This window comes from Balaenoptera physalus (assembly GCF_965194825.1).
Source record: "Balaenoptera physalus genome assembly, chromosome: 9".
Taxonomy (NCBI): Eukaryota; Metazoa; Chordata; class Mammalia; order Artiodactyla; family Balaenopteridae; genus Balaenoptera; species Balaenoptera physalus.
This window is the reverse complement of record NC_138888.1, coordinates 26,125,156-26,197,244: the sequence shown is the minus strand read 5'-3', so window position 1 is coordinate 26,197,244 and position 72,089 is coordinate 26,125,156. Positions and strand designations below refer to the sequence as shown.

Genomic DNA, 72,089 nt, shown 5'->3' with positions numbered 1-72,089 from the left:
CATCAACCCTGCCGTTTCAGACCTGACCGCCTAGAGGAGGTCATTACTTGCCTTGCTACTGTCTCCCCCTTTGAATTGGATAGAATTTGATTATTGGAACCACAAAATAGCACTTAATTGTATACAGAACTGGATTGCTCGGTATAGATTTTTGGCAGCTACACGTATCTCAGTATCTCCTAAAAGATACTAATAAATTCCTTATCGTTTAACTGAAGTGAACCAAAGCTTAAAATAACCTAAATTACTTTGTATTCTCCAAACTGTGATGTTGGTCAGGTTTTCTTTTTACTGAATGTCCAAACACCTGTAAAAATCATTGCCTCAAGAATTTCTTTTCAGCTTAAAAAATTTTTGGAAAATGTATTTCAGCAACCTTTTTTTTTTCTGTGGTTTTTCTTTTCTAGTCTCATGTAAGCAAATATTAGTTAATGCGGTATTTGGGGGTTGAATTATGAACAATCTCTTTCTGGAACACAAAATCAACACTTTACTGCTGTAAGGATGGGTCCCCAGTTACTTACTAAAGGTCATATGGTGTTTATGAGTGAGGCCAGACTGAGGCTAGGAACTCCTGGTATTCCCTGTATTTTTACAATTGACTGCACTCTCAAAACATATTAAGAAATTGCTACAAAGCATGTTTAAAGCAATTCAGGACTTTCTCTTTGACTCTCATTTAACTAAACAACTTTTTCCGATGATTTTCCTGGCTGCATATTCCATAGAAATGAATAAAATAATATAAATGGAATAAAATGCAGGCAAGCTCTGCATTTTACCCGCTGAAGGAATATTTCTAATAAAGCTGAAACAGATTTCATTTTTAAATATCTAGGAATTAAATCAGTAAAAAAGAAAACTGAAAGTTAATCTGGCATCACAAATGCCACTTATGTGTAAAGTCCTTATATTCATGATTATCATTATATTAATAAAAATATTATTATCATTATATATAATTTTCTATGAATAAAATGTTAATTATGTGCAGGGCTAGAATTCAAGACATACCTAGTACTCTATTGGAAATAATGCAGAGGTATACAGTCACCTGGAAGGATTTCTTGGAGAATTTAGAGAATTTGAGAATGTTTTGTTTAGCAGGGAAAGCTGACACCAGATCATAGTCAAAGCTTATGAATACAGTTTTTTATAACCATAAAGATATGCAGTTCTTTATCCTTTAAGAAAAGGTAACATAACATTTTTAGGTTCAGTGTTCTTCTCGCAAATTAAAAAATAAAAGTGGTAACGGCAATTCTGGAATATCCAGGAAATCTGATCTCACTGATGAGGAAACTACCAAATATGGGCACACAGAGTGAGAGAATTTTCCAGTGCAAATTCTCTGAGGTATATGGAGTTGGGAATACCCTTATTAAAAATTCCTTTTCCAAATTGAATGCAAAAAGATCTGTTTAATTGTTAGAATGTAATTGATGGGAAAAGCAATAGTCACGATGTGGGGAATCACCCAAAGTTTTCTGTAGACTCACAGGATCCAAGTAATCAGAGGCACTAATTTTGGAAGACCTGGTTCAAGTGACTTTTCCTTCTGATCCACAGCAGGCATCTTCCTGTTTCATGTTGCCTCTGCACAGTCCACATTTGAGGTTAGGGTCACCACCCACACAGAAAAGAGGCAAAAATATGTGTGCCACCTCCACCCGCTTCTGAAAATGAATCTACATCAAGATACAGAACAGTCTAAACTTGCACAGTACGCCTAAGACTACCACAGGACTCTGGCTTCAGTGGTTAGCAATTGTGAAATACATAGACAAAAAGAGTATATCAGGGCTTCCCTGGTGGCGCAGTGGTTGAGAATCTGCCTGCCAATGCAAGGGACACGGGTTCGAGCCCTGGTCTGGGAGGATCCCACATGCCGCGGAGCAACTAGGCCCGTGAGCCACAACTACTGAGCCTGCGCGTCTGGAGCCTGTGCTCCGCAACAAGAGAGGCCGCGACAGTGAGAGGCCCGCGCACCGCGATGAAGAGTGACCCCCGCTTGCCACAACTAGAGAAAGCCCTCGCACAGAAACGAAGACCCAACACAGCCATAAATAAATAAATAAATATAAAATTTAAAAGAGCATATCAGATTTGCTATCTGTCACACCCCCGAGGCATAAAAGAATTGTAAAAGCCCCTGACCCCGTTTGCTCCCTGGAAGAAGATTCCCCACCCCACCACATCCCTGTGCCCCGCCAAGCTAATTTCATCCAGAGACCCTAGAACTCCTGGAGTGAACACTTCCAGCGTGGTGATCAAGAGCAAGGATGCTGGAACCCGACAGCGCTGCCACTTAAACAAAGGGTTGCCTTGGGCATGTTACTTACCCTCTCTTTGTCTCAGTTTTTTTATCTGTCAAATGGGGATAATAATAGTGCCTACTTTATTAAGTGATCATGAGGATTAAATAGATTACTGCTTATAAAACACTAGAATATTACCAACCACATGGTGAATGCTGTATCAGCTATTAATTGTTATTATTAAATTAATACCAACCATGCCAACAGTTCTCTGGAGGGTTTCCCTTGTCTGTCTTAAATAGACATCTCCATACGGGCTCTGCATTGACCTCACCCCCACTTTATAAAACTGTACTTAGTTCTTGCTTCCTCAGTGTGTTTTCCTCAAAATTGGATGGCCGTTTGTACCTACAGTGTGATCAGCAAATTCTCTCTCACGTAATCTGAGCTGATCGGCTCTGAGGTCCAGTCAGATTCTGGTAGGTTCTTGTCCTCACATCCTGTTTCAGTCATTGATGCTAACATTGGAATTCTAACATCGTAATTCATCTCTGCCGGGTATCACAAAAGCTTTCTGTGCATTAGTTCATTTCTTTGTGTCTTCACAATAACCCGACTCTTTTTAGTCCCACTTTGCACATGAGGAAACTAGGACACTAAGATTTAAAGGCTTTTCACTGAAAGTGACAAGGCCTGTGACAGAGGTGGATCTGACTTCCAAGGCCTTTGCTCTCCCATCTCAGCTGCCCATCTGCCAACTCTTGCGGTTGCCATCAATCTCCGAAAACCTCAGACCCTGGACCATCCTCCTTGGTAAGTTCTTCACCTCTGTCAGAGCAAAGCCATTACATTTCTAGACTGAATGGGAGACAGGAAACAATGGCCTATGAGCTGATCATGTTTGTCACATTTTTACACGGTTGAAAGCAAATCAAAGGAAAAATAGTACTTTGTGACATATGAAAATTATGTGAAATTCGTGTCAGTCTCCATAAATAAAGGTTATTGGAACACAGCCACGTTCATTTCTTTACGTATTGTCGATGGCTACTTTCACAGTATCCTGGCAGAGCGGCATAGATGTGACAGAGACCACGTGGGCCACGGAGCCGAAAATATTTACTATCCAGCCACCCCTACTCTAGACCTTTTCTCCTCACTGTGTGGTTCAGAGACCAACAGCACCAGCATCACAAGGGAGCTCATTAGAAAGGCAGTCTTGGTCTCCATCTCAGAATCTGAACCAGAATCTTCATTCTAACTCAGTAATCCATCTGCACATGAAAGTATGAGCAGCACTGGTCTAGGGAAAGGACCATGTCACAGAGGTTTGGGGAAAGATGTTGGATTCTGGGCCTGACACTACATTTCCTGTCTATGTAGCCTTCGGCATAACATGCAACTTAATCCTCAGGTTTCGCAGCTGTAAAGTGGATCCAAGACCATCTACCTTTAAGGAATATGTAGAGGAGCAGAGCTACTGTCTATGGTGGACCTACCCCAGTGACAGTCACATAACAAGCATTTAAGTGAAACTGAATGGTAACTCCAAAGATCATGAACCCTGGGTATTTGGGGCATGTGACTTACCTAAAAGCGTCCACCACCTTGGCTCCATGGAAACTGAGGAAACTGGCAAAATTTTTCGATGTATTTTATCAAAAGTGCAGACCATTTCAGTATGTGCCCTCCACACACATTCATATGTTGAAATCTAATCCTTAATATGTTGGTAATTGGAGGCAGGGTCTTTGGGAGTTGATTAAGTCATGAGGAAAGAGCTCTCATGGATGAGATTAGTGCCCTTATATTATAAAAGAAGCTCCAGAGAGAGCCCTTGTCCCCTCCCCCATGTGAGGACACAACGAAAAGATGGTCATCCCTAAACCAGGAAGAGAGTCCTCACCAGACACCAAATTTGCCAGCGCCTTTATCTTGGACTTCGCTGCCTCTGGGACTATGAGAAATAAACTTCTGTTGTTTATAAACTACGAGGCATTTTTGTTATCGCAGCCCAAAAGGGCTAAGACAGTGTATTTGATCAAAAATGAAGACCTAATAACAATGTAAAGCTGTCAAAGAATGGGTAAGAAACTGCCTGCCTACTCCTCATCCTCCTAATTTCCCCCACCTGGACCCTCGACCACCACCTGCAGGTTCAGTCCCACCCTAGGCTCTGGGATAACCACGTCCTTAGTCACTGTACAGGTGACCCAGCATCAGGTCAATTCCACTCAGAGACCTGCTGGCACCATGTGTCCTACATTCAGAAACAGGGTTTCTGCTTTATGACTCATAATCACTCCACAAATACTTAGTTGAATGGCTCCTATGTGCCAAGCAGAGGGCCTCCTGAAGACTCACATATAGCTCCTAGGAACAGGTTTTCCCCTTACAACCCAGTTGGTATTAATTTCACCTGAGAACCTGCCTTGCTAAAATGCCAAATACTCCAGTTCCTCCAAGACCAAGTCCCAGACTTGATCACCCCAGTTATTCTAGGACAGAGGTCCTCTGACACTTAGTCCAGCCAGCATCTCCTGCCAATGCTGTGACCATGTGGATCTCCACTCCCACTGCTCCCGGACTCTAGGCCTTTCCTCCTGTGGGATTCCATCAATGCTGACCTTCTCACTCAATGGTGGTCCCCCAGCTCTAGGCCCTCCACACCTGGAAGGAGTCTCCTCTCTGACAGAGCATTCTTCTGTATGCTTTAGTGATGATCCCTCATTCTTTGCCATGACAAGCCTAAGCAGCCTGTGTAGAAACAAGCCTAAGCTGATCACATCGATGGAAACTATAAAAGGAACTCTGGCTTTGTTCATTCACCTTTTTTGATCATGGGACAGTCCTATGTCCTGTGACTCATGCTGAAATGCCTTGAGTGTGCTCTTCCCTGGGCAGTCAATTTCCCCTGATTCACTGGTCACATGCTTTTTCCCCCAGGGAATAAGTAATTCGATGGACCATCTTTCTTATTTGCTGAAATATTTCTTAGATGTTGGATAGGTTACCTGGGAAAGGCCAAGTGGAGGTGTGACACAAATGAATTTCGTATCAAATTAAGGCATTAGAAAAAGGAAGACAAATAATTGAATAGAGTCCTCCTTGGTATTGTTTCTATGGCACATTCAGATCACATGAAAATGTAAATCTTGTTCCCTGAAAGCAAATGCAGCTGAAAAGATCATTAATTTCCCCCAGGACTTTTTCAGGTTTATTTTCAAGAAGGACCAGGCACTGTACCCCTCAGTTGAGGTGTGATTTTATTAACAAAAAGAATACCTACACTAATAATACCTAACATGACAATGCTTCCGTTCCAGATGAAGGAGCATGCTCAGACATGCAGTCAAATGGTATTTCAATTTATTTTACAGTTGATTTTGTTTAACTTGTTCAAACTCTGCTAAATTAAGCATTGTGGTTAATAGCACAGACTTCGGATAAACAAATCTCTAGTATCAGTTTTGTCAGTTTCTAGATCTGTAAACTTGACCCTGTTATTTTATCTGGAAAATGGGATGACGATACCCACTTGTGAAGATTAAACATGCTAAACCAAATAAAACTTTAAGCTCAATATGGAGCATAAAATGAGTGTGCCATAAAGGTGTATAAAATACATGGACATGGAGCACCAAATATCAGAAGATGATAATAAGACCCTCCATTTTATTGACAGCTGAGCAATCTTAATCAAATCCTCTACTATCCCATGGAGGGAGATTCTGTACCTTCAAAACAGAAATAAAATCTATATAGTATTTGGCAATATTTTCTTCATCCTGCACACAGCTGTCAAGAGAGATGTAAAATGCAAGTCCTATCCAGTCACCTCTGCCTGGGTGACCTGCTACCTCCTTGGATAAGCCGGCAGCCATAACCTGTTTAGTTAACTCATATCCAACAAGGATGCCACAGATGCCCACAGTGGGACTTCTAGTCACCTTACAAAACCTGCCACAGAGGTGAGTAGGACAGAGGGAAGAATGACAAAGACAGGGGAATCATTTCTATTTCAGGGTGGAGCCAAGTATGAGTCATAATCATGGAAATTTCAGATTATTGAGAGACTAATTTACCTTAATAGATTAGTCACTCCAGGGTATGGCAATAAAGTGTGCATTTGTCATATATCATATTTTTTGAGCATGTGAAGGGCCAGGCACTGTGTATTATCTTCATTTAATCCTTACAAAAACTCTTTGAGGTAAGTACCATTATTACCCCTCTTCATATTATCTCCACTTTTTGACAGCTTCTACTGAGGGACACAAAAATAGTTAAATGGAAAGACATACCATATTCTTGAATTAAAAGTTTCAACATCATAAATATATAGTCTTTCTTTAAAAATTATAAATTCAATGCACTCCCCTCCCTAAAAAACTAATTAATTTTGTTGTAAGGGAGGGACTAGATAAGTGAATTCTTCATATGAGAAAGTAAATAAGCAAGATTAGCTAGGAAAATTCTTGGAAAAATTAGAAGATATTATTATTAGATACTCTATCAGATATTAAACATTCTAATTGTTAAAACAATGTTTTCTTTGCAAAAGACAAAGAATCAGTAAAACAGTATAGTAAGTCCAACCATATGTTAAAATATGTACAGAAATTTAGACTATGATAAATTCAGTTGGAGATTAATGTATTATTTAATAAGTGATTTGCAACAACAAGGTGGCCACCTAGAAAAATAAAATAAAAAATAAAATAAAATAAAATTAGAGTCCCACTTCACAGCTTAAAATAAAATAAATTTCAGATGGATCAAATATTTGAATGTGAAAATTGAAGTCACAAATATTCTGAAGAAAGTTGGGAGATTTTAATTTTTTAATTTCAGAATGAGAAAGACTTTCTAAATATGATATTTTAAAAATCCTATATATATATTATATATATATATACTGGCAATTCATACAACAGACAAAAGACTATTTTTCATGTACATAAACAGTTCTTTTTTTAAAAAAAATAAATTTATTTATTTATTTATTTTTGGCTGCGTTGGGTCTTCGTTGCTGCACGCAGGCTTCCTCTAGTTGTGGTGAGCAGGGGCTACTCTTTGTTGGGGTTGCGCAGGCTTCTTATCGCAGTGGCTTCTCTTGCTGTGGAGCACGGACACAAGGCACACGGGCTTCAGTAGTTGTGGCACGTGGGCTCAGTAGTTGTGGCTCGCGGGCTCTAGAGCACAGGCTCAGTAGTTGTGGCACACGGGCTTAGTTGCTCCACGGTATGTGGGGTCTTCCCGGACAAGGGCTCGAACCCGTGTCCCCTGCATTGGCAGGCGGATTCCTAACCACTGTGCCACCAGGGAAGTCCACATAAACAGTTCTTATACTTTGATAAGAAGAAATCCAACACCGAAGAGAAAATGCACAAGACTTGACGGTTACAGAAAGGGAAATAAAGATGGTTCCTTAAAATGTGAAAGGTTGCTCACCCTTAGTCGTGACAAGAGAATATAAAACTACTATGAGATGCTATTTTTACCCAACAGTTTCACAAGATTTCCATGGCAAACAGCACTGGCAGGCACTGCTGGTGAGAATATAAAGGGACAAGCACAATGCAGAACAATTCGGCACTGTCTACCCAACTTTCAAATACAGAGATCTTTTTACCCACCATCTCTACTTATAAAAGTGTATCTTACAGAGATGTATTCCTGTGTGTGCAATGGTCCATCCACACTGCAGCATTGCCTCCCAGAGCAAAAGATTGAAAGCAGCCTAAATGTCCATCAATAGTTAAATAATGGTCCAGCTATATAATGCAATGCTGTGTAGCCATTAAAAAAATTATAATAAAGTGGATCACATGTGCTGATATGGGTCAGTTCCAAGATATTTTAAGTGAAAAAATATGTAAGCCTGAGGAAAGAGGCTTTGTGAAATTGAGTAACTTGCCTAAAATAACCTTGCTATTATAGGGTGGTTGGTACTAGAACCCCGTTCTTTCTTAGTACGAGGCCCTGCTTAAATGTGCACTGCCGTTTTGCTGTTGTGGAAAAGTCATGCTGTTGAGAAGATGGTGAGGTCAATGGATTACATGTCTTCTGTGACTCTATAGATCCACTGTTTCTTTGGGCAGTTTTTCAAGGAGGAGGGGAGAGGGTGTGGAGTGTGGAATTGGCTGTTAGACTTCGCTCTAGTTAACATTGTTTCTTGAGCAATTTATTAAAGCTTTCCCCTTAACATCTGTCAGACATACCAGGACTAGCAGGGAAGGTATGGCTTATTGATTTCTCTCTGGGTCTCTGGAGCAGAATTGAAGCTGAAAGATCTACTATTGGAAGCTGAGGGATCTAGTATTTCCTAACCCTTGGAAAGCATTTTGTACCCTGAAGTGAGCCAAGTACTTATGGCAAAATCTTTTCCATTCTGAAGGGAAAAGCGTTCAGCAAACAAGGGCATTAACAGTCTTTGAAAGATATGTGGCAACATCACAATTCAGTTTACGAAAGGAAATGAAGGCAGAATTCTTATCTAATTAAAACAGCCTGGGGAAAGAAAGTGGGCAAGGGGTAATTACCTAACTTGGCATTTGGCCTGGAAAAGAAAGGTATTTCTCTTCTTTCAAAAACTGTCGGGAAACTTCAAATTATAATGCTTGCTTTAGAACTGTAGGGAATTTTTCATCCCTGAATCCCATGGTACCTGACACATTTGAATTATTTGGCCCTTGGGATGCTTCCTTTAAAAAGCAATTATTCATCTTTCTATAGATTTTCACTTTTAAATTCTAGTTCCCTTGGTTTAGTCTTTACTGCTTTTATCAAGTGGAGGAAAACCCTATTTAGCAAAAATGTGCTGGTTTCCTAGAGATACTCAGGGGTTTTCTGGTTGTTGTGTGAGAGTTTGTTTTTACTTTAATCCGTTTGAAAGTTTCCATGGCAGCATGGTATAGAATGTGGTCTGTTGGGCACCTGGAAACCTGGGGTTTATTTCTGGTCTGCTATTAACCTGCTATGTGTCCCTGGGCATATCACTATACCTTGTTGGGGTTCAGTTTCTTCATCTGTAAAATGAAGATGTGTGCAAAATAAGATTAATTCTTATCAGGAATTGCAATATACAAAGTAGATGGAAGCAAAGCCTTTCTGGGAAATTAGGTGTGACCATGGAGACCCACCCTTCCTCACCCATCCTGCATGGACTTGAGGATGACCTTCAAATCATCTCCAAGGAATTCTAAGATTCCTGTGTAGGGGGAGATCTTGGTCAAAGAGTATTAACTTTCAGTTATAAGATGAATAAGTTCTGAGGATCTAATGTACAGCATGGTGACTATAGTTGATAATACTATATTATATACTGGAAACTTGATTGAGAGTAGCTGTCAGGTGCTCTCATCACCAAGAAAACCATATGTTATCTGTATACCAAAACATCATCCTGTACACCTTAAATATATACAATTTAAATTTTTTAAAGAAGTAAATTATGATGTGGACAAGAAATCAAGTCATTTACATAAAATAATTGGTCCTGATAAAAATATATTCAGTGGATTAAAAATAAGAGTATATGAATTAAAATTGGTTTACTGTACTATTTTTTAAAATGAATCAAAAAATTAAAATGTCTTATTGAAAAATAATTTTATACATTGGATACTTTGAAATTTGCTAAGAGAGTAGATCTTAAGTGTTGTCACCACACACACACAAAATGGTGACTACGTGAGATTATGGATGTGTTAATTAGCTTGGTGTGGTAATCATTTCACACTATATACATATATTAAATCATCCCGTTTACCCTAAATATATGCTTTTTTTTTGTCACTTATACCTCAATAAAGCTGGATAAAAAATGTTCATTAAAAAACTAAAACATTGTCAAAAAAAAGAAAGAAAAGAAAATTATCAGTCTTGATGGTTTCAAAAGTCCCATCAAACACAAATATTCAATAGTTCTATAATTCTATATTTGTGAAAAAAAAGTAAATGTATAAAGGAATTCTTGAACTACCTTGCAAAATAAAGGTAATACTCTTCCCCCAAAATATGGAAAACAAACATGAAATGCCTTGTTGTACCTTTTAGTATGTTTAATTCCAAGCAAACATTGAAATAAAACAAATTGTTCTGTCTGTCAAGAAGATGAACAATTGATAATAACTAACATTACTATGTGCCAGTCACTGTTCTAAGCACATCACATGTATTAGTTTATTTAATGCTCATAATAACCCTAGGTCTTATTATTATCTCCAGTTTTCAAATATAGAGCTAAAGGAAAAGAAGTGAAGTAACTTGCCCAAGATCACTCGGCTACTAAGTGGCTGAGTTGAGCTTTGAACCCAGCAGTGTGATTCAAACCCTGTACACACATTTCCATATTAAATGTAACCCACTGGAATAATAATTCATATACAATTTTCTTGATAGAACCAAAGAAGGATCAAATGCTGGAGTTGGAATGACTCTTAGGGATTAGTGCATCCAAATTTTTCATTTTATAAATGAGCACAATGAGACCAATTTAAGAAGGCGAAAAATAATCTCTTGGCTCAGCTGAAAGTTTTAAAGTTCCTAAAGTTTCTAAAATGATTTATATCAGAAATTACCCCCTTAAAATTTAGAGTAAAATAAGTGCTAACTCAGAAAATATCAAATAGATGCTTTAAGGCTTAAAGTAAACGATCATTAGCTTAGGAGGTTATTTATATTTTCTCATAGAGAGTTTTCCATTCACATCATCTGATTTAGCTCTAGAAAGGTACTCTGAAAGCACAGCCACATGCAGAGTTCTGCATGGATAGTTCAATCATCATAAAGCAAACGACTGTAGTCAGGGGATAAGACATAACAGCTTGTGCGTTTCTAAGCGATTATAGTTAAAATGCCCAGAGCCAAGAATTTTTCAAGCCACCCAAGCAGTACAATAATTTTCCTGAAGTTCAAAGCCAGGAACATATATATGAATTAAGTTCTTTCATTTAAAAAAATGTTTTTTTTTAAATCTCAAATCTCACATGTGCCCAGGTTTGAATGTTTGACATCATTGAGAACCAACCAAAGAAGTACTATTTGGTTCAACCAGAGAAGCCAAGAACCAACGATGAAAGCTTCAAGAATCAAGGTATTTCTTCCTAAGAATTTATTTCAGAGCTGAAATGCAACAAGTTGAGTTTGGGGGGGGGGATGGGGTTACTTCTGTAAAATACCATGAAAGTCACTTGTTCCAGGAGAAAAGTTACATTTCATTCTGAGATGAAGCATCATGCCTATCTAGCCATTTTCTCTAGAGAACTGAATGTGTCTCAAGACAGATTCAGCAGATTTATTTCAAGTGTGGTAAAACCCAGGCAGCCTCCAAAGCATATATTAAAAATATGGCAATTGTAAAATTTCCTTCTACGTTTCTAAATCTTCTATAATGAAAACTAGAAACCAATTAAAGCTAAAGTCTTAAGACTTTATGAGAACAGACCCAGTTCGGAAAACAAGAGTGTTTTTTTTCAGTAACATAAAACCAACAAAAGGTTAATAATTTTGCATATGATAAACTCATTTACAAATGAATTTTTAAAACTAAAGTGCATGAATAAACATTTTAAAACGCCTAAACATTCATTTGGGAGACTAGTCAACTTCCCTATAATCAAGAGAATAATACACATGCATAAACATACGTGATAAGCGCACCCGGCAGAGGGTCCTTGCTTCTCTGCCCTGCTGATGTTTACTCATTCAAATAAGAAAGAAGAAAATGTCTGGCTGGTTCATCTCAGGTACATACACTTATTTCTTGCGATGCCCCATGCACATAATATTAAAAATTAATAAATTTGTAGACCTTTTCTCCTGTTAATCTGCCTATTTTCCGTTTATTTTCAGTTCGTAGACCCAGCTATAGAACCTAGGAGTGCAGAGCTAAAGTCTTTCCTCCTTTACACAGTGAAGAAGGGGGAATGTAATTACGTCAATAAATGTAGGCTATAATCAGTGAGTAAAAGAAAGAACATGTGTACATTTAATAGGATGCGGTTGTTTGCCCCACCCACCATGTTGATATCAAATCCAGGGTGTGCCTTGCAACTACGGATTCTCAGAATCACGGAAATACAGCTGCTTCTCCTCCAGCCTGCTAAGGCGCTTGGAATTTCCACCTTTAAGCTCTGGGAAGTTCTGGTGTCAATAGGAATGTTTCTCAAGAAATATAACACAGTTACACGTTGCAATCTGTTCTTGAAAATGGACACAAATTACCTTATTAGATTAGCCAGTCCCAGAAAACAGGCCCCTGGGGGAGAATGAAAGCCAAAATCCTTTTTTATGCTGATGGGGAGTAGGCGAGGAGAGAAGGCAGGGGTGACAAGGAAGCAGGATTATGGGCACTCCAAACTGGACAAAGGGAATTGAGAGACAAATGAAGAAAAAGGCGGCGCATCAAAGGCAAATTTTTACAATGGCTTGCACTATTCCAAATAACAGGAACTAATTTATTTCAGTTAACATCCAGCTTACTACTAAACCCAACCCCGCACACCAGCTGGTTCCTAATAAAACCCATTTTAGATCTTTCGGCCATCATTCATACTGGGTCATTAATAGAAGCCTCCACAGAAACGGAAATGAAACCAAGAATGGAATATTTACATTCATAATGTAAAATAAAATTACTTTGCCAAGTGTTTCAGCCAAGTGTTGACAGAAAGTTAAACCAGAATTCATTGGGGAATGAATTTTCTGACAAGTTTCAGATTTCAGTACCCCATGCTTTCAGGCAAAGTAGGATAAAGAGGGGTTGTACTTGGCACTAAACCAACTCCCTCCCTTCTAGTGGAGGGTCTTTGTTCCTGTTACTAGTGACTCGCTGGGTTACCTCAGTTAAGTCCCTTCCCTGTTGTGGGTCTTGGTTTCTCCATTCACCCCAGATAATCCCTGTAGAGGATCTGAGGTCCCTAGATAAGAAGTAGCATTTCAGGAAAATTTGGCATCCATAGGGTGATGAAACCTGTGACATCATTATCCCAGTTCTCCTTGGAGTTATAGCCCACAAAGAACTTCTATTGTCTTCTCAAAACTAGTCCTGATAACAGCCTTGAAAGTACAAACATCACACTTCAATAATCTCAAAACTCAGCCCAGGGTTATTAAAATTTGAAGCAGGATTTAAAGCTACCCTGCAATAACTAAACTGCCATACTTACATAAGGCTATTTCAAAATACGTTTAATATGGATTTTCCTTTTCAACAGAGCACAATGCCAGGAAAAGGGGAACAATTGTACCACAGACACAAAATGTTCGATTTTAGTTTAACCCATGATTTCCATGCCATGGAATTCCATACACTTTCAGAAATACACTGTGGCTGTTTCTTAAGAAAGACTCATGGACTGAGTTTTTGTTTTTTTGTTTTTGGTTTTTTTAATTATTTCTTTCTTTATTTTTGGCTGTGTTGGGTCTTCGTTTCTGTGCGAGGGCTTTCTCCAGTTGCGGCGAAGGGGGGGCCACTCTTCATCGCAGTGCACGGGCCTCTCACTATCGCGGCCTCTCCCGTTGCGGAGCACAGGCTCCAGACGCGCAGGCTCAGTAGTTGTGGCTCACGGGCCTAGTTGCTCCGCGGCATGTGGGATCTTCCCAGACCAGGGCTCGAACCCGTGGCCCCTGCATTGGCAGGCAGACTCTCAACCACTGCGCCACCAGGGAAGCCCCCATGGACTGAGTTTTGAGGTGAGCCAGATACGGGACCTCTTCCCAACTGTCACATCTGCCTCTCTTTAATCAGGTTTCTCCTGCCCCCTTCCCCACCCGCCTCCACGCCAACCCCACTCTCTTGGGATGCACATTTTTTTCATTATGTGGTACAGGCACACAGGCCACAGTCCCACGGACTCACTCCAAGAGGTCATGTGTGCTCATTGTATGAAGCTCACGACATGTGAATGTTGGCACCACAATAAAAATGACACCTAACTTGGGAACTCACCAAAACACTCCACATAACCAGAATTCCTCTTCTCTCTTTATAAGGAGACATTTTTTTTTCTCCTATGTGTCCACTCAATGTTTATAAATATTCCTTTCTCTTTGCAGAGTTCTGTTCATCTTGATAAGGTCTATCGCAGAAATTAAAGTCCCTTGCAAGGCTTTTATATCTCTCTGGTTTCAATTCATTCCACAGATTTCCCCAAATTTTATATCCCCTTTCTGATAAGGAGTTTCTCCTTCTATACTCTCCCTTCCTCTTCCACTCTTTCTTTCTGATTTACCAAGAAAATTCTTATTGGTCTCGCCCATGTGTTAAGTATTAGAAAAGGAAAAGTGCACAGCCAGAGCGCTGATTTAGAAGACAGAAAGAACAGTAAAAACTAGAGACGAGCAGGGCTAAGAATGCATCCTCACAGAGACCATCATTCCAGTGGTAGAACTATGGAAATGGGGGTAGAGCTAAACTGAGGGTTACAGACCACTCCTGCCTCTGACTACCATTACCTTGTCACAAATCCTGGCAGGCAAGATGGTATAGCAGCGATCTCAGGACAACTAGAAGTGACAGATATGAGTGTGGTCTTTCAGGCTTGTTACGCCTGCTATTGCATTCCTAACTCCTCCCTAACCAGGGAGCAGATGTAAACCAGAAAAGGGGCAATGGAAGCTACAGGAGGAGTTGAGGGGCCAGAGCCAGACCGTGATGCACAAGAGCAGGCAAATTCTGTTTCCGAAGGAGCACGAAGGGAGAGTGGTCTGAGGATTGAGGGTGTTCATACATCATCTTTTAGCATCTCCACTAGCTCAGAAAGTTTCCTGAGGATGACCCCAAGCCCTGTCTGGGTCCCAAGACCACATTCTGCCCCTGCCCAGGGTCCACGTTTGGTCAAGTGAGTGCTGTAAGTTTATGAGGCTGTGGCCAGGGCCACAAACAGAGGCCCTGAGACTTTAAATTTTGTAGGATCTTTTCTGAGAGTGATTATTTTCTGAGAGGACCTAACAGTGTGGGCTTTGGAGTAAGGCAGGCCCAGCGCCAGTCACGGCTCTGCCACTGATTGTGTAGACTTTGGGCAAATGGCGTAAGCTTCTTAAACTTCAGTTTCTTCATCTGCAAAGTGGGGTTGTGAGACTTCAGTGGCAGAATGCATTGCAAACACTTTACAGCCTGGCATATAGTAAGGACTTGATAAGCAGTATCATCACCGTTATCATTATTATATTACTAGCTTGACTATCCATTGTTTGAGTGTTGGCAGCTGAAAACATTTGTGAATGAGAGGACGACAAATACCAGGAGGTTTGGAGTTGGAAAAAACTCCAGCCATCGGTTTCAAATGACCAGCACCAGCCCTGGGACCTTGGTCACTACTGACTCTCTCTTCTAAGTGCCCCACTCCACGCAGCCTCCAGCCCACGCTCTGCAGGTTCTTACTGGAGAGAGGAGTATATTTTTATAATTCAAAACTTGAGATATATGGCCTGACAAGTATACCTAAGTCTACAAGGGGGCAGTGGTACAGAATACTTCAGTCTGGTTCTAGTCAAGTCATTCTAGAAAATGAGCCGAGCCAAGGGGGTGACCAAGACAGTAAAAGGACCTAGTGCCCCCTCTCCACAACTCATGTTCCTGCACAGCCAAGGGGGCTGACTCCTATTTCCACAGGACACCCTCTAGGTGAAGACACTGCCCTTAGAATGCTATTTAATAAGGGGGTGTGAGGGGGGCTGAAAAGACTCCTAATAAGATCTTAGGGGGACGTGGCAAGGACAGGAAGGGACTAGAAGTGATTTCTCAACTGATATGCTACCTGAATGGGATGCCACCCGGGCCCCTGGTACGCAGAAATGGAGATGGGAAATCAATCAAGTGAAGGACGGGGGTTATAGTGGTTCTGATTCTTAATTTTATCTAAGACTGGCTTTGCCCCTGAGAATTTCGAGGCTGCAGGGCCACGAGATCTGACGTCACTTCGAAACGGCATCGCAGCAGCCTGGGGTCCGGGGCTGGCACGAATGCTGCGGATGGGGACCAAGGGCTGTGACTGCATCTTTTTCTCGAAATCTCCCCGGGGGCCCAGAGTTGGGCGCTCCCCTACGAGCTCATCACGTGCGCAGTCCAAGCTTTGCAAACCCAGCGCAGGCCTGTGGTGGTTTTTAGGGTTTTCTTTCTTTATGATTTCCCTTCTGTTCTCCACAGCTGATGATTTTCTGCAGAAAAACGGCTGAGAAAAAGAACCTATTTCATTTCCAGTTCCCATCACTGCGATTTCCACATGGATGTGACGTTGAGTCCAGCTTCCGAAATGCCCAGGTGACTCACGCGGGGACACCCCGGGGCGGGGCGCAGGAGTTTCTCGGGCGTCGGGCGAGGCGGGGCGGGGACGGGGCGGGGACGGGGCGGGGCGGAGCGCATCGGGCCTCCCGCGTCTCCTGCGCCCCCTAGCGGCAGTAGACCACCGGCTCCGGGCGCCCGGCCCGCGTCACGTGACTGGAAAGTCCCTGGGTGGAAATCCCCGGCTGTCCGCGGGCGGTAAAACAGAAAGGGAAAAAAGAGAACTGGCAGTCTGCAGGCTTGGCGGCGGCCAAGTGCAACGAGCTAGGGGCCGCGGGGGCGGAGCAGCAAGAGCGGCCGCCGGGGAAACTGCGGCGGCAGCGGCGGCGGCAGAAGAGACCCGCACCCCCGGCCGGCGCGGCCCGCGAAGTAACCCCGAGCAGGGCGTCCATGGGGCGCCGCCTCCACCTGGCCCCGACCCCGACCGTGACCCCAGCCGGCTGCGCACGCCTGTCCTGACCTGCACTTGGGGTTTCTGCAGAGGATCGCGTGTCCCGAAGAGGTAACTCCCGCGTCCCTGTGCCGTCTCCCCCGGGCAAGGGCTGCGGGTGCGAATTTGGCAGCGACCCGCGGGCTGGCCCCGTCGACCTGGCCTTGGTTTTGCAGCGGTTCCAGAGGGGAGTTTGTTGGCCGTTTGTACCCGTTGTAGGTTCTGATCTGCTGAGAGTTGAGGGGGCCGCGCCAGATGTTGGGGTGACAGCCGGGATTCAAGGATCCAGCCAGCTGTTTCTTGCAGATAATGCAGAGAACTTGAAAGGTAGCTGCCTGCGGGGAGAGTCGCCCCCGGGGCCGCTTGGTCGCGGGTGGTCATTGGTGCTTTGCTCTTTGGCTTGTCTTTTTTGGAATCAAGCTCTGCATGCTTACGGCTACGTAGCCCTTGCAAACTGCTGTGGCCTCTTTCCAGATTGTTGTAGCACCAGCCCAAAGGTGTGGGATGTCTCAGGGGCAGCAAAACCCAGGGGGCGGGGAGCCAGGTCAGCTCAGCTTCCCGGGGACGGCTTGCAGACACTGAGAGTTAAGCAGTGTCAGAGAAGTATGCGTGTAGCAGTGGGTGGTCGGCCTGCCTTTGGGGGCTCCAGTTTAGAGCATCTGCAGGCCCCTATCCCCCAGTCAGACTGTCTTTGTCAGCCGGGGTCGTCCCACATCCTGCCACCTGGCCTTTCAGGAAAGCCGTGGTATTAAGTAAGGAAGGAGCTCAGAACTTGTTGAGACCGCTTTGTTTTCAGTTCTCCCTGCCTCTGATCTTCTTTCCTTGGAAAGCCGCTCTGGTCAAGTACCTCAGGGCAGCCTTCTGAGAGAACCAGTGTTTCAGGGTCCTCTGGACCGCAGCCCTAATGTCCCAGAGTATTAAACAGCCAGTTACTGCTTCAGTCTCGGTGGTCTAAAGTGCTTTTTTGTTTTTTTTTTTTTTTCCAATTCTTTGTACAATTTTTGAATTTTTGGAGGGGTACTTTCTAAAAAGTCGATATTTGTTGATAAAAAGCCAATGACGTAACAAACATGAAAGAAGTGTTACGGGTAATATTGTATGTCTTTGCATATAAGGACATTACAGTCATAGCTCAGAAATTCTTTATCACTGGTCAGATTATTCTTTAATCTTAAGTGTGGAGAAGTCCAAGTCCTGGGCAGTTGGGCGGTGGGTTTTGATTTCTTTTAAGGAGGCAGTTCTGCAGGCCGTGCGAGGCTGAACCTATGAGTGAGGTGACACCGGGCTTTCAAATGTTGACATTTGCATGTCTTGCCTATGGTTTCAGCTCTCACTATTTGAAAACTTTGCTGAAAGATCTTAGGTGAAGAAGAAGATAATAGAAGAGTCAAAAAAGCAAAAAGAAGCTACAACTAGCTTGTTTCAAATCTTCCTCTTGCCTGCCTGTTTCCTTGTGAGAGAAGCAGGCACTGCAACCACAGGAGTGGTGTCCTGAGATTAGCAAAGGGCGGGTGTTGGAAGACCGGGCTTCTCAGCAAAGCCCTGCCCCTGGATGGTGTGGGACCTACCTGAGCAGGACCGGTACTGCAGTTGCCGTGGATGGAGACTAAGGTGGTCATGTGATTTCAAGCCGGGGAATAAGGTTGTCTTTATCTTTAGCCTCAGCATCAAGCTGATGGTCAGGCAGTAGAAGTATGTGGTCAGGCAGTGCTTGTTGAGTGATGGATGGACAAATGAATGACATCGTGAAAGAGGCATTTGCCATGCCACCAAGGGGAAGTGTGTGTGATATTTTTGTCCCTTCGTTGTGTCTGTGGTCCTGCCATGATTTTGCCCAAATCCACCTGCAAGGAATATCTGACATCAAAGCACTGATTACCATTTGACCCAGAGAATGACTTCTTCCAGGCATCACCCAGCTATCAGATAAGGAATCCTGAGCTAAATCTACCACCTCTAGAAGCAACCTCAGAGTCTTCTAGTCTACCTCTCTCCTTGGAGCGGGCCATGAGAATTTAGACCATTTTATCAATAGCTTTGAGAGAGCTGAGACCCACCAGGACTGGCTTCTCTGTAATCTAGGTTTCTTCTCCCTCTTACATTGGTTTAGCTTCTTTCTCAGCTAGAGGCTTGCCCTGGTAAAGAGTATGACACAGGAGTGGGATCAACAAATGCAGTGAAACTTCCTAGGGGCTCGCTTCATGGTCTGAAAATGTCTTTGTCTTCATTTTGGAAATTAGGATGGATGGCAAGGTACCCTACTAAGGGCCAGCGAATGTGAGCTGGCTCTCCACAAAGCTCTGCTCTGTAAAGATCCCACGTTACATCATTCCATCATTCCATGCTGTTGGCATGGGTTGGAGATGCTGGGGTTTGCCCCCCTCCTCTTTCATTTGTCCTGAGTGGTCCCTCTGGCTGAAACTTCTTTCCTTGTCTGCTTCCAGACTTTTATTTCTTTCCACCAGTTCATTGTGCTTGAAGATTTCAGGGTGAAGACAGGGTGTGAAATCCACCTGAGTGTTGGTACCTGGAGGACGATAATAAAATTTGGTTGACGGTTGAGTTGAAGTAATACAGTTAATTCTGTAATTATGTAGAATATAGTTCTGTACTTCCAATATCTGCTCTTGGAAGTATAGAATTTATTATTCTATTATTGTTATTACTATTCTATTTTTTATTCTGATGTTGTTAAGTTCAGTGGAGAGGTTCTGAGAAAGACCGCTGACTGCTCTTAAAATTGCAAAACATCTTGCTGGGAATAAGCTTTTCTGTTGGTTATAAAACATTCAGTTTAACTCTTGGTATATTATAATACATTTTACAAGTAAACGCTTTATAAATATTTCTTTTGGAGACTAAAGAGAAAAGTCCAATCAATAGCCTAGGGGGCAGCATAAAATTGCAGGATTTTTCACAAAATATTTATTATCTTTCCAGTATAGGGAGGGAGTGCTTGAAAGAGGTCCATCAAGACTTTGCCTAAGAGCAAGGGCTGCTCGGTGGTGCTGTTAGGAAAGGAGCCAGACTTGTCAGGACTACATTGTGCCTGTAACTGGCATTCAGGGCGCCTAAAATGCAGTGGCTGCCCCAGAGCGGCCTCAGGATGAAGTGGGATTTTCAGTCGGTTACGAGGCACCATACCTGCTGCTGACAGACAGGCTTGGCTCCCTGACAAACGTTACTGAAAACATGGGTTCCTCCCCTCCTCCTCGTTGCCCACTCCCCGCCTTCCTTCTCTTGTTTAGACTAATCTTTAAAAGTGATGTAACTTAAAACAGTCCGGTGTGAGTTCATCTTTGGGGCCAGCTAGTATCCTGGGAGTAGAGGTGACTAAGATCTTTTGCCTACCGCTTAGGGTAATGACAAGATCAAACCACTGGGGTTTCCTGCAGGCAGGTATATAGGAGTCATATCAAAGCCGAGCTAACGGCATGGGGTTTTCTTTCCCTCCTCTTCAGGTGTTGGAGAGCACCATGGCTGAGCAACTCCTTCCTCTGGCTTTGTATTTGAGCAATATGCGGAAAGCTGTGAAGATAAGAGAGAGAACTCCAGAAGATATTTTTAAACCCACCAATGGAATCATTCACCATTTTAAAGCCATGCACCGGTACACACTGGAAATGTTCAGAACTTGCCAGTTTTGTCCACAGTTTCGGGAGATCATCCACAATGCTCTCATCGACAGAAACATCCAGGCCTCCCTGGAAAGCCAGAAGAAGCTCAACTGGTGTCGAGAAGTCAGGAAGCTTGTGGCGCTGAAAACAAATGGTAAGACGTGCTTTTGTCTGGGGGCTGGGGTGGCTCCCACCGGCCTGGGTGCCCATTTCTTAGAAGGTAATAGCACCAGTACAAATCGAATCTCTTAAGGCCGTAGGTACCTTAGTAGAGAGATTCTATAAGGGGCACGTAACGAAAGCAAGCTTGTTTTGTGAATATTTTAATTAAGGATATTTTCTAGTGTATGTTAGACAGCAGAGCACACTGAGGCTTTAAGAATGCATTTCTAGACACCATGCACCTATTAAGTATATGTGTACGGTATGTATGTATGACTTCTGTATGTAATTCTTGCAACTGTTTAATCATCTGTGAAATACCCTTCCTTAGCCAGTAATGGAAATATCAAAAGGCTTTAAGTTCAAAAGGAAAGCATTGTGTGAAAACTGGTAGCGTTTCCCACTGTCATTAGAAAATGCTTGTGATGATGGCCTTACACTTCTTGAATCAGTGACATTTTATGGGTTAACCAGTGACTGTTGTCAGCTCCTCCCTTACCTGGGTTCTGTTGCCTACAATCCCATGATATGAACTAGAAAGATACTTGAGATTTTTAGTGCAGGTTTTAGACCTCTACTTCATGTTTTTTTAGGGAGTCCTAGTACTGTACTGCATTTCTTGCTGTCTGTGACTGTCTTCCCAATGGCCTTTTATGACTAGTAGGTGTTTTCTGTTCTAAGCTTTACTGTTTTGTTTTTTATTTATTTCCTTTGAGCAAGAGTATGCACATCACAGAAACGTTCGAACATACTGTTTCATGCAGATACAAAATTCTACTTTATAAATGTAGCGAATTATTACAAGAAGCAAGTAGACTGCTTATGGTCTTAAGTAAGGCCTTTTTCTCAAAAGGCTCCTGTCCTCAGATCAGTGACAACCCTAAACCATCCCGATCAAAATAATACGTCGAAGGGCAAAATTAGTACATCCTTGTTGACAGTGAGATGATAAGAACATCAACTTAAATAAATTGGAACATTCACTTTGGCCATTTTTGACTTGGGTAACTTGGCACGATTGAGGGACATGTTTTTTTCCTTTGGTTCTGGAAGTTAGCATTACCTCAACATCTTGCTTTTATTTTTGAAGCATAGATTCTTAGAAACATAGAAGGAAAACTGGGGCTATGTAGTGTTTACGTTGTTCTTGGCATTAAGTCAAGTGATGCTTAGAAGTAGGTAATTACGTTAAGTCATCATCAAGGGGTTTATGTTCCTGACAGTCTGTGGTTTTAACTCTCTCCCATTTGGTTACAAAAAGAGGTGGGAGAGTTGGAAAGAAGAGATTCTGCCAAATTAGAAATGTGGTAGAAAGAGAAAAACCATATTATCATGAACTGAACTGAGATTTTAGGGTTAACTTGCTCTGGTTCCTTAAGAGAAAAAAATGGAATATAAAAAGTAAATACTTGCTTTGCAAAGATAGGTCATTTAAATCAAGGATTCACGCTGCAGACAAAACTACGAAAGCAGGTGCATTCTGATACCATTTTCTGAGAAGTAAGCATTTTTAGGCTCAGAATCCTTTTATTTCACCACTTGCAAAAAAGTTCCTTAAACTTCTGGAAAAGGAAGAAAAGATATTTAGGGGAAGGAAGGAAACAAATGACTTTTCCTCTCTGATTTTTATTAGCACTTTTTTTTTAAGCCTTCCCCCTATAGGAGGGCTCTACAAAGTCAATGGTCTGTTTGGGGAGGGGGTGATTCACAAGTTTGCATTTGAGGATATGAGACTGTGGTGAATGAGGAAGGGAGTAGGTGGCATAAAATTGAAACTTCATGTGAAAAATTCCAACGTCTATTGGCTGCAGCGATTTCACTTGTATAATGAGTAGCCCTATTCCAGCTCACCCTGACCACACCCACTTGGAAAGTCCAGGGCGCACTTCGCACTTTAAATGTCTACACACCAGAACAAAAAGTACAATAGCTGTTGCTCAATTGCTAGTCAAATAACTTAGCGCTGGGGAATTCCAGATGTTACTTAGGGAATTTTATGCTGGTGCATCTCAATAAAGAACTGAAAGTAAGCACAAGAAGAAAAAAAGCCTTATCTTTGCTCTAGATTTTGCAAAGGGGAAATTTCAACAGAATGCAGTTGTTGCTACATTTCTGCCAAGACACAAGCCTTGAGCGATCTTTTTGGTTCATTTGTTTGAATGTTTATTTAGCTAGTTTTTCTAAGTGTGTAAATTGAACGGATACTGGCTGCAGATATATTTTTGAGGGTTTGTTGTTGTTGTTGTTTACAGTTGACTATAATTAAGATTTGATAAAATTTCAAATAGCGTTATTGCCCCATAGAACAATGTAAGAACACGATTGAACTTTTCTTTATAAAAACAATTACGCACGTCCCAAAAGAGACTAAGAAGTTAACTTTTCTAATATTAAACAGACCTCCAAAATGTTTATTCTTTGGAGTTCAAAAAGCAATGCAGTCTCATGAATTGTGGATTTTAACCTATAAAAGTAACAAAGTGATAGAATAAAATTAGACCTATCTTTTTCTCAAAAGGCTCAAAATTCTTCAAGTGCCAGCCCTAAACACTGAATTATTTTCAAATGTAGACATCGAGGCCCTCTTTAACTCTGAAAAAGGACTCTAATTGCTAACAGGCGGGTTCACACAAGGCATTTCTGGGGGTGAGGTGGGCAGTCAGTAGGTAATTCAGTCTTCTCAATCCCACTTTACAGACCAGGAGAGGAAGCTCCCAGGCCCCAAAGGCTGTGGTGGGATGGTCAAGTCATGTACCGCTGAGTCATGGCCAGACCGTCCCTGTCTAGTAAATGGAGCCAGACCAGCTTCCTAGTTTGAGCATGTTACCCTGGGGGTTCTCTCTCAGAGTCAGAGAGCAATAGTGCCAGCGTCTTAGCCAGAAAATCAAGGCATGTTAGGAAGGAATGGACTTCAGAGATCATAATCCAATGTCCTCATTTCCAAAGGAAAAATACTCAGACGTTAAGGAATTTCCCCCCAAGGTCACCTAAACTAGTTAGGGCAGAGCCAGGCTGGAACCAAGGGCCCCTGACTCTCGGTCCCTGGTTCCTTGGCTCTGTTAGTATCATTCATTAAAAATAAGAGTTCAAAGAATGATATATTTTTCTTTCGTTAAAGCTGTCATCACCTTGTGAAATGTTACCAGTTAGCCCTTCGACTAAGACATTAAACCACTGGCGTTTCTCACAAGCGCTATTGGGTCCCCGCATGGTAGCCGTAAGGCTAGTTTATTCTGTAAACCCCTGCTAGGCCTTAGATGTAGATTGCTTGAATTTGCTTCCCTTCTGTCCTCAGGTGACGGAAACTGCCTCATGCACGCTGCTTCCCAGTACATGTGGGGTGTTCAGGACACAGACTTGGTCCTGAGGAAGGCGCTCTTCAGCACCCTCAAGGAGACGGACACCCGCAACTTTAAATTCCGCTGGCAGCTGGAGTCTCTTAAGTCTCAGGAATTCGTGGAAACGGGGCTTTGCTACGATACCCGGGTATGTTGTGTTTCCTCATCAAGCATCTATTGACAGAGCTCCATGGTGGCAAAACAGTACCTTCGGCCAGTCCCTGCTCTCAAGGAGCATGTGATTTGCCGGGTCACATGAACTTGGCAAAGCAGAGTCGATGGAAAACACCAGAAGCCTCCTGTGGGATGGACCTGAGGCTCTTGTCACTGCTGGGGGGCTCCAGGGCAGCAGCTTCCCAGCTGCGGAGTCATTTTAGAATGATCTTTCTGATCTTGGGCTTCCCTGTGGCGTTTTAGTTGTTTTTCAGTTTGATCGCCCTTCTCATGCTTTACTGAGCGCCAGCCAATCAAATTCAGACGGGTGCCTCCCCATTTTCAGTCACAAGTTTGGGATTTTTGTGCACATTTGGATGAGGAGTGTTGACATTATGCCTCATCAGGGATTTTTTTGAAAGCAGGTGCTGTCCCCATCCTCCCCTACTTTTGAGTTTGCCTTGTAGTGGAAAAAAGTAAGGGAAGAAAACCAAAGTGGGGACAAAAGGGTGATCGTTTAAATGATAATTTCAAGAAAGGGTAAAAGTAAGCTGAGTGATACAAGTGACTGATTATAGAGTGAAGCCAGAATTGTTTTTTAGTGCAGAGTACATTCAATGATTTCCTTTCTGTCCCCTTAGAATTGGACTGATGAATGGGACAGCCTTGTCAAAATGGCATCCACGGACATACCAGTGGCCCGCAGTGGACTTCAGTATAATTCACTGGAAGAAATACACATATTTGTCCTTTGCAACATCCTCAGAAGGCCGATCATTGTCATTTCAGGTGAGATGCCTGCTGAGGGCTTACCTGTATTTAAGTGCTTTTCAGCTTTAGCGCTTTACCTCTTAGCAAAACCCATGCTACCAAAGTTACAGGAGACCATAGTTGAATGGAATCTGATGAAAGCCACGGAGGGCCTTATTGTTTCTTTCTGTTTCCTTAAACAGACAAAATGCTGAGAAGTTTGGAATCGGGTTCCAATTTCGCTCCTTTGAAGGTGGGCGGAATTTACTTGCCTCTCCATTGGCCTGCGCAGGAATGCTACAGATACCCCATCATTCTCGGCTACGACAGCCAACACTTTGTACCCCTGGTGACCATGAAGGACAGTGGACCTGGTGAGAAAACTGAGCATCTATTCACATTTGTACTTGCTGTTAGATACTGGTACACCCCGTTCCTCCTGAACGTCAGGGTTTGCTTTTTTGCTCCTTATTGAAAGTCTCATTTAAGTGTATTAGTTTTATTGAAATACAGTGTTCTGTCAGTTGTTTAGCAACAGTGATGCAATAACAGTCATCGTAATGTGCCCGCAACTTTTTGTCTATAGTTTGGGAAGTACTTTCAGCATGTTAGTGGCAAGTAGGAGATAATATATATTACTGCTACCATTTCTTAATTAGCCCATAATACAGTGCCTGGCATGGGGCAGGTAAATGTCTGGCAGGTTAGCTATTATTGTAGTAGCTTAATGAGGAACTAATAAGGCACTTTACAAAGCCTTAGGTACATTATTTCATTTCACTTCATCTTCACAGCATCCCTGTGGATGCAATAGCCTTATAGTATAGATGAGGCACTTGAAGCCCAGAGAAGTTAAATAACTTACCTGATGTCACAGAGATGGATGGTAGCAAAGTCAGGACTCGAACCCAGGTCGGTCTGGTTCTGAGTGTGGGGTTTAACCAATAAGACCTACTGTCTCCAGGCTGCTTAATATGCTGTGGGCCTCCTGGAAACCGTGTAGGGTTTTTTTGGTTTTTTTGGATTTTTAAAATTTTGTTTATTTTTGGCTGCATTGGGTCTTCGTTGCGGTGCGCGGGCTTCTCATTGCGGTGGCTTCTCTTGTTGTGGAGCACGGGCTGTAGGTGCATGGGCTCAGTAGTTGTGGCTCCCAGGCTCTAGAGTGCAAGCTCAGTAGTTGTGGCGCACGGGCTTAGTTGCTCCGCGGCATGTGGGATCTTCCCGGACCAGGGCTCGAACCCGTGTCCCCTGCATTGGCAGGTGGATTTTCATCCACTGCACCACCAGGGAAGTCCCAACCGTGTGTTTTTTATTAGAGTTTAGCACAGTTCGTTTCCCCATTTGATTTTGTGGCTAGATAATACTTTTCCACTCTGTAGTTGTATCCTTTCTGCATTTTCAAAATGTAGTCGTTATATATATGGCCTCACACATAATCTCATTTAGTAGAATCATATTTTGCTGATGTGTTATTTTTTTCCCTCAGAAATCCGAGCTGTTCCACTTGTTAACAGAGAGAGAGGAAGATTCGAAGACTTAAAAGTTCACTTTTTGACAGATCCTGAAAATGAGATGAAGGAAAAGCTCCTGAAAGAGTACTTGATGGTGATAGAAATCCCTGTTCAAGGCTGGGACCATGGCACCACCCATTTAATTAACGCTGCAAAGTAAGCAGTTTGTTTTTTGCTCTATCCTTTGTCATCTTTAAGCTGCTGCTACCCCAAAGACCAACAGTAGAGTTATTTGAAGCTGGTTTCCTCCAGCGTGAAACAAGTTTAGGGGCTTGTGTGTGAGTCAGAGACAATCACTTCAGGTAGCACTAACTTGGGTTTCAAATGGGAACAAGTAATTTATCCAAAATGATTTTTCTGCATATCTGCATGCTGAGCGTCAGCCCTGTGGCTTTAAAAAGTGCGTTCACATCAAGGATGGGTTGTTTTTTTTTTAATTGCCCTAGTGCTAGACTAGCAAGCGAAAATTCTTAGAAACAAAACACTCATTCTCCTGGCTTCTGGGTAAGGCAGACACACCAGACACAGACTGAGCTGTAGAATGTGTTTATGTGGCAGGCACGTGACTTTGCCGCATGGGGTGGGGAGGAGAGACCCAGAGTGCAGGTTGTACAGATATCAAAATTGTAAACACTGGCTTGATGATAAAGAGATGCCTATTTCCTAGAACTTGAAATGCACAAGACCGAGAAGGCCTAAGAGAATCGGTTTCTCAGAGTGGAGATGAACAAATTACAGAGTCAGAAGTCAGTAGGTAGCGCCTGATGGTGTGTATGCCTCTTAGTTACTGCTGGTGGCAGTTACCGCCAATAGAGACCAGGTGCACGTTTAAAATTAATAAAATAAATTAATAAAGCAAAATACAGAACACATTACAAGGTAGTTTGTACTATAAAGTAAGCTCATCGCAAATGAATACCCTGAATAATGTTTCACTAGAAATTTGATCTCTGAGAAGTTAGAAAGTAAAAGTGACTTTTTCAAAGAGGAAGAGGGTAATTAAGTGTAGAAGCAGCCCCTGAGTAGCCCTTTCTTTAGAATTATCTATAATTTGGGGTGGACCAAAATTAATTAAATAAGACTGATTCTCGAAATAATGACGTCTTCTCAACAGTATCGGACTGTGTTACGTTAGAGGTGCAAAGTCTTCGTCATAGGCTGCGTTTCAATGAATGGTTATGAAACTATTACCACAGTCCACATTTTAAAAGTTTGCTCTATGATCTAGTGGTGTAAAATCATGTGTGTGTGTGTGTGTGTGTGTGTGTAGTCTCATGTTTTTCCTTTTGGTCTTTAGGTTGGATGAAGCTAACTTACCCAAAGAAATAAACCTGGTAGATGATTACTTTGAGCTTGTCCAGCACGAGTACAAGAAGTGGCAGGAAATCAGTGAGCAGGGGCGGAGAGACACGCACCCCCAGAATCCTTTGGAACCTTCCGTCCCCCAGCTTTCTCTCATGGACATCAAATGCGAAACGCCCAACTGCCCTTTCTTCATGTCCGTGAACACCCAGCCTTTGTGCCACGAGTGCTCGGAGAGGCGGCAAAAGAAACAAACCAAAGCCCCAAAGCCCAGCTCCAAGCCGGGCCCTGAGGCGCTGCCCCGCCTGGTGCTCGGGGCCTCCCGGGGGGAGGCCTGGAGCCCCGAGGAGCCCGCCGGGGGTCCCCACTCAGCCCCTCCGACAGCACCCAGTCTCTTCCTGTTCAGCGAGACCACGGCCATGAAGTGCAGGAGCCCCGGCTGCCCCTTCACTCTCAACGTGCAGCACAATGGCTTCTGCGAGCGATGCCACAACGCCCGGCAGCTCCCCGCGGGCCACCGCTCGGACCCCACGCAGCATCTCGACCCCGGCAAGTGCCGAGCCTGCCTCCAGGACGTCACCAGGACGTTTAATGGGATCTGCAGCGCTTGCTTTAAAAGGACTACAGCCGAGCCCGCCCCGAACCTCAGCTCGAGCAGCCCCCTCTCCTGCCACCAGCGCTCCAAGTCTGACCCCTCACAGCTCGCACAGAGCCTCTCCCCGCACGCCTGCCGCAGAGCCGGGCCCGAGGCTCCCTCTGGCCGCCGCTCCCCGGCCGCACGGACTCCAGGGGACAGGACGGGGACCAGCAAGTGCAGGAAAGCGGGCTGCATGTACTTTGGGACTCCAGAGAACAAAGGCTTTTGCACGCTGTGTTTCATCGAGTACAGAGAAAATAAACGTGAGTGAGAGGATGGGTTTCACCCCTGTTTCAAAACCCCACGTAGAAGGCAGTTTGCCCCTGAAATTCAAGAAGGGAGCCCCTTCAAGAAGGGACTGTGGCGTAGAGTGTGCCTTGCGTGGGGGGACAGTCACAGTGGCTCTGCCGGCACACGTGGAAGCAGAAGCACAGAACAGCATGTTCCAAAACCCACAAGAGCCCTGTGGGTAGAGTTCAGAGAATTTGTTTTTATAAGGTCATGTGGTGTAGTGTTTGTAAGGTAGAATTTAAACGAGACTTGTTTTGAAACTCTGGCGTACTAGGGAAAATTCAAAACCTGACGAGCGGTAGCTGGAAAGAGAGCGGCCTTCACTGACGTTGTAAGAGTCCATTTGTGGTTTTTGAAATCTCAAATTTGAAAGAAGGACGGGCACTTTATGTCTCTGCTTGTTCTGTTACTGTGACCGACCAGTGTGGCATGTTCCAAAGGGAGAGATCTGTAAAGTCAAAGATGTTTTTATTGTAGTATTATTTCTCGTGGTTATTTTGCTAGGTTTCTGAAAGGTTGCTCTCGTAGGTAGAGCGCAGCTGGTCTAATCTGCATTAGGAACCTGTCTGTTTCTCTGACGTCAGCATCTGTCCGCTTGGTGAACCGTACGTGTTGCTGATGAACCTCTGCTCTCTTGTAGATTTTGTCCCTGCCTCAGGGAAAGCCAGCCCCACGGCCTCCAGGTTCCAGAACACTGTCCCCTGCCTGGGCAGGGAATGCGGCGCCCTCGGAAGCAGTGTGTTTGAAGGATACTGTCAGAAGTGTTTCATCGAAGCTCAGAATCAGAGATTTCATGAAGCGAAAAGGACTGAAGAGCACCTGGTGAGACATCTTGAGGGACTTCCCCCTCTCCTGAGGGCCCGGCCTCCTTGCCGGAGTGATAAGCAGGCTTTCCTCCCTGCTGAGTTCCAGGGAAAAACCAGGGGAAAAGTCAGCCTGGCCCCCAGGGCTGGAAGCGCAGCAGTTCCTATTGATTTTCATGGCCTAAGTTTACTTTAGATTCATTTTAAGAAGCAAATAAAACCAGCCGTGGAATAAAACCCGTTAAAGCCTCCGAAAAGCCAAATGGCAATCGGAGACTTCTTGGATTTGTAGCAGAAGTGCAGACTTTCTTAAATAATCCTCTTATTATGAGATAGAAGGAAGAGGCAGAACATCCCGGGTGCCTCCACTTACTGGCATATAAGAAAAGCAAACATTCATTGATAGACGCCTCTCCTGCTGGTTGGAGGGTGGTAGGGAATCGGTCTAAATGAGGGCACCTTAGTATTAATCCAGACGGAAGCGAGCCGGGCCAGCCTTTGCCGGCCTCCGTGTTAGGGTTGGTGGTTCCACCGGGCCTCCCTGGGGCCAGGTCTGTTCTCATGGGATGGGGAGGAGAGGTCCTTGGAGGCTCCCCCTGTCCCCTTGGTCAGGCAGATGCCCTTCACCACACCCAGCCCTTTGTAGAACCCACACTGTCGGATGAGATGGCACCGTGTGGTCCCTGAACAATGAACGTGACAGTGGTTCTCTCTGCTTTCTCCACCCAGAGGGCGAGCCAGCACCGAGACTTGCCCCGAGCCACCCAGAGCACCTCCTGGCCCAAGTGCACGCGGGCCACCTGCAGGGACGTGCTGGCCTGCTGCAGCCAGGAGCTGTGCATGGAGTGCCAGCACCTCGGCCAGCGCGTGGGCACCAGCGCGCGGCGGCCCGAGCCCGTCCCTGAGGAGCCCGCCACGCAGCGCTGCCGGGCCCCCGCCTGTGACCACTTCGGCAACGCCAAGTGCAACGGCTACTGCAACGAGTGCTTTCAGTTCAAGCAGATGTACGGCTAACCTGACCCAGGGGGTCAGCCCCGGCCCGGAGGGGCCTGGAGCCTTAGCCCGCACGGTGCTGTGTTCTCTGCGCCCCCGGTGCCACCCGAGGGTCCGGCCCTGCACGGCGGGCCCAGGGTGTCTCTGAGCAGGGGAGGAAAGAAGCTCTCGGTCACCGGCCTGGCATCTGAAGCGTGTGACTGGCCGCAGGTGGTGTAGGCTTCAGCCCAGAGCTCCTCCTCCTCTCCTTCCAAGCAGGCGGCCAGGAACCTCATGGACTCAGAACGCGTGCCAGGACTGCTGCCTCATCTTTCGAGAAAAGGGGAAAGACGCAGGTCAGGCGGGCTGGGAAGCTCGGAGCCAGTCCCCCTGCCCTCCATCAGCAGTTCTCGGAGATGGCGAGCTGAGGCCCGCAGGCCCTGTGCCGGAAGCTCGGGAAGCTCAGGGATAACGGGCAGACGCGGAGTGCCAGTCGTTCATGGTTTTTCCCTCCCTGCCTCGTTCCTTTCCCACGGACCCGGCAGAAGCAGAACCGTCCACAGACTGATGCCGAGGCTGCTGAGACTGAACAAGTCCATGGTGAAAAGCACACCAGCTGCTCCTTGCGATATGCACCTTGTAAAACTCAGAGTATTCTCAGTGGGCACATGTGTAACTCTTTTGGTGATCACTGTCTTTACTTCTAAAGGTTAACTTGAACTGAGGTGAGCATAAACCTGTATACATACATAATGGCCCCTTGTGTTATGTATGAGGGAATTTTGTTTGTTTGTTACGTTGTGCTGCTGCCCCAGAAGTTTAAGTAAGAAGACTGACTGATAATAATAACCTATTTTCTGGTTGTTGTAGGGGCAAGCACGACTTGTAGACACAGCCCACGTGAACTCCACCAGCAGACTTTTGTGTCTGTGTAATCACTTTATTTATTTTATTGCAAACTTTCAGGTTATTTAAGTGAAGCTGTTTCTTCTGGTCTGCAGAAATTACTATACTGTCTTCTTGAGATAACATACTGGCTCTCAGTCATGTTATAGACACAGCAAACTCCTGACCACAGTAGGGGAGTAGACCTTTTCCACACATTTTGGAAAGAAGAAGTCGCATCGAAAATAAATTCATTAAACTCTCACGCTTCCTCGTGAAACTTTGGCCAGAGCCACTTCCCAGCCCTCCGATGAGAAACCGTTCTCCACAGTGTATAGATGCTTCTGCGTATCCTACCTCCTTAGAGAGATGATTGGGAAGGAGCAGGGATGAGATTGGAGAAGGTCACGGGGAAATATGGAGCGTTTGGTGATGGTTTTGTTTGCTGTGTTCATGCTGTGTGCTGGGGTGCAGGGCAGTGACCTCGTGGCCACCTTAGCATTGGGACAGCACAACCTTGTAACCATGAGTACGAGGAAATTTCTTTCTGTCCTTGGCCTGCAGTTTCTCTGTGTGTTTTGTGTTGCTTTCATACTTGTTCTAGAAGAAAAAAGAAGGGAAACACATTGTCCCCAGAGGTAAAGGCTGCTATTTTTTTTTTTTTTTCGAGGGTCTGGACTTAAGACCTGAACATTTTGGCAATCTGTAACTAACTCTCCATAGTCTTTACTTGTCCTACGTGATGTGTTTTCCCCTGGAGATACCATAAGCCTTTTTCCTTGACAGATCTCTTTATAATGTCTTTCTAAAGATTTCAGATAAACTTCAGTGTTTTCATTTAGTTCTTTTGAAGTTGCTATTTTAATATTTTATATGTATCAACATTTTCATTCTTAATGTGAATAAATGGAATTATTTATACTTATTATAGAAAACATTTGAAATTTGCACATTTAGTTGTCTCTGATAGAAAACTGTTGACTCTCTATTGGCTTTCTTCAAGTTTTCCTAAATTTAAATGTAACTTTTCACAGAAGTCAAGATTAAAAAGTAAATTATTTAAGAACAAATTTTGATGTTTTCTGTTTACGAACGGTGAAAGAAAAAGGCCCCAATATTAAGACCACACTTCCCAAACAACTTTATGTCAAGGAACACCTGGGCTGGGGGTACATCTCTCACCCACAGATATTAAGAGAACTGACTGTTAAGGGTAAGGCATCTGGTTTAACAGGGAAGGCATGGAGGCCCAGAGGGAAGTAGGAAAGACGTGCCGGTGCCTGTTCCCTGTGCTTCTCTGCAGTTTCCTGCCCTCAGCCTTACTGAAGTACAGAGAGAAAAGACAAGGGGGAGGAGCAGAGAGAGACAGGAAGGAAAGAAATCAGAGGGGAGGAAGGAGTGTAAGACTTCTGGGTCAGATCTTAGAAGAGGTGACCTATGACGGTGCTGGCCATGAGCGCCGGTGGCACCAGTGTCCTGGGAAATTATAAATGGCCCATTCTTCCACCCAGTACAAGTGTACCTATAGGAGATTAATGCCTAAGGACCGTGCAGCTCCTGGAGTCTCTCTTTTTTTTTTTTGAAGCTGCCCAGGAGATTCTGATCATCAGCCAGATTTTAGAACCATGCATTTAGAGAAATATTTATAATTATTTCTAAACTTACTGTGGGAAATTGTAACATACAAGAAGACAGATAAGAGTATCATGAGCCCCCATATATCCATCATCCAGTTTCAACAGTTAGAAACATCTTGCCAGATTTGTTTCATCTGTCACCTCTTTTTTTTTTTCTGGATTATTTTAAAGCAAATTCCAGATATTGTGTCCTCACACTCACATATACATCAGTGTGTATCTCTAATTGATAACAATAGGTTCTTTTGAGACCAGAGGCCGAACTCGGGATCTGACAAGATGGCCGGGCTGCCCCGCAGGATTATCAAGGAAACCCAGCGTTTGCTGGCAGAGCCAGTTGCCGGCATTAAAGCAGAACCAGATGAGAGCAATGCCCGTTATGTTCATGTGGTCATTGCTGGCCCTCAGGATTCCCCCTTTGAGGGAGGGACTTTTAAACTTGAACTATTGCTTCCAGAAGAATACCCAATGGCAGCCCCTAAAGTACGTTTCATGACCAAAATTTATCATCCTAATGTAGACAAGTTGGGAGGAATAGATGTTTTGAAAGATAAGTGGTCCCCAGCACTGCAGATCCGCACAGTTGCTATCGATCCAGGCTTTGTTAAGTGCTCCCAATCCAGGTGATCCGTTAGCAGATGATGTAGTGGAGCAGTGGAAGACCAACGAAGCCCAAGCCATAGAAACAGCTAGAGCATGAACTAGGCTATATGCCATGAATAATATTTAAATGCATCCGATCATCAAGTGTGCATCACTTCTCCTGTTCTGCCAAGACTTCCTTTTTTGTTTGCATTTAATGGACACAGTCTTAGAAACATTACAGAATAAAAGCCCAGACATCTTCAGTCCTTTGGTGATTAAATGCACATTGGCAAATCTATGTCTTGTCCTGATTCACTGTTGTAAAGCATGAGCAGAGGCTAGAAATATCATCTGGATTGTTGCGAAACGTTTAAAAGCAGTGGCCCTTCTCTGCTTTTATTCATTTCCCCATCATGGTTTGAGTATAAAGCACTGTGAATGAAGGTAGTTGTCAGGGTTAGCTGCAGGGGTGTGGGTGTTTTTCTTTATTATTATTTTTTTTTTGGTGGTGGGGGAAGGTAGTTTTATTTTAATTTTATGGGCTCCTTTCCCCCTTTTTATGGTGATCTAATTGCATTGGTTAAAAGCAGCTAACCAGTTCTTTAGAATATGCTCTCTAGCCAAGTCTAACTTTATTTAGACACTGTAGATGGACAAGCTTGATTGTTTGAACCAAAATGGGAACATTAAACAAACATCACAGCCCTCACTAATAACACTGTGACTTTGCTGTCAAGTGTAGAATCCTCCCTTCAAGAAAAAGCTTGTGACCATTTTGTATGGCTTGTCTGGAAACTTCTGTAAATCTTATGTTTTAGTAAAATATTTTTTGTTATTCTAAAAAAAAGAAAAGAATAGGTTCTTTTTCTATAACCACCATTATTACACCCAGCTAAATTATTTTTAATACCATCCAATTCTAAGTTTGTATTCTAATTTCTCACATTTTCCACTATACAGAGTCCTATTGATTTTGATTGCTAACATTTCTTAAGGCTCTTTTATTCCGTGACACTCCCCCTTTTTACGTTTTCATGCTATTTTTTAAGGTGATTAGGTCATTTGTTCTGTAGAATAGCTCACATTCTGGATTTGGCAGATTGCTTTCTTCTGGTGTCATTTCACTTGTCTTTCTAGACTTCTTATTAGATTCACTTTAATCAGGCAAGGATCATTCACAGGTGACGCTGTGTGTGTCCCATGACACCCCATCCTATCTGAGCTGTATGAATGCTTACCCAGAGAAATCACAGAGCCTTGAATTGACCTCTTCTCTTTTTCTCCATTCTTCCTCTGTCTCTCACCCGACATTAAAAATTACAGTCCTTCAATCAGCATGATGAACATAAGCATTTGACCATAAGTCATCAGGATTTCTAAAATAGGAAGTGACTTATAATTAGCAAACTATCTCTGACTCAGAGAAATGGCACATACAATGAAATAGGGCAGGTTTGGAGGGCAGCAAGGGAGCCACTTAGGGCACATCTCCAATCTGGAGTGGTGGATGGACCTCAGGGCTGGGGACTCTATAAAGCATATGTACAATTTCATATTGGGGTGTGTACGTTATCCTTCTGAAGTGGGGCCAGTGGCTTTCTTCAAAGTCTCAAAGAAATCGACGACTTTCCAAAAAGGCAAAGGACCTAGGCGTGGAGGGCTGAAAAATAAGACTTGGAAGGAACGGACTTTGCTTCAGCTTGCCCAGATCTTTACTTCTAACACTGTGGAATATCACCTTCATACCACACATGGGTGGAAGTTCAGATCATCCGAAACCGAACGCGTAATGTTTATTCCTGCCCTCTTCCTTCCATGCACAGGGAAGGGCATTATCAGCTTCCTTGCCACCTCTAGACTTTTTCCCCATCCTCCCACATCCAAACTTCTGTGAAGTGTGTCTCCAAAATGTCTCGCAAATCCATTCTTCCCCCCTTTCCTCCTGCTGCTCCAGCTTGGACCCCAGCCTCCTGCCGTCTTTTTTTGCCTCTGGTCTCTCTCTCTCTCCTTTCTAGACAATCTCTTACTAGTTACCTATGCCTGTAAATCACAGACCTGGTAATGCTCCTCCTTTAATTAAAATTCCCCCATGGCTTTCTACTGCTCCTAAAGCCGGGTGCGTGCAGCCAGGAGTTGCAGGAAGAAAACAGGAAACCTCTGAGTTCATTTTGCTGATATTTGATATATGAATTACTACTGGTGTTCTCCCGTTGTCAACATCAGGGGGGTCACTGTCACCCAAGCAGTCCTGAAGTAACTGTGAGTTGCTCAGCTCAGAGGGGGTAGCAATAGTGCCTTCATTCACTGACTTCCTGCATCTTGATACAAATAAAATTTGACCTATCCTTTGTTAAGTGATTTTATTACCGAAACTGCTATAGCTGTGCCACCTAGACACTCTCTTACCTGCACACTTAAACTTGGAAACAAAATATTCTAGTCTGGTTAAAAAGTATCCAAAGGAAGAGTTACAGGGGGTTTTGAACCTGTTTATTGGAAATATGGATGTATCTTTACACCTTCCCAACTAATTGAAATCAAAGAAGATTGAAATTTATTAGCTAAGTTTAGACAAAAACTTTTGCATAGTTGATAGCTGGAAATGAAATTTAATTCATTATGAATAAGGAGGCACAACGATTTTTTTTTTTCTTTCTCTCCAACTTCTATTGTTTTTCTATCTTCTGTAGGTATCTTTTCCAGCTCAGTCAAGGATCACAACAAAGTGAATTTAGAATCAGACTTTGGAATGGCTTTGTTATAAAGCAATAGATGATTTTTTTAAAAATAATAAAACATGTTTAAAATTTTTATTTCTTATTTAGAGCAGAAGGTATTTTACCATTAATAAAAATAGTTATTTGAAAATATTGCTTGATTCATCTTTATCTGTTTTAAAATTCCTATATTTTCTGATTTTTAATGTTCTATATAATATAATAGTGTATTTTAATTAATTTAAAATAACACACATACTGTGAATGCATGCTCAAAAATGTTTTTAAAGATGGTATGAGATCAAAAGCTATTGGGGTCCAATTCCAACACGCTATGCAATGCTGTTTACAATTTGAGCCAACTTAACTATTCATTCTTGTCTTCTGCCACTATATTATATATATCTCCTGGCCTTCTATACTTTCTAGAATAGGACACCTTTTTGGCGTCAGGACCCCTTTGCCTTCTTACAGATGATTAAGGACCCCAGAGGTTTTTTGTGTATGTGTGTTATACCTATTTATAGTTAGCATTTTAGAAACTGAAACTGAAGAAACTTCAAAGCACAAAATACACAAGCAAACATCCCATTAGCTTCCAGAATGACAACATTAGTACATGTCATGGAGCCTCTGGAGAATTCCACTGAACACTTATGAGAGACTAAGGGCAAGAAAGGCATATAACACCTTGGTATTGTTATAAACATATTTTTTGACTTCACGGAGTCCCTGACAGAGTCTTAAGGACCCCCAGAGGCCTCCAGATCACACTTTCAGAACCTCTGCTCTAGAACAATGATTCTTAACCAAGCGTTCTCATGACACTAGTAACACCTGCAGAAATGTTTTGAGAGTTCCCGCGTCTGTACCCAGCCTCCAGCCCGGAGTTCAGTGCATCTAGTCATCCCTCTGTATCCTCGGGGGATTGGTTCCAGGACCCCAGAAGATACCAAAATGCCAGATGCTCAAGTCCCTTGTATAAAATGGTGTGTCCTACTGTCAGCACTCTGTATCCACGGATGTGGAACCCACAAATACAGAGGGAGGGCCGGCTGTATTGCAGGGCAGGGGCCTGGGCAGATTGGGTTGCACCAGCCCTGGTTTAGAAGATCTTCTCTAAGCAGTGGACTCTGTACTTTTTTGACTATGTGCCCCTACCATAAAAATTTTTTGAGCATGTACTCCCACTGTATGTGGATATGTTTCTTTATAAATTATAGACATATATTACCATATCAGTGTATCCTGTGCTTTGTAAAACATGCAAAAAAACCAAGAAATGAAAACGAATTAAGAGAAATCTTACCGTTTTCCTCTCACGCCCCCAGTGAGTCCTCTGCACACTCTTTGGAGACAGCTGCTGGAGAACATTCTGCAAAGGTCTCTACCTTTCTGTCTTTTCTTGGGAAGTCTTTCCAGAAGCCCTTTCTGCCTTCACTCCCCTCAATCTTCTCCCTTCACCAGAATCTGGCAGAGCTCTTACCTTCTCTTCTGCATGAGCCCAGATATCATGAAAGAACTTGATATTTTGTAAAAGAAATTTTAGGTTCAAACCCTGGCCCTGTTGCCTATTAGCGATACAGACCTGAGCAAATTGCCTCACGTTTCTGAGCCTCAGGTTTCTCGTCCGTAAAATGCTCATTAAATGTTTTTAAAAATATATTGGGGAACTTCTCCCCCTTTCTATCAATAATCAAACTCATGGCTCTCAACCCTGGGGATATATTAGAATCGCACAGACAGTTTTTAAACCAAGGCAATGCCCAGATACTCCCATCCTTAATTGGCCTGGGAGGGCACTCTCGAGTTTTGCATTTTTTTTAAGTTCAGGTGAATTTAATATGCAGCCAGGGGTTGGAATCACTAGTAGCCCAAAGAGTCCGATTTTCACAGAGACAATAAGAGGAAGGGCACACAAGTACAGTTAGTGTGCAATTGAGGCAGTTAAAGAGGGTGGTGCCTTCTTTCAGGTGGCGCCTTCCACAGGTGACCAGCTTGTCATCTGAACCTCTACTAGGTGGCTTTTTTTTTTTTTTTTGGCATTTCTTATCATTGTGAGTCTTCTTTGGCACAAAGTGGCATAAAAGCTCCATCTTCCAGAGGCAATATCACGTTAACCAAGATCAGAGATACGCTACTGCATTGATAGTTTATGTGAGAACAATTTTCTACCAAAGGCATACAAACACTTGCACCTCTGGTCAAGGCATTCCCTGCTCAGAGGCTCACTCTGTGGGAATCATTCTTACCAGGAGTCCTGGTGAGGCTGGAATTAGATCCAGGGGAGCTAGTGACTGATGTCATGCCATGATGCATTCTGTTGAATGTTGGGATATTCCTGTTTCCAGGTCTCTGACAGGTCAAGTCTTCATTCTGGGCACCGCAGGCATTCTCCATGATGCTGTCTCTTGCATATGGTGCTGGGACGGACCATGTCTGCTTCTGAGACCCTGCCTGTTCTTTGTGTCACCATCTGTGCCTTCTGATTGGTTCGCTTTCCTCTAATATGTCAACACCTTCAGTTAGGCCACAGTCTGTCTCTTCTGGTGACTGTACATTTCTGAACTGCTTTATTATTTAACACACAGAGGGATATCCCATTTCCAAGATACAACCCCCTCCAGTCACTACCTAGGAATCTTGGGTTAAAAGGTGGTAATTTGGAAAATCCATAGAATTTATTAGAATGAGATTTTCAAATATCATTGTATAGTTTACTGTATTAAAAATGGCATCTGGCTGCCAGTCCACACAAGAATCAAAGTAAGAGAAGATATCATTTATAGCATGAGGAATCATAGCAAACAGAAGCATGAATTTCCTAATATTAAGAAACAGGGAGGGACTTCCCTGATGGTCCAGTGGTTGGGACTTCACTTTCCAATGCAGGGGGTGTGGGTTCAGTCCCTGGTCAGGGAGCTAGGATCCCACACGCCTCACAGCCAAAGGGCCAAAGCATGAAACGGGGGCAATGTTGTAACAAATTCAATAAAGACTTTGAAAGAAATGGTCCACATCAAAACAAGATCTTAAAAAAAAAAAAAAGAAAGAAAAGAAAAAGGAAACATGGAGCCCTGAAATGATTTGAGAAAGGTGGAATAAATCCCTCTCTCACCATCCTCTCCCCACCTCCAACCTGCCTCCTGCCTATAAAACAGTGCTCGTCTATTTATCTGTATCCTAACATCTTCCCATCCTATGATTCAGTGAAAGTCTGTTCAGGTTTTAGGAACCTGGACTTCATTCAAGTCCTTGCCCCTGAAATCCTCCAGGTCCAGGAGGTTCCACATGCCCTCTCACCAGCAGTCTGATGAAGGTGAAATCAATGAAAATGTTGGCTGAATGTTGAATTAGTTTCATGAGCATATAATGTTTCTCTGTGAATTCCAGTTTTATGGTTAGATTTTCCAGTAGAATAATGAGTCAGAAAATAGGAAGTAGCTAGCACTTCATACTTTTCATAATTATCTTGAGCAAACAAACTAAAAATGGCTAGATAGAAGACTGGTGGTTGTTTTATATCTTCTTGAGAATTTCAAGATATCATCAGGTGTGTGGTTTTTAAAGCAGGCACTTTAAAGTAAAAATACTAGCTACCTGTTCCTCAGTTTTCAAAGTATTATGTTTTCTAACTCATGCCTGAAGTTACATTTTATTTAAAACACAGGATTCAGAATGGAGAATACTTTCAAAATAGGAGAATGATATTTTTATCTGAGACTGAGACCTACAGCTTTCCAATACCCATAAACAGACTGGAAAAGAAAGCATGCAAAATTATTGCTGGTAAAAAAAAATGTATTTAATGAATAGATATTTAAAAGGGATGATCTTTTTCACAGGGGAAAAAAAAAGAAAGAAAGAAAGAAAAAAAAATAGGAGTTGTTTTGAAGAGCCAAAAGGAAATTGTTGACACAGAGGCTTCTGAACCTACAGAAGGATCAGCTCCATTGGCCCAGCAGAAGCTACACACCCTTAGAGGCAGCAGAATAGTCTGTGGGTCTGTGGAAAATGTACCACAATTATTTAACCACAGAACTAGGAAACATATTACTTAGACCGACTTTATGCTTCTTTTGTCATCTATGTGGGATTTTGTATTTTTGAAGAAAGGACAACTTGTATTCCATGTCTGAGAAAATACACTCATGTCTCTTCCATATCCAAAATACTTTAAAGATCATACCTGATTGTCAGAGAATTTACTAAAGATGTCATAATAATATGGTAGGCATATGTTCCAAACCATTAGGTAAATAGAGGATGATATTTTAAAATATTACTTAATAACAATAAAATGAAGCAGAAATTTTTTTAATTAAAAAAAATTTTTTTTAAGAGGAGAAGAAGGGTTAAAGTCTGTTCATTTGGAATCTATCAGCTCTTCTAGGCTCCCATGCTCATCAACAGATTGCTCTTCACCTGGACCATTGTACCAGCTTGGTAAATGGACCTCTTGCTTTCAATTAGGGCCCCTGCAAACCATCCTATACAGTGAACCCAGTGGGGTCTTTGTAAATGTCCATCTAATCATGTTCCCCCCCCTTGGGGCCTGTGCAACACCCTAGACCAGGAGGATTTTAGGGACAAGGACTTGAATGAAGCTCGGAGTCCCTGAACTCTCAGCAGAATTTCACTCAACTGTAGGATTGGTTTTATATGGCCCTCCACGGGCTTTCAGCTAAGTCCGAGCTCCTTCGCATGGCCCACAAGGCCCTTTGTGATTTGGGCCCGTGGCTCTCTGCACACGTGCACACCCATATAGAATCCCACGTGCCATGAGCCTACAGCCTGCCCCTGCCATTCCCACTACCCACCCCACTCCTGTTCCCCAGCCAACTCCTATGCAGCCCTCAGGACTCAACTCCAGAGTTCCATAATCAAAGAAATGCCTTCTGTCTCGCACTCTCCAGTTTGAGTTAGCTGCTTTTCCTAGGTGTTCCCATTAAACTCTATGCACTTTCTGTCACTACTTTGTACTTATTGGTTAACTTATCATCAATGTGAATTTCTTAAAGTAAAGAAACTTTCTTTTTCTGTGTCCCACACAGTTTGGACTTTCTCTTAGAAACAAATATCGAGACAGTATTTGAGGTCTAATTTGTTTATTAGAGATCAGAACTTCATATTTTGCCTGGGATCAGCCCTCTGTACCTTCAACCATAAGCCAAAAAATGAAAAAAATAAAATATATGCAGCTTCGCTTGTCATGATCACCATTAATGACCCTCCATGAGAGGACACATCACCATTGAGTTGAACCCTAACAAGGATGTCAATGCCAATTTACGGGATGCACAAATATTTTTGTGATTTCTTAAGTGGTCCAACTGTGTTCAAAAGAGACTTTTATTGCATAGAATTTCTTAATCAAGGTAGTGCTCTAAATGTGAATTAAGTAGTTGACCCATACAAAACAAGCCTGAAGTTAAAGAGTAACAGTTTGAAGATTTGTTTTTTTTTCCCTACTCAGGATATACATTTCTTGGCTTATTCCAAAATATCTCACCTTCTCCCCAATCAAATTATTCTTTGTGTACTCTTTTAACAACATTTTAACAATACGGCGCCTTCCATATTGCAAGCATTGAGTTACAAAGATGAATAAGACAAATCCATGTCTTCAAGAGCTCCCATCCAGAGAAAGAAACAAACCTGGACACCAAAATTACAGCACCATAGAGAAAGTGCTGTAATCAGTCAACATTTGATTAGGGGGAAAAAATTACCACTCTAGAAATTCTAAGCCAGAAGGGAGTTAATATAGGAAATGTGATACTAACAAAACTGATAGGATAGCTGGGGGAGAGAAGATCAGAAAAAATCGCTGTTGACTTTCAAAAAGTGGGAAGATGCAAAAATTGCATTTGCGTTCTGCCTGTATCTACTACTTACACCTATCACCAGAGGATTTCTCCTTTTCTTTTGCTTTTAAATCTTTATTGAGTTCCTCTCAGAGGGGCACTCTAAATAAGAAACTTGCTGGCAAGATAGGCTGGGAAATGTCATTTCTAGGCCTTCAGGCCCTATATAGAAAAGAAAGCTTGGAAGGTCCAGCAAAGATGGTAGCAACTAACGCTACCCATACACTATGTATTGCAATAACTTCTCTACTCTGAAATAGCCAAGTCATCTTAGACCTGCAGAAATGCAGTACAGAGCTTTCCACTTGATAGATCTGTGTTTAGTAGGAGCCATATTTTCACATGGCCCTAGAGCAGGAGAAATTTAAAGGATGGTTCTCAAAGGCCCTTCACATTCATTGGTTTTTATCCTTCTAACTGTACTGTATCTGACATTTTTATCTTTTGAGTAATTATTTGGAGGTTAAAGTGTTGTCCTAAAAGGCTTAATATATTAATCTTTCATAGTGGAAAGTTGGCTGCCTCCTGAGATGAATTGTAAGGTCAGTTCAAAGTGGAGGTTAGTCATTGTCAGCCCTGTCATGTGGAAAGAACACTGAAATAAAAGACAAAAGGTCTGTGTTCAAGTCCTAAAGAGGCCATTTATTAACTATGTAAATATAAAGAAGTCATTTGACTTCTTAAAGTCAATTTCTTCTTCATGAAACAGAAATTTAACAAGCCTCCCATCCTACCTCATAGAGTTATTTTAAGATTTAAAACTAGAATGGGGAAATGGATGGGAAGATATTTTTGTAAACTATAAATGTTGTGAAGGTCAGAACCCAACAAGGCTTACTGAAAAGTCTGCCATTACCTTGGCAAAGGGGAGATGAAGACAGGAGAGGAAGCTGGAATTGATGGGGACTCACCTGGCTATAGAACTGGATCCGAAGATGGGTGGCCAGATTTTCAAGTTATACTGTCCAAAAGGATATAGTAAACTGGATATGGTATCAATATCTAAGAGGTCCAATTTGTGGCAAAATAGGACTCTAAGCAGTGGTGATTTTCAGAATCAGGTGCTTGGCAGGGTTGACTGGGCTCTATCTGTTCTGGAATGATATCACAGCAGTAGCACAAAGTCCAGGCAGTAGTATCACCCACACGAGCTTGGCACAGAGTAGGCAATCAATATATTTTTATCATCTTGACCAACTGACTAATAGAATAAATGAATAAATATCTGGCAATAGGAAAGCATGTTGCCAAGGTCCCAGAAAAGCCGAATCCAGTTCATAACCTGGCTCCAGACCCATATGGGGAATATCAGTGTTAATCAGGATGTGCTGCCCAGTGACATGGGATGCTCAAGCTCAATGCTGGCCAGAAGGAAGAGAAGGGATGCAGATCAGTGGGCTAAAGATGTGGGAGCCCACCCCATGCACAATGGCTTGGCTCCAACAGAAATTCAAGATGGCACCTTTGGGTAGAGTTGAGCCACCTGGCTTGGTCAGGCCAGGCGGGTCAGGACTAGGATGGAGCTAAGAACTGGCAGGTGCCTGAAACTTAACAGGAAGTAAAGGTATACATTAATGTATTGTCGTACTGACTTTTCAAACATGAGCTACTCACCTAAAAAGCAATGAAAATTTCTCTCTGGTATTCACAGGGACTTTAATATGGATTCATTTTAATAATTATCTTAATATACAGCCACTAAAATGTCTGTTTTTGAAGAAAACCTGGGAAATGCTAATGAAGTAATGAAAGAAGTAGATAAATAGGCTACGCCCCTATGTTTATAATTCTGAGTGTGCGTATGTTCAACAGAATAAAAGTACACTCTCTTACCATCATACATCCTTCCTAAAAGGTATTGAAGTTATAAATATCAACAAAGTCCAATAGAGTATTTTTAAATGCAATGTTAAATCATAAGACATTTTTGTCCATTTACCCCAGTTCCGGGGATGGCTGGGAAAGAATGGAATGCACAAAGATTAAATCTCAGTTTTCTTCTTCAAGTATTGTTCAATAAATGTTAACGTTATCAAGAAAAGGTTGGGGCCAATTTTCTCTTTTAACAATGGGAACATACTTGTAACTGGAAAACAGTCTATATCCAAGTAATTTACACATAGCTTCAGTGAAATGCACTTGATAGATAGGGTCATATTGATTTGTGATGTTAAAATCCAATGCAGAGGTTTCCCAGAGAAGGTAGGAAGGAGGTGAGGTGACCTCTCACTGATGCTCTGGGCACCAAGGCCCAAGCTCTCCTCCTCAGAGGAGGACCATAGTCCAAACACCTTTCAGCCCCAAGTCATATCTGCGGCTCCTTTATTCCTTTGTGAGTGAACAGCTTTGGGCACTTTCTAGAGTGTTCTGTCATGGGCTGGAGAATAACAGTAGTGAATTTCAAGTGATCGCAGAAAGTCGAGTTTTGAGGATTCTCTCATTCTCTGCTCGGGGAGACAAACATCCTGTACAATTGTCTATGCAGCTGTGTTGTCAATACCATAATTCACCCTACCGAGGTTAGAGCATCCTGTGAGGTTTTAGCACAGAGTGTTGATTTTACTCTGGTGGTCTGGAAGAGCGCACACTGCCTGTTAGTGGGAAGCTAGCCCACTAGAAACGTATCACCAGTGGATGCCATCCTAAGAATGTCTGTGAAAGGCTGAAAAACTAGAGTCAATAGGACATCTGAGATTCCTCAGCCCCACTACAGGCGAACAGGATTTCCTCTGGGGGGGGTATGTAGCTTTAGGTAAGTCTTTCAGGTTTTGAAAACCCAGGAAGCAGACATGGGGACCGGAAATTGAATTTATTATTAGACTCTTATCTTAGAAATGTGTAGGGCAAGAAAGTCAGCCCAGTACCCTGGAGTTCCCATCTAATCTGTGGATTCTTGGGGGGCACTTCCCAGAAGGTTCAGGTGCCACAGACGTCCCTGCAAAGCCACTGTGGAAAAACTCTCTCTGCTCTTCTAATGTCCAAGGGGCCACACGGCCATCTCCTCAATCACAGGAGGTTTCTCATTCCAGGCCTAGATAAGGCAATTACATTGAAACAATTGCATCACCTTGCGGCAGTCAAGCATGATTAAATAGATATGCTGGAAAGACAGGGGAAGGAGGCTGATTACAGAGTCGAAGGAGTGTCATCTATGGTAAAACAACTTTTTCCTTTAGTTTGTAGCAAAATCAATCACAGGTGGTGGTAATTGCTACAACATGCTTTCAGTGATGGTTTGATTTCTACATTTCTAGATAGTGTTTCCCATTCTTTTCTTTCTTTCTTTCTTTTTCTTTTTTCTTCTCTTTAAGCGACCTTAAAGAAACTTAAATAAAATTTTGACCGAGGGCGGGTAAAGGGGACATGGAGTATGATAGTCACTTTTGTTCCAGTGTTAATTTTCAAAAACTCCAGATGTCTAATACTGAAAGCTGGTCCAGAGCGCGCAGAGTTAAAGAACTCGCTACCTACCCCTCCTTGGGCTGCAGGGCTGAATCACACTGGGGGAAGGAAAGTCTGTCTCACAGAATTATTAATTCACTACTGTGATTTCTTTCTCTGTTGCTAAAGGGGAGCTGGGGGAGGGGTGTGGGAAGTCGAGTGGGCAGTCAGGAAATGTGTCATTTTTCTTGGTTCCTCGCGATTGGAGGAAATTCTGTCTTCTTTTGGTTCAGAAATTTTAGCAACTTAACTTTTTTGTTGTTGTTTAAATGTTTGACTTTCGGCGATGGAAGCAACCACAAGCCCACCTCTCTGGGGCTGTAAAAAATACTTTATCAAATGATGTCATTCAGATGGAGCTGCTAAGAAAAACCTAACCCTGCAGGAGCCAGGTCCCAGCCTGCCTCTAAATCCTTGTGTAATTTAAAGTGGCACTTGTCAGGGGAGTCTGATCAGACCTGTCGCCTTCAGTCTCCTCTTTGAACTTCACCTCACTTTTCTACTTTATCTTCTTTTGATGAGAAGTGAACATTAATATGAATGATCTTCAATGCCTGCTCTCTGAAGACCCATAGTCACTAAGAAGTAGTCAGTGACCAGTAGTCACTAAGATACTGGACAAAATGTAAGTGCCATGTAAATAAATGTCCCTTACTAAATAGGCTGTGAGAAAGTTTAGATGATGTGCAGCAACTATTTTGAGTTATTTGGATGAAACATATTCCTCAAATTTGGGCACAATATCATAAATAATGCAGCACTAATTTAATATAACCTCAGTATATTTCATTTCAAAAGATTGTAATTTCTATTTCTGTTTATTTTTGAGAACTTTTTTCCATTCTTAAAGAACTTGTAATATATTTTATTTATTTATTTTATTTTTGGCTGCATTGGGCCTTCGCTGCTGCACGAGGGCTTTCTCTAGTTGTGGCGAGCGGGGGCTACTCTTCGTTGTGATGTGTGGGCTTCTCATTGCAGTGGCTTCCCTTGTTGTGGAGCGTGGGCTATAGGCGGGTGGGCTTCAGTAGTTCTGGCACACCAGCTCAGTAGTTGTGGCTCACAGGCTCTAGAGCAAAGGCTCAGTATTTGTGGTGCACAGGCTTAGTTGCTCCACAGCATGTGGGATCTTCCCGGACCAGGGCTCGAACCCGTGTCCCTTGCATTGGCAGGCAGATTCTTAACCACTGCACCACCAGGGAAGTCCCAGAACTTGTAATATATTTTAATAATGAATTAAATAAATAAATAAAACCACACATATTGCAAACTTATTATATGGCAGTCCGTGAGCTGGGCTTAAAAAGAAAATCTCATTTAATTCTAACAAAACATTATGAGTTAAGTATTATTCCCATTTGACAAACAAGAAAACCGAAGTTCAGAAATGTCACACGGCCAAGTTTAAAAATGTGGCTTATCTATCTCAGAAGAGAAATGCTACACTAAGAGGAATGTGTAATATTTTTCTCTCATTTTCAATGTTTGTATTCTTTAACAAAAGACTCTAAATAAACATTTAATACAAAAAAGCATATTTACAACATATGTATATGTTCTAAAGAACAATAATAAAATGGGTAATTGTATACCCACCTCTGAGCTGAAGAAATCAGACATTAGCAACACTTTTGAAGTCCTTTGTACCCTTCCCCAGTCCTATTTTTCTCCATTATTCCAGAGACTGATGATTTCGTTCATGGTATCAAGCCATCTCCCCAGTTAGAAAGTAGGCTTCTTGAGAAAAGCACTTCGCTTTTTGTTATGGGTTTATGATTCTTTTGTTTTTCTTCCCAGTTTTACCACATAGGAATTTATCCCCAAACAATGTATTGCTTTATTTTGCTTGGGTTTGAACTTCATAAAATGTCTTTTGTAACTAGCTCTCTTCATTCAAAATGATCTATGCTGATAAGAATGGTGTGCAGGTCCTCATTTTCACTGCCACATAGTATTCAGCTGTAAGAATATACCCCATTTATTTATCCAATCTCTCCTTTATCTGCATGTGTTGTTTCTGGGGTTTGCTGTTATAAAAATTATAATAATAACGTTACTGTCTAAATCTCCTGGTACACATGTGCCATATATGTATACAGAGGAGTAAAACTGGCAGGTTAAAGGCTATGTGAATGTTCAATCTTACACGATGATGCCAAATATTTTTTTAATATTTTGAAAAAGAAGTTTTACATTTATACTTATAGTATTTTAGATGTTCCATTGTTCCACATTCTTATCAATGCTTGCTGTCATTAAAAGAGCTTTTGATTTTTGCCAGTCTGGTAGGTGTGAAATGATAGCTCATTCTGAATTTGGTATTAATTTCCCCAATTACTAATGAATTTGAAATTCTTTTCATATACTTACTAATCATTTGAGTTTGCTCTTCTGTGACAAGTCTGCTCACATGTTTTGTTCATTTCCCCAATGTTTTTCTGTTGTTCTGTTTGCCATTTTCTTATTAATTTGTAGGTTGCCTTTTTATATTCTTATTACTATTTTTTCATTAGACATATATGTTGCAAATACCTTCTCTAAATTTTTGGCTGGATTTTCACAAAGAGAAAGTCAGTTTTAATGTTGGCAAATTTAATTTTTTTCCCTTTGTAAGCAAAAATCTTACCTGCAAAATCTTTTCCTTTCCAGAGGTCATAAAAATGTTATCCTATATTTTCACCTAAACATTTTTAAGCTTTTTTTCCCCATATTTAAATAATTAATATCTCTGAATTTGTTTTAGGGATATAGTAAAGAATAGTGAGGAATTTTTTTTTTTCCATGAATTCGAGGGAGCCACATAGTCTGAAGCAAGACCACCTGGATTCAATAATTAAAATGTTACAGCATTCTCCAATGCATTCGTGCTCCTCTTTTGAAAAATGGTATTTCCATGTACCTTATGGTTTTTATTGCTTTTATGACTACTGACCTTTTTAAAAATTTGGTTACTTTTTCTAATTTGTTTGCTCTTATATAAAAATATATATGTGTAAATTTTATGTGTAAATTTTCTGTTTTAATAAATTCTATAGATTCTTCTGTGTTCTCTATGAAAACAATTACATCATCAGAAGTGTGATTTTCTATGTAAAACAGATAAACAACAAGGACCCTACTGTAGAGCACAGGGAACTACAGTCAGTATCTTGTAATAACCTACAATGGAAAAGAATCTAAAAAAGTATATATATGTATATATATATATATATATGTGTAAATACATATACATATATATTTGTATAACTGAATCACTCTGCTGTATACCTGAAACTAACACAATATTGTAAATCAACTATACTTCAATAAAAAAGTATGATTTTCAAGTTGTATGTGTATGTGTGTATGCGCACATGTATAAGGATACATTAAAGACTAAAATGTATCCATTATTCTATTATTTTACCACTGAAAAATTGAAGTCCTTTTGTATATTTATTGCATCATTTGTCCATATACATAAACTTTCTATAGCATATATTTTGATATGTTTTCTCATTTTAAATAATATCTATTAGATGAGAAAACTTAGAAAATAGGCATAACAAGAAAATCAAAATCACCCATAATTCTACCACACAATTTAATAAAATTCAACAATATATATTTTAATAACCTACTATGTATCCAAATACAGCTATTTATTTCCTATTTTCAAAGATTTTGCTTTCTAGTGAATAACTACTGTAAACTTTTTGATGTTCTACTCATTTGGCCCTTTTTCTAATGATAAATTCATATTTTTAACACAAATGAGGTAATATTGTACATGTAATTATGTAACCTGATATATTTCATAAATAATATATGTAGCCTTCTTCACATCACTGAAAATTCTTCTGCAATATTATTTTTGATGAATGCATATTATATTCCATTATACATGGAATTATATTCCATGTATATTATATTATATTCCATTGTACATGGAATTATGTGCATATTTGTGTTATAATTAATTATTTGTTGCATACATACTGTGTTCAATTTTTTGCTACTATAAATAGTTATAACTTTGCACCATTCTGTGATGATTTCCTCAGAAAAATTTCTGGAAGTGGAATGCAAAATTCTAAGTTTTTTAAAAAATCGTATTGTCGAATTGCCTTCCAGAGATTATGTTCTAATATGAACGTCCACCAACAGTGCGTCTGATCTGTTCTGTAATCCTCTCTCTCTCTCTCTCACACACACACACACACACACACACACACACACACACACACACACGTCTCAACACTCTAAACTTGAATCATTAAATGGAACCAAAAAACTTCCTAAAATTTTCACTAAAACTACCTGGGAAAACTTTTTGCAAAATTACCCACCCTAGAAATTGTTATACTTGCTCCCACTGAGTTTAAGGGAAAAAAAAAGGAATTTTCTCCGGGCAGTTTTCACCAAGATGACTAGAATATAAAACTTTATTTTTCTTTCTAAGGTTGAGAGAAGCTTTTTATTTTAATTTGATCACATCTGATGGAATTCCTTCATGTATTTATTGCTTTGTTTCTAAATATAAGTATGACAAGCTCGTCTCTGTCTGTGGTTCTGCGGGGGTTTTTGGAAACAATTTTAGCTTCGGGCATACCCCTGAACGTGGGCAGCGCCCACGCGCTCTCATCTCAGCCTCCTCTTACCCTTTTGGGAAATCCTGATACCCTTATGGGGAGGGTTTTTTTTTTTTTCTGCTTTTTTTCTTTTTTACCACTCTCAACTCAAAGAGGGGTTTTCTTCTATCCCCAGCCCAACTTTAACTTACTCAGTTTTTTAACAGGTAGTACTATATTGAGAATGCTTGTTCTACAATATTAGTTCTCACCCCTGGAGACACATTAAAATCACTTAGGGAGTTTTTAAAATACCCATCTCTAAGCCCTACCTCGAGATTCAGATTGAATTTTTCTGAGGCGTCAGCCCCGGTCATTGGTGTTCTAATGTGGATTCTGTCCTCTACCACTGTCATCATCAAAATGATCTCTCCAAAGAAGAATGGGCTTAGAAAAGGGAAAGCAAGGAGCTGAAGAGAGGATACTCACGAAGCAGAAGTGAAAGACTCTCTCTTTTTATAGCCAAGCAAGATGTTAAAGTAGAAGAAGGTTAAATCGTGTCGGTTTAAGAAAATTAGATAATGTAAGAATTTCATCATTTCATCATCGTGTTTGGAACATCCATTTCATCTCGGTGATCTGCTTGATAAATCATGAGTGTCTTCCAAAAGTGTAATTTTACAGTTTATTACTTCTCATTTCCTTTCAAAGAGGAGGGAAGAAGGAAAGTATAGGGATGGGGATGGAGGAAAGGGCAGGAGAGAGGACACAAAAATTGTGAAGGATAAAAATAAGGGACAGGAGAAAAAGTATGAGTAAAACCAGGCAAGAGAGCAGAAGAGTACAAGCAAGGGAATAGCAGATCAATGGAGGATAAGAGACCCCTGTGAGGGGCAGGCAGGGAGGCTCATTAAACACTTGTCAAGTGAAAAAATTCAATGGAAAAGGAGGTCAAAGTAGAGGAAGAATGACAGGAAAGGAAGAGGGAAACATGCAACACCAGTGCTTGCGGCTCACCTCAGACAGAAAGACAAGGCAAAATATAGGACCCCAAGAATCGACCTTCCCATTTCCTCATATGCTCCTAGTCTTATAGTGCAAGTGGCTCTAGAAAGAAAAGATAATTCAACCCCCAATTCTTAAACAAGACAGCAATTACTCAAGACATCATAGATGGAGATGCTATAACTTTCCTCAGTGATCTGTTTATCTTACAATTAAATTTTCCTCAATTCTTTTCTTTAATAATGTCTGTGCATTTACAAATTAGAAATAAACATTAGTTATTATTCTCCTTCTATAAAACATTAACGTATATTTAAGTATCTTTCCTATAACTTCCATCTATCTACCTTAATTCAAGTGGTAAAAGAGAAGGTCTGTGTTTAGGGGCAGGGTCGAGGTGAGAAAATTTTGTTTTCTAAAGGTACCAGGTACCTTTCTTAATTCTTCTATAGGAATTAAGAATGCTTGTAACGGCACATACAGAAACACCCATGATTTCAGTTGCATTGTTTATAAGAAGCCTGGAGATAGGTACTTCCAGGGTTCACTAAGTGTCTCAATAACTGTTAGGTTCCCAAGCGATGCATCTTTCTGCTCAGCCAGCCTCAAGGTGTTGTCTTTGTCCTTGTGGTTTTGCTTCATCGTTGTAAGATTTTGTCCTCAACTCAGCATCTCAAGCAGGTATGGGGGACAAAGGGAAAGTTTCTGTCCTGTTAATCAGAAAACAAAATATCTTTCCCAAAAGTCCCTCCACAAATCTACTCAATGCTTTCTTCACCAGAAATGGGCCCAATGGCCACCCTCAGTTCCAAGAGAGTGTGAGAAAGAAATTCTGTGGCTGTTCAGCTGCCATAATGGGAAGAGGGATGGGAGAAGGGGGCTGAGGGTGGCTTTGAGGAAACCCAACCACAGGGACTTCCATCTCTCACCCGTCCTTTGGCTGGGGTCCCTTTCTGTCCTCCTCTCCTGCTTCATGCCTTCAAGCACCATTTCCAAAGTCTATTCCTTTTATAGAAACACAAGCTTACGGAATTACCACCTATTAAAATAAAACCCAGCACATCGACATGTATTTTTTTAAATATTATTTTTATAATACTAACAACACTATGTTTTCCTGGGGGCATTACTTACCTAATAGGTTATCTAGGTCCCTTGCCTCTTCCTTGGCATCTACCACCTTTAAAACTCCTGACTTCAAATATAACATGACTACAGCTGGTCTTGCAAGAGCTATGAACCAATCATTTGAGGGTTAATTATTGCTTTCATCAGTTAAGCCATGTATCCACAAATTCTCCAACGTCTTTAAAATCTCCCTCCACCCCAATAATCTTATTCTTTTTAGCAACAGAAAATTGTTCCTATTTTATTTTCCTATAAATAAATCTCAGTTGTTTTTATTCTCAAAGAGTGTTCCTTATGGACATTCAACGCTTACTGCCCACTAAGAAATCTTCCCTGACCCTCCAAGGGTGTCAAGACTTGAAACCGTTGGAAACTGGGCTGTGTTCTCATAGTTTCCACGTCATGTATATTATAGACACCTCCGTGAACCTCGCAGCGCATGTGAGCATGCTGTATTCACTTCAGCAACCTCCTGAGCCCAGCTTAACCTCCAGATTAGAGTGGTCCCTTTTCACAGACACTGGGCAAATGATGATTGAACTGAAATGAAGGGAAAGGATCTGAAATGCCCCATTTGGCCACATGACAGTCAGCTGGTTGCAGCTGATTCACCCAGACCAGGTAATGATCTGTAGAGCAAGTCCCTCTGGAGCTTCCTTCAGCCACAATCTCTCACCAGGGTGTTCTTCATCAAAAAACTCCCCTCCCATCAAGTCAAACAGAAAAATAAGCAGATTTAGGCAATGAATGGAAGTGAGGATTGATAGCTAAAGCCACACTCCTTTTTGGCATCTTTGCTGCTCATTTGTGCTGGGGAAGCACTTTTATGCTACAAAACAGGTCCATTGGCAGGAGGACAGGCAGGAAATATGTTAGGGAAACAACAGAATTCTGGAGCCAAATTGCCTTTCTCCTGCCCCTTAAGCTCTTCTTTTTGGCAGCCATTCTTTTCATTTAAATTCATTTCCTATTTAGAGAGTCTTCTTGGGCAGGCCCTGAGGGCATCCTAACGAATTAGTCCAGCAAGCACAGTGGCTTCCTTTTTTGTCAGCCTACAAGATCCGCCATCATTTTTAACTCTCTCTTAATCAAAGTCTTTGAAATCAAATTGGACTATATCCAAAAGCAGTCTTGTCTATCAGTACAATTGAAAAATGTACTTCTTGGGGACTTCCCTGATGGCACAGTGGCTAAGAATCCACCTGCCAATGCAGGGGACATGGGTTCAACCCCTGGTCCAGGAAGATCCCACATGCCGCAGAGCAACTAAGCCCGTGTGCCACAACTACTGAGCCTGCACTCTAGAGACCGTGAGCCACAACTACGGAAGCCCGCATGTCTAGAGCCCATGCTCTGCAACAAAGAGAAGCCACCATAATGAGAAGCCTGCGCACCGCCACAAAGAGTAGCACCCCCTTGCCGCAACTAGAGAAAGCCCGCGCGCAGCAACAAAGACCCAACGCAGCCAACAATAAATAAATAAATAAATATTAAAAAGAAAAAAAATGTACTTCTTGAGAGCTTGTTTGGAGGTTCTAGCAGGGGATCTCAGCTACTCTTATACCCCTGACCAAAGAACGGTCCTCCTCTATGGGGAAGGTCATCATCTTGAAAGGAGCACTCAGCTTTGGGAGGGACACACGTGGTGAGGGAAGAAGGGGACACCCGCCTAGCCAACCAGATCAGCCGAGTCAAGCCTGGCGATCAATGGGGTGACAGATGTCGCAGCCAGATCGCCCTCACATCCAAAAAAAGTACTTCTTGGTGAAAGACCTAGTTCATTAATCTCATCTAACTTTATGATCACCCTTCAATGTATCGCCTTAGCATTTATATTCCCAACGTCTCCTTCAATTTCTTATTTAGCGTGAGTGAATGTCATCCCCAGTTAGAAAGTAGGCTTCTTGAGAAAAGGACTGTGTTGTGTTCTATCACGTTTTAAAATCCTTCTACTTGACAATATTGTTCCACCTGCTAATGTGCTCATCATTCTATTGTTATGTGTGATGGATTTAACCTGCCCCTGTCAAAGACAAATTCTGAGCTGTAAGACACTCGGTTCAGTATAAAGTCATTTGTATTCTTAGCGAACTCATATGATGCTCCACATACTGTAAATGCTGAGCAGTCCTAACTGCCTGTTAGATATTCTAACAGGGCTGGACTTTGGCAACCAGGCTACTATATTTGCAACTAAATGAGTGAAAAGGGCACTACAAAGATCAGTGCTGACCCTGGAAACAGTTGCAAGTGAGACACTTTTCAATAAAAAACATACTTTAAATTATGTCACATCACAGGAGACCGGAGACAAGGAATCAGGCTGGCGGCAAAATCAACAACACTGGCTCTCTCTAGCTTTGAGTTCCATCACTTTTCGTTGGCTGCCCTTTTGTTCTCATGCTTTTTGGATCACGATGAAAGATGATACCATAATGGTGGATACGTGTCATTATACATTTGTCAAAACCCGTAGATTGTACAACACAAAGAGTGAACCCTAATGTAAACCCTGGATTTTAGTTAATAATAATGTATCAATATGGGCTCATCAGTTGTAAAAAAAATATACCACACTAATGCAAGATGTTACTAATAGGGGAAATGAAGGAGCAGGTGAGAGAGCATATGAAAACTCTGTAATTTCATTTCAATTTCTCTGTAAACCTAAAACTGGTCTAAAAAATAAAGTCTATTAATTTTTTAAAAAACTAATGTGCATTATGTGTCTAAAACACAGGGAAGGGACTTCCCTGGTGGTCCAGTGGCAAGACTCTGAGCTCCCAATGCAGGGGGCCCGGGTTCGATCCCTGGTCGGGGAACTAGATGCCACATGCCGCAACTAAGAATTCTCGTGCCACAACTAAAGATCCCACATGCCACAACTAAAAGATCCCGAGTGACGAAACTAAGACCTGGCGCAGCCAAATAAATAAATATTTTTTAAAAAAATAAATTAAGTACAGGGAACACTCAATAAATAATAGCTATTATTATTCACCATCTCCCTGGTGAGTACATCCATGACACAGTAACTTCCATAGCTGGCTAAGGGTACCCATTATGTTAGAGTTTCTCAACCTTGGTACACCACTGGCATTTAGACTAGATAACGTTTTATTGTGAAGGGCTGTCCTGAGCACTGTAGGATTTTAGCAGCATCTATTCTCCCCTCACTAGACAGAACCTGCTCCCCACCAACCCCCATCTTCATTCCGTGACAACAGAAAATGTCTCCAGACTGTCCAATGCCCCCCGGGGGAAACAAAGTCACCCCCAGTTGAAAACCACTGCATTAAGCGCTTTCGAAGAAAAATAAAAGGGCTCCAAAGATCTTAACCTGTACCTCTGTCACGTTAGACGAGAGTTTCCAAACTCTAAATATAAAATGTATGCCACTAGAAATAAATTCTACCTGCTGGGGATTTTTCATTTCATGATTTTGGCCTTGGGACCAAGATAGCTGGGGACCTATCCTGGTTTGGCATTACTTGAAAGCTGAGAAGCTATTCAGTCTCTGCTTTTGGAAGTTTCTGTCCAAAGTGATCCAAATAAAACTAAAAGCGTATGTCTAGAGCAGGGGTGTGATACTTACCTTTTTTACCCTTGTCCTTTCGATATAAGCACAGGAGCCAAGAGTGGCAAATATCTTTGCTGAAAGGACATTTTCAACCTGTTTTGTTTTGTTTTGTTTTGGGCTGCACCACACAGCTTGCGGGATGTTAGTTCCCCGACCAGGGATTGAACCCCTGCCCTCAGCAGTGAGAGCGCAGAGTCCTAACCATTGCACCAACGGGGAATTCCCTGTTTTGTTTTGTTTAAACAATTATTTAGGACATTTTGATACATCGTGGCATTTTCCTCCCAAGAAAAAGAGTTTTCAGATTAGTAATATTTTTCATCACTAATCTCAGCCTTAGCCCCTAAACCTCAATCAAAGGGTCTGGAGAAAAGCAAAAGAGCCTGTTTGTTATTTGTTAGTTAAAAGGGGATTTTATGTGGGCACATTAATTGGGTCGAATACCCTATGACTACCTTCCTGAAGTTTGAAAGCTGGGAGTTTCCAGGAGATATGCTAATCTTGATTTGCCTGTATGAGTTTTTATTAGGTATCAGCCAAAAGATTGTATTTATTTGTTTATTTATGTAAAGAGTGAGGGGATTCGGCACTAGGCCCCAGTCCAGGGGAATTCATGGTTCAATAAAGACTAACAGCCCAGACAGGGCTAGTGCTTTCCCCACTGAGTTTCTCAGGATTCACTATCAAAGGAAAAGAGGCCTCCTAAGAAAGAGCTTCAGATGAATAATTCCTTCTCACCAAAACTCCTTAGTATAGCCAAAAGATACTCTAGTTAGATGGGGAAGGAGGAGGGGGAGGGTGGGCAGAGGATAAGTAGGAACATGTGTGAGATGGGGGCTCAGTTGGCTCCATCCTCAGAGAAGACCCCTCGGTTACTGTGCTGCCTGGCAGGCCCACTTCTAACACTGCAGAGCTTCCGTGGGGCTTGAACGGTTAGTTAAGAGTGTTTAGGGTTATGGGTTGTACGCTAGGCCAGCATGTGGCATCAGATCACAAGACACAGAGCCACCCATATGTTATTCTTCAACAAATTTATTTTTTATGTGTGTGTGAAACACTGGGCTCTCTAACACACAGGAGCTAGATGATTCTTGCAGTAAATAAACACATAACATCAGTCATCTAAATCTTCAAAAGACTCCTACTCAGAGATCTCAGTAAAGGGGGCACGCAGTTAATTCTGGCCAAGTATCAGAATCAACGTGTGGGGCTTCCCTGGTGGCACAGTGGTTGAGAGTCTGCCTGCCAATGCAGGGGACACGGGTTCGAGCCCTGGTCTGGGAAGATCCCACATGCTGCGGAGCAACTAGGCCCGTGAGCCACAACTACTGAGCCTGCGCGTCTGGAGCCTGTGCTCTGTAACAAAAGAGGCCGTGATAGTGAGAGGCCTGTGCACCGCGATGATGAGTGGCCCCCGTTTGCCGCAACTAGAGAAAGCCCTCGCACAGAAATGAAGACCCAACACAGCCAAAAATAAATAAGTAAATAAATAAAAAATAAAAATAAAGAATCAACTTGTGGAATTTTTTAATACTACGGACACCCAACTTCTGCTCCAGCTCTTCTTAATGATATACCTGGGGTAAAGTTCAAGCATCAACATTAGTTTGAGGTTGGAAGCCAAGTTTACATAGGCTACGTAAAAACAGTAGTTACAGAAGGTCACCGACCATGTGTTCCATCTGGATGGCTGACGAGTATCAGTAGCTCATGCCATGCCCTGTCTCTGGTGAGGATACGAAGCGGAGGACAAATGGTGCCTTTATTCCGTAGTTCACCTTGGATGGCCATGGCCTCAAACCTTCCGCACATATATCTTACTCTCCATAAAACTATTATCACAGCCAGTCTCCTGTTTGTGCTTAATAAATTAACGAATTAAGGAAGCAGCTGTCTGATTCCATTCCCCAGGTCCCTAGTTCTGTCTTATCAATAGGTACCTATGTAAATATTAAAAGAAGCAATAAATGTTTGAGATTCCTAAGGGATCTGGAATAATCTCCCATGGGAAAAAATAGTTCTTATAATAGCTCATGTGTCTGAAACCTGGAGAAGCCCTGCCAGAAGGTGACATTTTTAGGGAGAAGTTGAGCACGTTCAGAAAGTAAAAGGTCCTTTTATGTAGACAAACATCCTGTGTGAAGAAAGTTTTAAATTTACATTTAAAAGACTTATTTAAAATTGAATTAGAGAAATTGTATAATAAGCAAGATCCCTTTGGCCTGGTCAGGGGAGAGCTGGAGGGGCCACCTCTCAGGGCTGACAGTAGCACCAGCCAACACAGTGACTCTCAGCACTGCCCCGTGATGCACGATGACCTCTGGGGTTCATAACCCCATAATGCGTGGACGACTTCTTGATGCTGTCTCGTAAAAGATATGGTCTCCAACGGTGGGGCATTTGGATTCACTACTGGGCAAACCCTGCCTCTGGTGGAGTCCTGTGCAACAGGGCTCATGAAGATGGGCACCTTGAGAGTTCAGCTGCAAAATTTAATTGTGACTGAAAATTATCTCAAAGGTCAAACCATGATCAGATGGGTAAGTTGTGGTTCTGCCACTAAATAACCCTCTGTGACTTTGAGGATGTTAATCAGTTCACTCATTCTTTCATTTATTAGTTTGTTTACTCATGTCCTTATAAAGTACCTGTTATGTGCCAAAAGATATGTCAATAACTGGGGACACAACAATAATCAAAACAGAAAGCCTCATGCCCTTGCCTGGTGGGGAAACAGACATAAAGCATCACACAGATACGTGTAGATACGTTATGATAAGGATTGGGAAGGAATGGTGTAACAAGGGGACCCCTCTGTTAGGCTGAGGGGTAGGACCTCTCAGGGTCATTAAACTGAAACCTAAAGGATAATTAGGACTCAGACCAAAATGTATGGGAAGAGGGGACCAGACATTGACAGGGGTGAAGGCTGGTGTCCAAGGGAAAGAGTGTTTGGAGAAGCAGCCATGGGAGTTACAAATCTTTGCCTCACAATGATGAAAATGACAGCCCAAGGATTCTAAAGCAGACATGAAGGAAAAAGAAAGAAGGAGGTGCTGAAAGAAAAGAGAGAGTGAGTGCATTGGGTCAGGCTCAAGGCTGATGAGATGGCAAACTGTTAGAGTGATGGAAGTCTAGCCTACACGCTAAAAGGATGTGATTTTCTCCTTGGAGAAGTTCTCCTATGAACTAGTAATAGAGGTGGTGTCCAGGACATGGCAATGGGATACGGCTGAGGTGGAGTGCAAGAGAAATGTCCCGTAATGAGGAGGTCGTAGGAAAGGGCCTGTAGGATGGGCTCTACGTCAAATGGATCTCTAGGTTATTTATGTTTTTTAGGATGAAGACTAGTCTAGGTGCCAAAGTCTTCAATGAATGAGGACAAGTGGTCAGGAGGCTTGCAGACAATCACCTCACTCCCCTCGGGGGAGCCCCTGGGACCTTTGCAGTCAGCAGTAACAATACTCACTGTATTTTTTCACTCTTTCAACATAGTGAAAAACATGCTAGACTTAAAATCAGAATACCCGGGTTCAAGTTCTGGCCCTGAGACTCTCTAAATGTGCCCTTTACCTTGGACATGCCACTCTGAGCCTTTGAGTCTGGGTTTTCTCATCTGTGAATTATAGAAACAACCTTCAGAAGTTTGGTGAGAGGCGGGAAAGAGATGGTGTGCCTCCCTAGGGAAGTACATCAGAATTTCCAGGGCAGTGGTTTTCAACTCTCCTTGTACATGAGAATTACCTGCATTTGGTCTAGGTTGGGCTAAGCTTTGGAATTTTTTAAAAGGTCCCCCAGTGATTCTAATGAGCGGAGTTTGGGAACCATTGCTCAAGGAAAACAGATGTCAATGTCGTTTGAGAAGCTTATTCAATATACGCCACTAGAATATAAGCCTCATTTCCTTGTTTTGTTCACCAAAATTACCCTAGTACCCAGAATATCTGACACATGGTGGGCACTCAATAAGTTGTGTTTGGCAGTATCTGGATTATAAAGCAGAGCAGAGCACTTCCCCAGGGATACAAACAAAGTCAAAATTGCTACTGAAATTCTTATTCAGTTACTTAATTCTCTGGTCAATCCTGGCCACAGAACTGCGGGTGACCCTGTAGCCTCAAGCATAATTCTAAATATTAAGTAGGATTTGTTTACCTATAATTAACCTCCTTCTGAAATGCCCCTCTACCCACACACTCACACAAAATGTGACCTCGATCTCATGAGAGGTCTGTATTCAAGGAATTTCTTTTCATCACACCCCCGGGAAGACGGAAGCATCCTTTTCTCTCTGCTCCCACGGCCCCTTGAACCTCGTCCTCATCCCACAGCCATCACAGACTGCAAAGATGGTCTGTTTGTAAGTCTGTCTCCTCCCTTTACGCAAAGTTCCCTGAAAATAGAGAATTCGTATTTTCCTTGTAATTCTAACACCTATTGATGGTGATGATGATAATGATGATGAAGTCCCTGGCATTGAAACCATATTTTATCATATAAGGAATACATTTTTATACTGTCTGGGACACAGTGGGGATTTTTCTCACTGCATTTCCCTTCTGATAGAGAAAGAACCAGGAGTAAACCACAGAGGTCAACCAGAAATGTACTCTGTGATGAGCGGTCGGATAACTTAAGAGGTTTATACTTTCCTGGGACAAAGATAAAAGGAAAGGAGTGGAAGAAATCTTTGGTGGGCACCTAAGAACTGGCTGGTGGGCTCAGGTTACTGGATTTTCCCAGCCTGCTTTGGGGAGGTCAGCCAACCTTGGCAACAAAAGCACCACGATGAAAGGAGAGCTTGTTGGGGTCAGAGGTATTCCTAGCTGCAAATTCTTCCACCATGTGGTCTCCCAGAAATAACCGGAGAATGAGAATTGGGAAATTCAGTCTCCCGTCTTGTTATTAACCAGCTGAGTGATATTGAGTAAGCCACTTAAATGTTCTATGGGGGAGTCTTTTCATCCATAAAAGAAATGGCTAAAAGTTGTTGCCTTACAGTGTGGTAGTGAAAACAAAAACTAGGTACTACGTGTAAAACCTCTTTACAATGAAACTCTTTAGGTGCTATACGAAGTGTGATAGAGTTAGCAAAGCACTGTTCATACCACGTCAGTAACTTAGGTTCCCCGGGGCTTTGCTGCATGAGCTCCATGGGCAAGGCCGTCATATGAGTGGCCCCTCGGTTCAACACAGGGCCTGGGCATTAAGTGTGGCCAAGCTGTTGCCCATGTGGCCTGTCATTTGAGCTGTGAATGGTGCTATTGTCTCCCCTGAGAACAGACAAGAGCCCAAGGGAAATAAAAACTTTCCAGAATACTTCAAGCTCTCCATTGCCACCCTCACCTGACCCCCCCCCCCTCCCCAGCTGTAAGGTAATAATTAGAGCCTCTTTGAAAATGTTAAATTAGCTGCCTAGGCCTGCTAGACCTCCTACCTGTGGATGGAGGGACAGAGCTGCGAGGGGCCCTAAAGAACTGAGCGTCACCCACAGTGGCCTCCCCATCCTTGTTTTCTGCAGTTCTTCCTCCACACCCACTTTTGCAACTGTTCCTCTTTATCCCTCTTGATAAAAATCCAAATTGCCGGGCTTCCCTGGTGGTGCAGTTGTTGAGAATCTGCCTGCCAATGCAGGGGACACGGGTTCGAGCCCTGGTCTGGGAAGATCCCACATGCCGCGGAGCAGCTGGGCCCGTGAGCCACAACTACTGAGCCTGCGCGTCTGGAGCCTGTGCTCCGCAACAAGAGAGGCCGCGACAGTGAAAGGCCCGCGCGCCGCGATGAAGAGTGGCCCCCGCTTGCCACAACTAGAGAAAGCCCTCGCACAGAAACGAAGACCCAACACAGCCATAAATAAATAAATAAAATAAAAATTTTAAAAAAAATCCAAATTGCCCAATAGCTGCTAATCCACAAGAACAACTCCCCCTTCTTCAGAGAACCATCTTTGACCAACCAGCCGTGAAGCTAGCTGGACTTCTGCCTACTCCCTCCTGCTAAGGCCCCATAAAATAGTCCCCCGTCCTTCTCCAAGTTAGAGAGTCTGACACCTGGCATTCTAAGTGAAGGCTTATGTTAATGGCATTCTCGCTCGTTTTCTTCCTCTGCTCTAGGAGGCCTACATTCTGCCTTTACGGCAAGTGGGTGCCAGCATGGGTGAGACATGGTAGTTCTTATTTTCTGACTTCCTTCCATAGTCAGTAGAGCAAAGGCATCTTTCCTTCTCTTCTTGCTGTTGTCATCATTTAGATGGGGCTGAGCCTTGTTGGGGAGAGAAAAAAAAATCTTTTTCTTCTACCCATCTTAGGTTCTCCAGCTGGGACACTGTAAATTGGATGACAAAAGACAGATTAACAAGAGGAAAACAAGTTTATTAACACGGGCATCGCACCTCACATGGGAACACTCGGGGACGTGTGACTGAAACGGGTGGTTAGAACTCGGGGTCTATATATCTTAACTTAGCTGGGCAAAGGGAGGAGGAGAGAGGGCACTTATGGAAAAGCAAATTACTTTTTGGAAAGATAACTGAGCGCTTAAGAGAACAGATGGGAGATATGATTACCTGTAGATGTCTGTCTGGATGTGGTATGGTCTTCTCTGCTCCCAAAAGAGAACATCAGTGTTGCTCCCAGGGAAAGAATGTATGACCATTGAGTTCTTTTGAGAGGCTCTGCTTTTAGGCAGATAAGGGATCTCAGGAACTCAGATGTTTTCATGTCAAAAGAATTCTTATGTCAAAGTGGCACATCTGGGGGGTGGAACATCCTGCTTCCCTTCAACTTTCTAGACCAAATTACTACACGTCGTGTTATGGGATTGACTTTGAGGACTAAACAAGTCTTCAACCTTGCTTTGGGCAGGGCTGGGGCTAGGGTGCATTGACTGAAAAAAAAAATGTACCACATGAGTGTTGTGAGTTAAGTTTTATTTGGGGCCAAATGAGGACTAGAGTCCTGGAGACAACCTCTCAGAGAGCTCTGAGGAACTGCTCTGAAGAGGTAGGGGGGGAGGTCAGTTTATATCTATGATTTGGCAAAGGGGGTACGTGCAATCAAGCACGCATTTTGGCAGAAGGTTGCTGCCAGTCACGAGGAGCAGATGTCACCATTAATGATTTTAGTGCTTTTCTAGATATGAGAAGATGTGAGAAAATGGGCTCATAAAATCTTGTCCTGAAAATATCTAACTCCCTGAAGGCCTGTTCTGCCAGTTTTCCCCAGAGCACAGAGTGCCTCATTCTTATCTCAGCCCCAAATTCCTTTCAGGGGGTGTTGTTGAGGGTCAGCGACTGCAGTGGCAAATGACTTCATTCTTGTAGAACCAGATGGCAGGTGACAATTTTTAGTTGGCAGGTGAGACGAGTGAACACTGGCCTTGACTGCAAAATTTAGGTGGGGTAGAGGGGGCAAAACGCTATCATCAAGACAGGTAATATTTCAATGCTGTATTTTAAAAAATAAAAAGCAATGGAAAAAATCCAAGATGAACAAATAAGAAAGTTTTACACTAAACTAGGGTCAGTATTATTGAATACAGGCCACTGGCCTAAGGGATCTCTTTCTGCTACCGATTTGTGCTGACTGCTTCCTTGTATGGGATCCCACCTCCAGGGGGGATTTTCCTAAACCACAGCATCCTCAAAAGTCTCCCATGTTCTCCTCTCCTTCCTTCACCTGTGAATCCATCCTCACGTGCTTCACACCAGCAGCCAACATGTCTCAGCCACGTGCTAGGCAACGAGCCAAGATCTTGGCATTCATGATGTCAGGTGACCCTCACCACCTGCGCAGGTACTAGTAAAGCAGGTCCTGGTGTTACCCAAATTTTATGTTTTACAGCTGAAAAAGCTTCAGAGGGGTGGTATCACAGCCACAGGTGACACAGCCAGTACACAGCAGAGCAGAAACCGCACTCACCCACCCTCTATACTGCTGCTCACAGATTAAGTGCTCCGTCTTGTCTTTTCTTCTACTTGTCATTCATCAACTGCAGTCAGGATTCCCTTTCCAAGACTTCCTGACTTGTCTCTTTAGAAGCTTTATGTTGAATTAGAAGCTTTGCTGAAATTTATCTTGCCAAAATGGAAAGGTGGAAAGGGCGTTAGAGAGAAAGCATTTAATCCAAAGCATTCAATTCCCTCAATTTGCAAAATAGGAAACTGAGTCCTGGAAGGGCCATGTGACTTGCCAAGTTGGCGTTCTGGTAACCCCAGGAGAACCTGCTCTGCAGCTCTGCCTTTCCTCTTCCCACCAAACGAAGGCTCTGTGTCCTACTGTCCTGTCCTGGGTCCTCCCGCCCCGGTCAGTTCACTGGGAGTTTTTCCACCAGTTTCCAGGTTGTGGGCTTTGTTCCGCAGACTGCTCTCGTTTTCTCCTCTTCAAACCCACTTGCTCCCTTCTCCCCAGAAATGGTCATTGATGGCTTCCTACGTACAAGGGGTCTTGCTGATATTTTAGGCGGCCCTCTGAAAAACAAATAAATAAATGTCTGGCTCAGAATAAAGCTTTGGGGCTTGAAAAACAAAAAGGGGGGGATTGGGTGGTGGGTGGGATGGGATCCCATCTTCAAAGAGAAAATCGTCTCCGGAATTTATGGTCCTAGTTTGCTTCCACGTTCAGTTCTGGGTGCCGATCGCCACCTCTAGACTAGACGCAGCTCTGCCGTGGAGAAGCCCTCCAATATCCCAAACCGCTCTTTATCTGGACCTGGCAGTTCCCCTTTGCTGTGGGAGCTGCAGTGACAGCCCTTAGAGTCAGCAGAGAAGGGAGGACTTACAAGGTTTCATTAAAATGCACCTAAATCCCCTTTCTCTCACTCCCAGAAGCTCATTAATAGACCAGCTGGTCAACCTCTTGGAATGCACCTTGGGACGGATGGGATAGATGAAAGGAAACTTTCCATGAGATGGGAGGAATCTAGTGCCTTAGAATCCTGAAATGGCCCAAGCCCCCATCAGAAACTGGCAGGCTCGTATGTCACACTGGTACCAATGGTTCCCAAATTCCATCCACAGGGAAGCTTTACCCAGAAAGGCTGCCCTCTGGGAATGTTCCCACTTATTCTGCCAATGATTAGTAAGTTAGGGAAAAAGAACCAGAACATTCTAAAACATTCTATAAAACTTGGGGGCATAAATGCACCAAGACAGAAGGTTATTAGTCACTTCAAGTGGATGGTGTTCAGGTAAAGGAGACATTTTTAAATATTTGATGGAAAACTCTAACCACCAACCTGTGAATTTGGCATCACTGCTCAAGGGAAGGGACAGGAAGTGACTGGGACTTCTGGATCTTTCTTCCACTTTTTAAATGGAAGCAAAGAATCATCCTCTATGAGTCCTTTAGGGTACGGCAAAAAGAGCATCCTCCCTCGTCCTGGTTTTGTCCCATCAGCTCCACTCTGGGGCTACTGAGAGGCATAGCACGTTACGGTTGCACAGAAAGTCCTTTGCAGGAAGGATAGGAAATAAAATAGAAACTGGATTGGACTGATCATACACCTCTCTAAATCCAAAATTAAATCCACATCGATACATAATCTCTCTAACGTTCACCTTACTGGGTAACCAGAACACACCAAGTAAGTCCTGCTAAACTATATGTGAGAGATCACCTGAGATTCCACATAAAGCCCATCTTTGAAAACAAACCTTTCCTTATGGGGCTATTGCGTTTTAAAAGGATTGTTTTGGGGTTTTTTTTTTTTTTTTTTGCTTTTTAAAAATAAGCTTATTTTTACTTTGTGAGCAAAACTGCTAGTAATAGAATTTATTTTTTTCCTGATTCTATTTTTGCAAGATGTGTAACTGATGTTCCTTCCATGTTACATGGAGATTCCTGAGGCTTGCTGGCTCCAGACCAAGTCTTCGTGGCTCCCAGGGTGGTGTAAGCAGAGAACAGCTTGATGAGGGAGAGACCCTCACCAAGGCACCGAGAAACTGCTGCCCAGATCTGGGACATCTCCTTGGTGAAAACCACAATATAGAAAATTTGAAAAGTACAGAGAAGCCTGAGGAAGAAAAAAAAAGTCCCTTATCATTTCACCACTTTCAGCATTTTAATTAAAATATGGGTTTGTCAATGCAACAGCTCTTTCCTATGTTTTCAGAAAACATCTTGATTCCAAACAGAACCCCGGGGTAAATCAGGCCAGAAAAATTTGAAGACTCGTGCCATGTTGCAGATGGACTTTAAAAGCCATGATGGGGCGTGGGGAGGAGAAAGCTTCTAAATATAACAAACTTCCCAAAAAGGCAATCAAACCTAACTGAAGTCGTACTATTTTTGAAAGTGGAAATCCCCTCCTTCACCACACAAGTCAGTGGTCGAGCCGTCTAAGAATTGAATTTCTGTGCTGCCGATAGGACACAGCGCCCTTCGGTGAATGCCACGGTCACTCCTCTTCCTTCCTGCCGCCCACAGGGTCACTAACAAGCGCTATCAATTAAACGTGATACCTGGTGCCCAGGGAGCTGAATCCCACGTGTCAGTGTGGTTCCCACTTAAACAGATATTCCCTTTCAAGCATTTCATTTTAACCCTCATTTTAGTTCTGTACTAGTTTCTGGACTTCCGCCAACACCTCTCCTTGAAACAGTTTGTATTAGCTTTAAATTTTTTTTTTTTTAAAAAGAGGCTTATATTTTGGAAAATATACTTCGTATACCTCTCTAACTTTTAAAGAACTGACGGAGAAATGTGGCAGTTTCTTTTTGCAAATTTTAAATGTAGGAGAGAGATAGCAGTCACTTTAAAAAGAAAGTCAAGCTGGTCCACGTGGGGACACTCCCTCAAGTTCATTTCCATGTTCAACTTGAATTGGGCTATATTTAAGGTGCCAATTAGCCTGCCCCAGACACTTCTACATTCTTGATGTTCAGGGCTACATCCTCACCAGAAACTGGTTTTAAGACAGGCCCCTGCCACGTACAGCAAAGCTCCTCACACCTTCCTCCCCTGTCTGGCCTCAGGGGACAGAGGATGAGCCCCGGACCCCCATCAGAGCAAACTGCTTCTGTCACCTACTTCCAGGCAAATTCTTTCAAAGACTTTGTTTTTTTAGAGCAGTGGTAGGTTTACAACAAAATTGAGAGGCATTTACAGCGATTTCCCATATGCCTTCCAGACAACGTTGAGACAGCTTTTCTTCATTTATTTTCACTCTTAAACCCTGACACAATATAATGATATCTCAAAAGCCCCTAAGTGTTAAGAGAAAATAATTAAAATCACATTTTACATAACTGAAGACAGGCGTCTCATGGCTTAGTAATGTTCATCACTGTAATTCCTTACTTCTTAATGTGCTGTTTACTTCTGTTGCTGTTAGACTGAGTTTCTGATTTTTTTCAGCCAAGGATGGGAAACAGTAGAAGTGAGGTGACCCCACAGCAGGGACCAGAGGCAGCCTCTCAGACCACCCTTGTACTTTTAAAAATTAACTTTTTTTTCTAATGATGTAGGTAATTCATGTTTACTTTGGAAATGTTGGAAAAGATTGTAAAACATCAAGAAGGAAATTGGATTACCAGTGTGGATCATCTCCCCCAAACTGTCACTCTAAACATTTTGGGAAATAGTTTTCTGGCATTTTTTTCTATGCCTATAAGCACATATTGCCACCCTCAACCCTCTTATTAGGATCATGCTAGATATACTATTTCATAACATAATTTTTTCACTTGCTATGCTGTAATCATTTTCCTATCATTAAATTTATTCATCTATTGTTTTGTTTGTCATTATAAAAGGCCAGAGAAATAGCTAAGGCAGTTATTAGTCCCATTTTACAGATCAGGAAAATGAGGCACAGAACAAACAGTGCCCTTCTCCCCCATCAAATTAAAAGAGCAGAAAAGCACAAATTGAGGGATCATTGCTATTCCTTTGCAAGAGATAGAGGCATTAGTGATATGTAGTTACTATACGTAATCTCCATCCATTCTTCTTTCATATTTTTTTCAGGTTCAGCTTTTTTTTTTATTGAGGTATAGTTGATGTACAATATTATATAAGTTACAGGTATACAACATCGTGATTCACAATTTTTAAAGGTTATACTCCATTTATAGTTATTATAAAATATTGACTGTATTCCCTGAGTTGTACAATATATCCTTGTAGCTTATTTATTTTCTACATAATAGTTTGTACCTCTTAATCCCCTACCCATATATTGTCCCTGTTCCTCTCCCCTTCCCTCTCCACACTGATAACCAATAATTTGTTCTCCATATCTGTGAGTCTGTTTCCTTTTTGTTATATTCACTAGTTTGTTGTATTTTTTAGATTCCACATATAAGTGATATCATACAGTATTTGTCTTTCTCTGTCTGGCTTGTTTCACTTAGCATAATGCTCTCCAAGTCCATCCACATTGTTGCAAATGGCAAAATTTCATTATTTTTTATAGTTGAATAGTATTTCATTGTATATCTATACCACATCTTCTTTATCCATTCATCTGTTGATGGACACTTAGGTTGCTTTCATATCTTAGCAATTGTAAATAAAGTTGCTACGAACATTGGGATGCATGCTTCTTTTCAAATTAGTGTTTTTGTTTTTGTCGAGTATGTACCCAGGAGTGGAATTGCTGGGTCATATGGTAGCTCTATTTTCAGTTTTTTGAGAAACCTCCACATGGTTTTCTACAGTGGCTGCACCAATATACATTCCCGACAACAGTGTACTAGGGTTCCCTTTTCTCCACATCCTCGCCAACATTTGTTATTTGTAGTTTTTTTGATGATGGCCATTCTGACAGGTGTGAGGTGATAGCTCATTGTGGTTTTAATTTACATTTTTCTGATGACTAACGATGTTGAGCATCTTTTCATGTGCCTGTTGGCCATCTGTATGTCTTCGTCGGAAAAATGTCTATTCAGATCTTCTGCCCATTTTTAATTGGATTGTTTGTATTTTTGCTAATGAGCTATTTATGTGTATTGGGTATTAATCCCTTATCAGTCATATCATTAGCAAATATTTTCTCCCATTCAGTAAGCTGTCTTTTCACTTCGTGGATTGTTTCCTTTGCTATGCAAAATCTTTTAATTCTAATTATATCCCATTTGTTTATTTTTACTTTTGTTTCCTTTGCTTTCGGACACAGATCCAAAAAATATTGCTATGATTTATGTCAAAGAGTGTTCTGCCTATGTTTTCTTGTAGGAGTCTTTCATATTTTTTTAACTGAAATGTATTTGACATACAACATTGTGTATGTTTAAAGCATACAGCATGTTGATCTGATCCATTTATATATTACAGTATGATCGCCGTTTAGCATGAGCTAGCATCTCTATCACATTATGTAATTATCCTTTTTTGGGGGGGTGGGAATAATTAATATCCAGTCTCTTAGCAAGTTTGGGGTTTATAACACAGTATTATTTATAATCACTATACTGGACCTCTGATCTCCAGGATTCATTTATCTACTAGTTGCAAGCTTGTACTCTTACACAACATCTCTCTTACTCCCCAAACTACCTGCCCTTGGTAACACCATTTTACTCTCTGTTTTTATGAGTTCAGCTTTTTATATTCTTTATTTATGTTTCTATTTATGTGTATTTATGTTTACACTAGCTGTTTCCTATGCCTGGAATTTTCTTCCACTCTACATCCAAATAGCCACTCCCTCACTTCCTTCAAGTCTTTGCTCAAATTTAACTTTCTCAGTCCAGAGCTACACAGACCCCCTTATATAAAACTGCAACCCCTACTCCCATCTCAGTATTATAGATTTTCCTTACTCTGCTGTTTTTTCTTTCCATTGTACATATCACTTTCTTATATACTATGAAATTTACTTATTTATTATGCCTATTGTCTGTCTTTCTCCCAATAAACTATGAACTCCACGAGAGAGGAGATGTGTTTCTATCCTGTTCACCTCTGCATCCCTAACAGAGGGTAGTCATGCAAGAAATATTTTTCTCATGAATAAGTGAATGAAGATGGGCAATCATCCCTTCTGACAATTGTATTTAGAATTACTGTGGTTCATAGATTCTTTCCAAAAAGATTCAGTTATTTGTACTCCCAACTAGTAATATATGAGTATGCTTATTTCCCCATATTTTAATTAGCATTGCATGTTATCAGTCTTTTTAATTTTAGACTATGCAATTATAGTTAATTGATTTTTTAATTTCTATGTTTATTAATCACTTATTTCACTTCTAGGAATTGCATGTTTATGTTATTTTGTCACTTATTTTGAATTGTCTTTTTCTAACTTAATGGGCTCTTTTATAAATTAACTTAATCCTTTATCTATCAGATATCGTCTAAACATTTAATTCCATTCTCTCTTTGTCTTTTAAACATTTGACATGAATTTGACTAGCTACTTTTCTGTTCAAAGAAATGTAAGAATACGAATGTTCTTTTTTATTATCTATATGAAACAAAAGATGTTTATTTTATAGCTCAACTTTATGATGTCTTTTTGCAAGAAAGACTTATTTTCAGGGATCAAGGCTCTTAACCAAATTGCGGTCGTAGTTAGCAGCAAGGACAGGAAACTGTCAGCAGATGACTTTGCACAAAGTCTTGCCTTTCAGGAAAAGGGAAAAAAGAAAGATAATTGCTAGGCTAGCTTTAAATCACTTGACCTGTAGCAGAACGCTTTGTAAGTCAGTGAGAAGAGACAAAGTGTGTTATTGTTGATTTTTCCTTTGTTTTTTGATAAAACAGAAAACCCAATTAGTTCTCAGGATAACCAAGCCATGATTCTATGAGCAAAGGATGATAATTTTATAAAATAGTGCATTCTGTTTGTATAATGATTTATAGTTTCCATGTACTTTCATAAATATTATCTGATTTGATCCTCAAAAACAAAAGCATTTTACAGAAAGCGAATTCTGGCAACCAGTATCCCATGTTGATTCTATGTCAGAGCCAGACCCCACGGCTCCGAGGAGGATTTCCTAGTCAAATGAAAGATTTAGAATTTTAATAAATTAAAATATTAAAGAAAATGATATTAGAATATGAAGTTGAACAGGTTGAACCTAAAAATAGATTATTTCTCCTTTTTGTTCTAATAAAAGTTCTTGTGTATCTCCTCCTGTCTTTCAAAACACACTGACATCTACCTAGTGCCTATTCTCGCCCTGGGTCAGTATGTATAATTCACAGAATACCAGTCAACAGCGTCAAGAGAAAAAGGCTTCTGGCAAATCTTACTCTGATATTTTACAGTCTCTTAAATTTTGAGGACCTCCTTTCTCCATAATACATTCTTCTTGGATTCATAGGTTGAAGACATTTTTTTAAAGATCCAAAAGAACAGCAACAACTTTTAGATAATAATCAATGCATCTTTATTTTAAAAGTGTATAAGATCACAAAGTGACACCTATGTATCCAACAGCTCTTGAATCATATTCAAATATATGGCATTCCTATTTTATATACTTTTATTTTCTTCTTAGAGAAGTCATAGTAAAGACCATAATGAAGTTAAATAAGGGACAGTCTGTTAAAGTCACATTTACAAATATCCCTGGTGAGGTGTCCATACACACAGGGATCCACATATTCTCCGAAACACGGGACTTCCTTAGCTTTATAAACTAAGCCTGAGTCCACATCCGGGCACATGTTCCATACTCAGCTGGCCCCTGCCATTCTTAATAATCCTGTTTGTGCCAGATATTTTTAATCTTTTATGTCATCTGTTTCCAAACACTGTTTTTGTTAAGGCCTGGCTGAGTTACCCCTTCATTCAACAGCCCCTATATTTGCTTCTCAGTTTGTGATTGCTGTGTGTCAGAATTTGTGTTTCAGAGATTGGTTTCATTACTTTGAGGCATAAACTCAGTAGAGGCACCAACTCTCCCCTTATTTCAAATAATTCTCGCCTTGGGCACTTCCTTAATATTTGGCCTGAGACATGAGAAGACCTTGTTCAGCCTAAAGAAAGCTGGCCAGCAAGACTGTGTATCAGCCTCAGTCTGGAGACCAACTCATATCAGCATCGCCTCATGACAATAAACAAAGGACTTTGGGCAGCATGAGAAGGAAGCTTCAGAGAATTATGGTATTTTTCTTGTGCCATAAGTGAAGATGGGGCTTTTGGCTTGAAACCACCTGTGGGAACGGCTCACACTGATTTGTTCCGGAATATCCATTTTTCTACCAGTAACGTCCTACCAACTAAA

At 41.9% G+C, this 72,089-nt stretch overlaps 1 protein-coding gene and 1 pseudogene across 3 annotated transcripts; both read left to right on the top strand.

Moving 5' to 3' along the window:
* Window positions 1–16,734: 16,734 nt before the first annotated feature.
* TNFAIP3 (TNF alpha induced protein 3) lies at window positions 16,735–32,469 on the top strand. Of its 2 annotated transcripts, XM_082474632.1 has the most exons (10): window positions 16,735–17,050; window positions 17,198–17,305; window positions 20,440–20,749; window positions 24,053–24,243; window positions 24,890–25,037; window positions 25,202–25,372; window positions 26,485–26,665; window positions 27,807–28,711; window positions 29,380–29,561; window positions 30,272–32,469. In XM_082474632.1, the coding sequence occupies exons 3-10, from the start codon at window positions 20,455–20,457 to the stop codon at window positions 30,554–30,556; spliced, it is 2,358 nt and encodes a 785-aa protein (XP_082330758.1). In that variant the 5' UTR covers window positions 16,735–17,050; window positions 17,198–17,305; window positions 20,440–20,454; the 3' UTR covers window positions 30,557–32,469. The 2 variants fall into 2 exon arrangements, with proteins under 2 accessions (XP_082330758.1, XP_082330757.1); XM_082474631.1 differs by lacking the exon at window positions 17,198–17,305.
* Window positions 32,470–32,649: 180 nt separating this feature from the next.
* On the top strand, window positions 32,650–66,534 carry LOC309666885 (ubiquitin-conjugating enzyme E2 N pseudogene; annotated as a pseudogene). The gene has a single exon. The product of its transcript is annotated as a ubiquitin-conjugating enzyme E2 N pseudogene (transcript).
* The last annotated feature ends 5,555 nt before the right edge of the window (window positions 66,535–72,089 follow it).

Bases quoted from the DNA above. Each gene is read 5' to 3' on its own strand.
- TNFAIP3 (XM_082474631.1), top strand. From the start codon at position 20,455: ATGGCTGAGCAACTCCTTCCTCTGGCTTTGTATTTGAGCAATATGCGG. The intron at 24,244-24,889 runs GTATGTTGTGTT...CTGTCCCCTTAG, and splicing joins GGCTTTGCTACGATACCCGG to AATTGGACTGATGAATGGGA. The intron at 28,712-29,379 runs GTGAGTGAGAGG...GCTCTCTTGTAG, and splicing joins CGAGTACAGAGAAAATAAAC to ATTTTGTCCCTGCCTCAGGG.